The sequence below is a fragment of the Stigmatopora argus genome, chromosome 14 (genome assembly GCF_051989625.1).
Source record: "Stigmatopora argus isolate UIUO_Sarg chromosome 14, RoL_Sarg_1.0, whole genome shotgun sequence".
NCBI classification, from domain to species: domain Eukaryota; kingdom Metazoa; phylum Chordata; class Actinopteri; order Syngnathiformes; family Syngnathidae; genus Stigmatopora; species Stigmatopora argus.
Window position 1 is genome coordinate 1654728 of NC_135400.1, and position 72089 is coordinate 1726816.

Here is a 72089-nt window from a genome sequence, read left to right on the forward strand (position 1 = left end):
CGTGGTCGGGCGAGAGGCTTGCAGCGGCATGGTCGGGCGAGGAGCTTGGTCAGGGGCTCAAGAGTCCAGGCCCTCCTTCCGCTTCTCCCTGCGGTGCGGCGCTCGCCGCCTCCTCCGGGAGGGCGGCACAGCACACCGGCCGCCACGGGGTGGCCCATCGTAGATGGCCAGCCGACAAGGTGAAAGACCTCGCTGCTGCGCCTCCCCAAAAAAACAAGATGGGCAGTGTTCGAAACTCCTACCTGAGCCTCCCCGCAGGACCGGGCAGGCCGAAACTGGACAGGGTGGGACCGGGCAGGCCAAAACTGGACAAGGTGGGACCGGGCAGGCCAAAACTGGACAGGTTGGGACCGGGCAGGCCGAAACTGGACAGGGTGGGACCGGGCAGGCCAACACTGGACAGGGTGTGACCGGGCAGGCCGAAACTTGGCGGACTGGGCAGGCCGAAACTTGGCGAACTGGAACTTGGCAAACTGGAACTTGGCAAACTGGAAACAGGGTGGGACCGGGCAGGCCTAAACTGGACAGAGTGGGACCGGGCAGGCCGAAACTGGACAGGGTGGGACCGGGCAGGCCGAAACTGGACAGGGTGGGACCGGGCAGGCCGAAACTGGACAGGGTGGGACCGGGCAGGCCGAAACTGGACAGGGTGGGACCGGGCAGGCCGAAACATGGCGGACTGGGCAGGCCGAAACTTGGCAAACTGGAACTTGGCAAACTGGAACTTGGCAAACTGGAACTTGGCAAACTGGAATTTGGCAAACTGGAACTTGGCAAACTGGAACTTGGCAAACTGGAACTTGGCAAACTGGAACTTGGCAAACTGGAACTTGGCAAACTGGAACTTGGCAAACTGGAACTTGGCAAACTGGAACTTGGCAAACTGGAACTTGGCAAACTGGAACTTGGCAAACTGGAACTTGGCAAACTGGAACTTGGCAAACTGGAACTTGGCAAACTGGAACTTGGCAAACTGGAACTTGGCAAACTGGAACTTGGCAAACTGGAACTTGGCAAACTGGAACTTGGCAAACTGGAACTTGGCAAACTGGAACTTGGCAAACTGGAACTTGGCAAACTGGAACTTGGCAAACTGGAATTGGGCAGACTGGAACTAGGTAGACTGGAACTAGGCGGGCCAGCCGGCACCGGAAGCCTGGTTCGTGGCTTCGGCACGGGAATTTGAGAAGCTTGGACCGGCGTGGTCGGGGAGGAGCTTGGAGCGGAGTGGTCGGGCGAGAAGCCTGGAGCGGCGTGGTTGGGCGAGAAGCTTGGAGCGGCGTGGTCGGGCGAGAAGCTTGGAGTGGCGTGGTCGGGCGAGAAGCTTGTAGCGGCGTGGTCGGGCGAGAAGCTTGTAGCGGCGTGGTCGGGTGAGAAGCTTGGAGCTGCGTGGTCGGGCGAGAGGCTTGGAGTGGCATGGTCGGGCGAGAAGCTTGGAGCGGCGTGGTCGGGCGAGAAGCTTGGAGTGGCGTGGTCGGGCGAGAAGCTTGGAGCGGCGTGGTCGGGCGAGAAGCTTGTAGCGGCGTGGTCGGGTGAGAAGCTTGGAGCTGCGTGGTCGGGCGAGAGGCTTGGAGCGGCATGGTCGGGCAAGGAGCTTGGTCAGGGGCTCGAGAGTCCAGGCCCTCCTTCCGCTTCTCCCTGCGGTGCGGCGCTCGCCGCCTCCTCCGGGAGGGCGGCACAGCCCACCGGCCGCCACGTGGTGGCCCATCGTAGATGGCCAGCCGACAGGGTGAAAGACCTCGCTGCTGCGCCTCCCCCCAAAAAAAGATGGGCAGTGTTCGAAACTCCTACCTGAGCCTCCCCGCAGGACCGGGCAGGCCGAAACTGGACAGGGTGGGACCGGGCAGGCCGAAACTGGACAGGTTGGGACCGGGCAGGCCGAAACTGGACATGGTGGGACCGGGCAGGCCTACACTGGACAGGGTGTGACCGGGCAGGCCGAAACTTGGCGGACTGGGCAGGCCGAAACGTGGCGAACTGGAACTTGGCGAACTGGAACTTGGCAAACTGGAACTTGGCAAACTGGAACTTGGCAAACTGGAACTTGGCAAACTGGAACTTGGCAAACTGGAAACAGGGTGGGACCGGGCAAGCCGAAACAGGACAGGGTGGGACCGGGCAGGCCGAAACTGGACAGGGTGGGACCGGGCAGGCCGAAACTGGACAGGGTGGGACCGGGCAGGCCGAAACTGGACAGGGTGGGACCGGGCAGGCCGAAACTGGACAGGGTGGGACCAGGCAGGCCGAAACTGGACAGGGTGGGACCAGGCAGGCCAAAACTGGACAGGATGAGACCGGGCAGGCCAAAACTTGGCGGACTCGGCAGGCCAAAACTTGGCAAACTGGAACTTGGCAAACTGGAACTTGGCAAACTGGAACTTAGCAAACTGGAACTTGGCAAACTGGAACTTGGCAAACTGGAACTTGGCAAACTGGAACTTGGCAAACTGGAACTTGGCAAACTGGAACTTGGCAAACTGGAACTTGGCAAACTGGAACTAGGCAGACTGGAATTGGGCAGACTGGAACTAGGTAGACTGGAACTAGGCGGGCCGGCCGGCACCGGAAGCCTGGTTCGTGGCTTCGGCACGGGAATTTGAGAAGCTTGGACCGGCGTGGTCGGGGAGGAGCTTGGAGCGGCGTGGTCGGGCGAGAAGCCTGGAGCGGCGTGATTGGGCGAGAAGCTTGGAGCGGCGTGGTTGGGCGAGAAGCTTGGAGTGGCGTGGTCGGGCGAGAAGCTTGGAGCGGCGTGGTCGGGCGAGAAGCTTGGAGCGGCGTGGTCGGGTGAGAAGCTTGGAGCGGCGTGGTCGGCGAGAGGCTTGGAGCGGCATGGTCGGACAAGGAGCTTGGTCAGGGGCTCGAGAGTCCAGGCCCTCCTTCCGCTTCTCCCTGCGGTGCGGCGCTCGCCGCCTCCTCCGGGAGGGCGGCACAGCACACCGGCCGCCACGGGGTGGCCCATCGTAGATGGCCAGCCGACAAGGTGAAAGACCTCGCTGCTGCACCTCCCCAAAAAAACAAGATGGGCAGTGTTCGAAACTCCTACCTGAGCCTCCCCGCAGGACCGGGCAGGCCGAAACTGGACAGGGTGGGACCGGGCAGGCCAAAACTGGACAAGGTGGGACCGGGCAGGCCAAAACTGGACAAGGTGGGACCGGGCAGGCCAAAACTGGACAGGTTGGGACCGGGCAGGCCAACACTGGACAGGGTGTGACCGGGCAGGCCGAAACTTGGCGGACTGGGCAGGCCGAAACTTGGCGAACTGGAACTTGGCAAACTGGAACTTGGCAAACTGGAAACAGGGTGGGACCGGGCAGGCCTAAACTGGACAGGGTGGGACCGGGCAGGCCGAAACTGGACAGGGTGGGACCGGGCAGGCCGAAACTGGACAGGGTGGGACCGGGCAGGCCGAAACTGGACAGGGTGGGACCGGGCAGGCCGAAACTGGACAGGGTGGGACCGGGCAGGCCGATACTGGACAGGGTGGGATCGGGCAGGCCGAAACTGGACAGGGTGGGACCGGGCAGGCCGAAACATGGCGGACTGGGCAGGCCGAAACTTGGCAAACTGGAACTTGGCAAACTGGAACTTGGCAAACTGGAACTTGGCAAACTGGAACTTGGCAAACTGGAACTTGGCAAACTGGAACTTGGCAAACTGGAACTTGGCAAACTGGAACTTGGCAAACTGGAACTTGGCAAACTGGAACTTGGCAAACTGGAACTTGGCAAACTGGAACTTGGCAAACTGGAACTTGGCAAACTGGAACTTGGCAAACTGGAACTTGGCAAACTGGAACTTGGCAAACTGGAACTTGGCAAACTGGAACTTGGCAAACTGGAACTTGGCAAACTGGAACTTGGCAAACTGGAACTTGGCAAACTGGAACTAGGCAGACTGGAATTGGGCATACTGGAACTAGGTAGACTGGAACTAGGCGGGCCAGCCGGCACCGGAAGCCTGGTTCGTGGCTTCGGCACGGGAATTTGAGAAGCTTGGACCGGCGTGGTCGGGGAGGAGCTTGGAGAGGAGTGGTCGGGCGAGAAGCCTGGAGCGGCGTGGTTGGGCGAGAAGCTTGGAGCGGCGTGGTCGGGCGAGAAGCTTGGAGTGGCGTGGTCGGGCGAGAAGCTTGGAGCGGCGTGGTCGGGCGAGAAGCTTGTAGCGGCGTGGTCGGGTGAGAAGCTTGGAGCTGCGTGGTCGGGCGAGAGGCTTGGAGCGGCATGGTCGGGCAAGGAGCTTGGTCAGGGGCTCGAGAGTCCAGGCCCTCCTTCCGCTTCTCCCTGCGGTGCGGCGCTCGCCGCCTCCTCCGGGAGGGCGGCACAGCACACCGGCCGCCACGTGGTGGCCCATCGTAGATGGCCAGCCGACAGGGTGAAAGACCTCGCTGCTGCGCCTCCCCCCAAAAAAAGATGGGCAGTGTTCGAAACTCCTACCTGAGCCTCCCCGCAGGACCGGGCAGGCCGAAACTGGACAGGGTGGGACCGGGCAGGCCGAAACTGGACAGGTTGGGACCGGGCAGGCCGAAACTGGACATGGTGGGACCGGGCAGGCCTACACTGGACAGGGTGTGACCGGGCAGGCCGAAACTTGGCGGACTGGGCAGGCCGAAACGTGGCGAACTGGAACTTGGCGAACTGGAACTTGGCAAACTGGAACTTGGCAAACTGGAACTTGGCAAACTGGAACTTGGCAAACTGGAACTTGGCAAACTGGAAACAGGGTGGGACCGGGCAAGCCGAAACAGGACAGGGTGGGACCGGGCAGGCCGAAACTGGACAGGGTGGGACCGGGCAGGCCGAAACTGGACAGGGTGGGACCGGGCAGGCCGAAACTGGACAGGGTGGGACCGGGCAGGCCGAAACTGGACAGGGTGGGACCAGGCAGGCCGAAACTGGACAGGGTGGGACCAGGCAGGCCAAAACTGGACAGGATGAGACCGGGCAGGCCAAAACTTGGCGGACTCGGCAGGCCAAAACTTGGCAAACTGGAACTTGGCAAACTGGAACTTGGCAAACTGGAATTTGGCAAACTGGAACTTGGCAAACTGGAACTTGGCAAACTGGAACTTGGCAAACTGGAACTTGGCAAACTGGAACTTGGCAAACTGGAACTTGGCAAACTGGAACTTGGCAAACTGGAACTTGGCAAACTGGAACTTGGCAAACTGGAACTTGGCAAACTGGAACTTGGCAAACTGGAACTAGGCAGACTGGAATTGGGCAGACTGGAACTAGGTAGACTGGAACTAGGCGGGCCGGCCGGCACCGGAAGCCTGGTTCGTGGCTTCGGCACGGGAATTTGAGAAGCTTGGACCGGCGTGGTCAGGGAGGAGCTTGGAGCGGCGTGGTCGGGCGAGAAGCCTGGAGCGGCGTGATTGGGCGAGAAGCTTGGAGCGGCGTGGTCGGGCGAGAGGCTTGGAGCGGCATGGTCGGACAAGGAGCTTGGTCAGGGGCTCGAGAGTCCAGGCCCTCCTTCCGCTTCTCCCTGCGGTGCGGCGCTCGCCGCCTCCTCCGGGAGGGCGGCACAGCACACCGGCCGCCACGGGGTGGCCCATCGTAGATGGCCAGCCGACAAGGTGAAAGACCTCGCTGCTGCACCTCCCCAAAAAAACAAGATGGGCAGTGTTCGAAACTCCTACCTGAGCCTCCCCGCAGGACCGGGCAGGCCGAAACTGGACAGGGTGGGACCGGGCAGGCCAAAACTGGACAAGGTGGGACCGGGCAGGCCAAAACTGGACAAGGTGGGACCGGGCAGGCCAAAACTGGACAGGTTGGGACCGGGCAGGCCGAAACTGGACAGGGTGGGACCGGGCAGGCCAACACTGGACAGGGTGTGACCGGGCAGGCCGAAACTTGGCGGACTGGGCAGGCCGAAACTTGGCGAACTGGAACTTGGCAAACTGGAACTTGGCAAACTGGAAACAGGGTGGGACCGGGCAGGCCTAAACTGGACAGGGTGGGACCGGGCAGGCCGAAACTGGACAGGGTGGGACCGGGCAGGCCGAAACTGGACAGGGTGGGACCGGGCAGGCCGAAACTGGACAGGGTGGGACCGGGCAGGCCGAAACTGGACAGGGTGGGACCGGGCAGGCCGATACTGGACAGGGTGGGATCGGGCAGGCCGAAACTGGACAGGGTGGGACCGGGCAGGCCGAAACATGGCGGACTGGGCAGGCCGAAACTTGGCAAACTGGAACTTGGCAAACTGGAACTTGGAAAACTGGAACTTGGCAAACTGGAACTTGGCAAACTGGAACTTGGCAAACTGGAACTTGGCAAACTGGAACTTGGCAAACTGGAACTTGGCAAACTGGAACTTGGCAATCTGGAACTTGGCAAACTGGAACTTGGCAAACTGGAACTTGGCAAACTGGAACTTGGCAAACTGGAACTTGGCAAACTGGAACTTGGCAAACTGGAACTTGGCAAACTGGAACTTGGCAAACTGGAACTTGGCAAACTGGAACTTGGCAAACTGGAACTTGGCAAACTGGAACTTGGCAAACTGGAACTTGGCAAACTGGAACTAGGCAGACTGGAATTGGGCATACTGGAACTAGGTAGACTGGACCTAGGCGGGCCAGCCGGCACCGGAAGCCTGGTTCGTGGCTTCGGCACGGGAATTTGAGAAGCTTGGACCGGCGTGGTCGGGGAGGAGCTTGGAGAGGAGTGGTCGGGCAAGAAGCCTGGAGCGGCGTGGTTGGGCGAGAAGCTTGGAGCGGCGTGGTCGGGCGAGAAGCTTGGAGTGGCGTGGTCGGGCGAGAAGCTTGGAGCGGCGTGGTCGGGCGAGAAGCTTGTAGCGGCGTGGTCGGGTGAGAAGCTTGGAGCTGCGTGGTCGGGCGAGAGGCTTGGAGCGGCATGGTCGGGCAAGGAGCTTGGTCAGGGGCTCGAGAGTCCAGGCCCTCCTTCCGCTTCTCCCTGCGGTGCGGCGCTCGCCGCCTCCTCCGGGAGGGCGGCACAGCACACCGGCCGCCACGTGGTGGCCCATCGTAGATGGCCAGCCGACAGGGTGAAAGACCTCGCTGCTGCGCCTCCCCCCAAAAAAAGATGGGCAGTGTTCGAAACTCCTACCTGAGCCTCCCCGCAGGACCGGGCAGGCCGAAACTGGACAGGGTGGGACCGGGCAGGCCGAAACTGGACAGGTTGGGACCGGGCAGGCCGAAACTGGACATGGTGGGACCGGGCAGGCCTACACTGGACAGGGTGTGACCAGGCAGGCCGAAACTTGGCGGACTGGGCAGGCCGAAACTTGGCGAACTGGAACTTGGCAAACTGGAACTTGGCAAACTGGAACTTGGCAAACTGGAACTTGGCAAACTGGAACTTGGCAAACTGGAACTTGGCAAAATGGAACTTGGCAAACTGGAACTTGGCAAACTGGAACTTGGCAAACTGGAACTTGGCAAACTGGAACTTGGCAAACTGGAAACAGGGTGGGACCGGGCAAGCCGAAACAGGACAGGGTGGGACCGGGCAGGCCGAAACTGGACAGGGTGGGACCGGGAGGGCCGAAACTGGACAGGGTGGGACCGGGAGGGCCGAAACTGGACAGGGTGGGACCGGGCAGGCCAAAACTGGACAGGGTGGGACCAGGCAGGCCAAAACTGGACAGGATGAGACCGGGCAGGCCAAAACTTGGCGGACTCGGCAGCCCGAAACTTGGCAAACTGGAACATGGCAAACTGGAACTTGGCAAACTGGAACTTGGCAAACTGGAACTTGGCAAACTGGAACGTGGCAAACTGGAACTTGGCAAACTGGAACTTGGCAAACTGGAACTTGGCAAACTGGAACTTGGCAAACTGGAACTTGGCAAACTGGAACTTGGCAAACTGGAACTTGGCAAACTGGAACTTGGCAAACTGGAACTTGGCAAACTGGAACTTGGCAAACTGGAACTTGGCAAACTGGAACTTGGCAAACTGGAACTTGGCAAACTGGAACTTGGCAAACTGGAACTTGGCAAACTGGAACTTGGCAAACTGGAACTTGGCAAACTGGAACTAGGCAGACTGGAATTGGGCAGACTGGAACTAGGTAGACTGGAACTAGGCGGGCCGGTCGGCACCGGAAGCCTGGTTCGTGGTTTCGGCACGGGAATTTGAGAAGCTTGGACCGGCGTGGTCGGGGAGGAGCTTGGAGCGGCGTGGTCGGGCGAGAAGCCTGGAGCGGCGTGGTTGGGCGAGAAGCTTGGAGTGGCGTGGTCGGGCGAGAAGCTTGGAGCGGCGTGGTCGGGCGAGAAGCTTGGAGCGGCGTGGTCGGGTGAGAAGCTTGGAGCGGCGTGGTCGGGCGAGAGGCTTGGAGCGGCATGGTCGGACAAGGAGCTTGGTCAGGGGCTCGAGAGTCCAGGCCCTCCTTCCGCTTCTCCCTGCGGTGCGACGCTCGCCGCCTCCTCCGGGAGGGCGGCACAGCACACCGGCCGCCACGTGGTGGCCCATCGTAGATGGCCAGCCGACAAGGTGAAAGACCTCGCTGCTGCCCCTCCCCAAAAAAACAAGATGGGCGGTGTTCGAAACTCCTACCTGAGCCTCCCCGCAGGCCACCACGCGGTGGTCCCTTGTAGATGGCCAGCCGACATGGCAGATGCTGGACAGGGTGGGACCGGGCAGGCCAAAACTGGACAGGGTGGGACCAGGCAGGCCAAAACTGGACAGGATGAGACCGGGCAGGCCAAAACTTGGCGGACTCGGCAGCCCGAAACTTGGCAAACTGGAACATGGCAAACTGGAACTTGGCAAACTGGAACTTGGCAAACTGGAACTTGGCAAACTGGAACGTGGCAAACTGGAACTTGGCAAACTGGAACTTGGCAAACTGGAACTTGGCAAACTGGAACTTGGCAAACTGGAACTTGGCAAACTGGAACTTGGCAAACTGGAACTTGGCAAACTGGAACTTGGCAAACTGGAACTTGGCAAACTGGAACTTGGCAAACTGGAACTTGGCAAACTGGAACTTGGCAAACTGGAACTTGGCAAACTGGAACTTGGCAAACTGGAACTTGGCAAACTGGAACTTGGCAAACTGGAACTAGGCAGACTGGAATTGGGCAGACTGGAACTAGGTAGACTGGAACTAGGCGGGCCGGTCGGCACCGGAAGCCTGGTTCGTGGTTTCGGCACGGGAATTTGAGAAGCTTGGACCGGCGTGGTCGGGGAGGAGCTTGGAGCGGCGTGGTCGGGCGAGAAGCCTGGAGCGGCGTGGTTGGGCGAGAAGCTTGGAGTGGCGTGGTCGGGCGAGAAGCTTGGAGCGGCGTGGTCGGGCGAGAAGCTTGGAGCGGCGTGGTCGGGTGAGAAGCTTGGAGCGGCGTGGTCGGGCGAGAGGCTTGGAGCGGCATGGTCGGACAAGGAGCTTGGTCAGGGGCTCGAGAGTCCAGGCCCTCCTTCCGCTTCTCCCTGCGGTGCGACGCTCGCCGCCTCCTCCGGGAGGGCGGCACAGCACACCGGCCGCCACGTGGTGGCCCATCGTAGATGGCCAGCCGACAAGGTGAAAGACCTCGCTGCTGCCCCTCCCCAAAAAAACAAGATGGGCGGTGTTCGAAACTCCTACCTGAGCCTCCCCGCAGGCCACCACGCGGTGGTCCCTTGTAGATGGCCAGCCGACATGGCAGATGCTGGACAGGGTGGGACCGGGCAGGCCAAAACTGGACAGGGTGGGACCAGGCAGGCCAAAACTGGACAGGATGAGACCGGGCAGGCCAAAACTTGGCGGACTCGGCAGCCCGAAACTTGGCAAACTGGAACATGGCAAACTGGAACTTGGCAAACTGGAACTTGGCAAACTGGAACGTGGCAAACTGGAACGTGGCAAACTGGAACGTGGCAAACTGGAACGTGGCAAACTGGAACTTGGCAAACTGGAACTTGGCAAACTGGAACTTGGCAAACTGGAACTTGGCAAACTGGAACTTGGCAAACTGGAACTTGGCAAACTGGAACTTGGCAAACTGGAACTTGGCAAACTGGAACTTGGCAAACTGGAACTTGGCAAACTGGAACTTGGCAAACTGGAACTTGGCAAACTGGAACTTGGCAAACTGGAACTTGGCAAACTGGAACTTGGCAAACTGGAACTATGCAGACTGGAATTGGGCAGACTGGAACTAGGTAGACTGGAACTAGGCGGGCCGGTCGGCACCGGAAGCCTGGTTCGTGGTTTCGGCACGGGAATTTGAGAAGCTTGGACCGGCGTGGTCGGGGAGGAGCTTGGAGCGGCGTGGTCGGGCGAGAAGCCTGGAGCGGCGTGGTTGGGCGCAGAAGCTTGGAGTGGCGTGGTCGGGCGAGAAGCTTGGAGCGGCGTGGTCGGGCGAGAAGCTTGGAGCGGCGTGGTCGGGTGAGAAGCTTGGAGCGGCGTGGTCGGGCGAGAGGCTTGGAGCGGCATGGTCGGACAAGGAGCTTGGTCAGGGGCTCGAGAGTCCAGGCCCTCCTTCCGCTTCTCCCTGCGGTGCGACGCTCGCCGCCTCCTCCGGGAGGGCGGCACAGCACACCGGCCGCCACGTGGTGGCCCATCGTAGATGGCCAGCCGACAAGGTGAAAGACCTCGCTGCTGCCCCTCCCCAAAAAAACAAGATGAGCGGTGTTCGAAACTCCCCGCAGGCCACCACGCGGTGGTCCCTTGTAGATGGCCAGCCGACATGGCAGATGCTGGTCGGGGTAATCCAGGTCGGAGTAATCAGAGAAGTATTGGTCAACGTCCTCCGGTGGAGCGTATCGGAGTCCAAATCGGCTAAGAAAATCACTGTTCGAGTCCGAATCTCCAGCATACAAATCAATTAGCTCCCGGTCGTCCTCACCTTCAGAAAAGTCAGAGTCCCAACCGACAAAGATTTGGCATTACAACGGGGCCGATGGAGGCTGGGAATTCTCCCTCCATTGAGGAAAAAGCTCGCTGCAGTCTGAATTCAAATAACTGGGGCGATAAACTGGGGGTGACGGAACCTTGGTATTATGACTTCGCTGTGCTGGCAGCCCAGTGCGACGCGTTGAGCGGAGGGTGGGTTTAAAGGTGGATGGAGGCTCAGAACTACCTCTTGGTTGGGATTCCAGAACGTCTCTGTGGTGCCCACACCAAGGCGTGTCCATTATAAACTCCCCAAAAGACGTTGGGGGGCTTTTCGCTGAATCCATGTGGTCGCGGGGCTTCGAGAAGGGTGGCTGGCGTCGACGAGAGCGTCGGCGCGAGCGTAGGTGGCCTCCCGCTGGGTCCATTATGGTCGGATCGTTCTGTTATGATCGCGCCGCGTCGTCGTGGCGCGATCGGGAATCTATTAGGACCCAGGCGCGGGAAGCCGGAGGGGAATCGAGGCAGTTAGCTTCAAACAACATCTTTTAATAAATCAACAGGGATCTACAAATCAACAATGGCTTGGAAACAAAACGGTAGCAAGCTGCGCGCATGCATGAACAGAAGTAACGATCCGACAATGATACTATGACTCATTGATCCTTAAATACCAAAACAGGAAGCAATCAGCAGATTGACCGCAGCTGCTCTCTGACGGCACGTCAGGAGGGACAAACAGGCCGCTCCTGACAAAAACAACAAATGTACATCAAACAGTCAAACAGATGACTTCATTACAACAAACATACATTAAACATTCAAACAGTAATTCACTCCCAAACTAACGATGATTTGATTGGGATCTTCTCCTTTGTCTAAATCTGCAAAATATAGTCTAAGTAAAAGATAAATATTGATAATTATTCTAGTTAACCAATACCAATATATCAGATAAATATATATATTTTTATATCCCTATCCCCCTGCGATTGGCTGGCCACCAATTCAGGGTATCCCCCGCCTCTGCCCCGAAGTCAGCTGGAATAGGCTACAGCACCTCCCGCGTCCCCAGTGAGGATAAAGCGGTTCAGAAAATGAGATGAGAGGAGATCAGCCTCACAGCTCTGGGTCCAGGGTTCAAATCCAAGTCACGTCCATCTGTGTGGAGTTTGCACATTCTCCCCGGGCCTGCGTGGGTTTCCTCTGGGTAATCCGGTTTCCTCCCACATTCCAAAAACATGCGTGGTAGGCTGATTGGACACTCTAATTTGCCACTGGGTATGGGTGTGTGTGTATGGTTGTCCGTCTCCTTGTGCCCTGCAATCGGCTGGCCACTGATTTGGGGTGTCCCCGGCCTCAGGCTCGGAATCAGCTGGGATAGGCTCCAGCACCCCCGTGACCCTAATGAGGATAAAGTGGTACAGAAAATGAGATGAGACTGCAGCATCAGGAGATCATGGGCAGAGTTCAAGCAGGAAGAGCAGGGCTAGGATGGGGAGAAGCACCGCAATTCTGGTCCAGAGCTAACCGTAAGGAGAGGAAGGAGATGGTGGTGGCGGAGGTGAAAAGGATGGGGGAAGAGCGCTAAAAGATGAAGGCCGTGTCGCAGGACCGACAAGGAAGCTGGACAACCTGGGAGGGAGTTGTCAACCGAAACATCAGTTGGTCCGACCTGTGGAAGATCCCGCAGGCAAGGATCAGCTTCTTCATTCACGCAACCTACGACGCGATTCCCTGTCCTCGTAACCTCCAACAATGGTTCGGTGAATGAGGTATGCTGCGCACTTTGCAACCCTCCCAATGCTAGCCTCCAACAGCTTGTCAGGCTGCAAGACTGCACTTTCTCAGGAGTGCTAGAGATGGCCCCATGACTAAGTCCTGAGGAAACTAGCTGAAGTTCTGGAGAGACGCCGACAGAGCAGTAAAAATTCACCTCCAGCAGAGATCCACGCCAACATTGTCATGGAAGGGGGGGAAAGAGATACACCAGGCCAAAAGAGACACTAAAACCCTTTTCTCATGGTCAGGAGTGGGACATGAGGGTTGACTTCAACAGGCGGCTCCAATTCCCCACGGAGATCATCACCACATATCTCCGCCCAGACATTGTGGTATGGTCCTCCAAGGCAAGAGCAGTGCACCTCATAATAATAACAGTACCATCAGAGGATGGCATTGAGGCCGCCTTCGAGCGCAAGAAGCCCAAATACTTAGAGCTGGCAGCTGAGTGCCAGGAAATTGGCTGGAAGTGCACCATCTACCCAGTCGAGGTTGGCTGCCGAGGCTACGTCGGACTGTCAACAACACGCCTCCTGAGAGACACAGGGGTGACTGAAGGCAACCTGAGGAATGCCATAAAAGAGAAGGCAGAGGAGTAAGAGAAAGGCAACTTTTGGCTCTGGCTTAGGAGGAAGGACAGGAGCTGGGGAAACAACAGCTAACCCCAACAACGGTTGCAGGAGACAACAGCTATCAGCTGCAGGGGGTGACAGGGAGACGTCTCTGTCACTGCTCCGCCACCAGGAGATGTTGCAGGATTAAAGGGGCGAAACATCAATGACCCGTGGTTCCTGGCTGATGACTCTGCAGCTGACCCGTGGGCACTGGAGGAGGTGCGACAGGCAGCAATGCCAAGCAGGAAAAATCACCTACCTGTACATCAACTGAATTATACTGGCGTGGTTTAAATGCTTAGCATTTCAGATATTATATAGTATCTTAAATTTGTAAAAAATATATATATATCTATATATATATATATTGGCTCGGACATGAGTGCATGATTTAAAGCAATGATGTTGTATATCAAAATAATTGTTATTTTATAGAACATTTGTTTTTTTCACATTTTTAAGTAAAAAATGCTGAAACAAATTTGGCATATGATCTATACTTGTCTCGTATTGTAGTTTAAAGTTAGAATGGTCTTTTCAAGTGAGAATGTGGGAGCTTTTACCAAAAATAGTTTGTATTGTAAGAGGATGATTAGACGGGGGGAAATGGTTTGATTTGGCCACTATTTTAAGAAAGAATTTTATTGGATCAAGCTACATATCACAAAGTAAAGGCTCTGTACTGTATTTTAACACTGAACAGCTTTTATATATTTTAGAATAATAGACGTAATAATCTAGTAAAACTATAAAACATCTCAAAAACTGCATCGAAGGAATTTGTTTTAAAGATTTTTTTTACAGATGCACACCATGCATTCAATACAATTTTAATAAAATAACAATAAATGTAACTCATATTTCTTAAAATTCCTTTATTCCTCATTCATTCATCTTCCATACCGCCCATCCTCGAAAGGGTTGAAGGGTTTGCTGGAGCCTAACGCAGCTGTTTTCGGGCGAAATGCAGACCACACCCTAGACTGGTCGCCAGTCAGCCGTAGGGCACACAGAGAGACAAATTACCATCGGCACCCCCAATCATTCCGCCACCAGCGGGAATTGAGCCTGCGCCTGCCCGCACTGAAGTCAGGCAAGTGAACCTTTACACCACGAGGTGGCTATATTTTTTAATAGTTGAAAAAAAAAAGTTACCCATTTTAAATGTTAAAATTATGCATCACAGCATCAACAGTAATACAACAGTGTTATTGGGGAAAATGGAGTTAAAGAATGTGCTTATAGTTCCACCAATTCATTTCATTCAACAATTTATTCAAGGGTCTGCTCGGTTGCGTAGAGGTTACTGTGAGTAGCTCAAATATGTCTTTTTTCTTTTTTATACAACCCCTCCTCTATTGTTCACTCTCTCGGAGATCTTTTATAGCTCTGTCACATCCATAAAACAACAATTTAGGACTTAGTGAATATTCATTAGTTTGGATTGTGTTTAAGATCCAGGCTGGGAACAACTCAGGTGGTTGCAACCTGACCAACCAGTCTGAAATTGAATAAGGTGAGTGATATTTGCAATTCCATAGTTATTACTCATTAATGTTATGTTCAACCCTACACAAACAGCACATGTCTAAACTATAGTGTGTATGAACTCCCAAGACCTACTATGTTTATAAAAATTGCTTTGTGCAAATTCTTGCTGAAATTGGAGGCATTTTAACAGAAAATTAATCATATTCTTTTGGGGTTTGGTGGTTGGGTGTGTTTTTCCTTGTCTGTCCTGTCCAAGTGATTGATTGTACATGAGTTTGACCTCCTGTGTCCTTACTGGCTCTCCTTCCCTTGTGTGACCCAAGTGTTTGTTATTGTCATCAACCCTTGTCTGTGTATTAAAACCCTAAAATTCTGTTATGAGTGCCACGGCTGCGGAGGGGAGTGGGACCCAAAAGCAGGAAGCAAAAGCAGCCAAGGGAAATTACTGTTGCCTAAACGTAAGGTTTAATGTGGAAACAACTACAGAGTCACTGGGGGTGAGGGAGACGCACACTGACGAAAGGCAACATAACCACAGAAAGAAAATAATCGCACACCGTCGAACAAAAACATGGGGTTGATGACAATAACAAACACCTGGGTCACACAAGGGAAGGAGAGACAGAAAGGACAAAGCAGGTGAAACTCATGTACAATCACATAGACAGGACACAAGGAAAAACACACCCAATCACCAAACTCCCCAAAAATATGACTAAAATTGAGTGGCAATAATCTATAGTCATCCCAAAAGTATAATAATTAATCAACAACAATTAAACTATCAATGACGCACACACGCCCAATTTACACCCAGTGCAACGTTTTTTTTTTTGCATTTTTTTTTTTTACAATCAACAACAACAGCTAAATCTACTGTTTGGTTAAGTAATTGCCCCCTAAACCTAACAACTGGTTGGTCACTCTCAACAGTAACTGAAATCTAGCATTTTCTAAAATGTCAAGTAAATTTTCACATTGCTGTGTGATACTTTGCCTACTTTTCTTTGTAAAGTGAGAAACATAGTTTATGGATGCCAGGCGGGCGAGTGGTTAGCGCATCGCCCTCAGAGTTCAGGGGTCGAGGGTTCAATCCCAGGTTGATCCTCACTGTGTGGAGTTTGCATGTTCTGTGGGTTTGGGTGGGTTTTCTCCGGGTACTCCAGTTTCATGCCATATTCCAAAAACATGCAGGGTAGGCTGGTTGAACACTCTAAAATGCCACACGTATGGGTGTTCGTTCATTCATTCATTCATTCATTTCTTCATCCTCATTAGTACGAGGGGGATTCTGGAGTCTATCCCAGCTGATTTCGGGCCGGAGCGGGGGACACCCTGAATCGGTACCCAGCCAATCGCACGGCACAAGGAAACAAAGGGCAACCATTCACACTCACACTCAGACCTAGGGGCAATATATATTCTTTGAGTGCATGTTGGGAGCGTCCATGTGTGAATGAAACTGGATAAAAAAAATTACTAAAGAGGGTATTCTGTTTCCATTTGAATTTACTACATGACATTATGAGAAAGAAAACAAAATGACGCTAAACCATGCTGTTTAATATTTGGTAGATTGCAAGAAGTAAAATAATGGCCAGGCCGATGACCAGACTGGTGACGGGTTGTGCCTGCCATTCAATCACAAGCCCAGCCCCTAATGACTCAAGCGTTACCAGGTGTGATTCATCAGCCAGTGAGGAGTATTTAAAGCCAACGAGAGCATGATCACGTCGCTGGATCGTCTTTATCAGTTTACTGTTAAGTACTCTCGCCTTACCTCCTTGTTTGCCTTTTCTGATCTCCGACCTCTTGCTTTGTTTCCAGCATCCTGACCACGCTCTGTCCCACGACCACGGACCATGGACCACGACCAAGATCTCGACAGCATGGATCGTACCTTCGCCGTGGACACCACTTCGCAACCCTCTGCCACCAACCTCCTCACTATGACAAACGACTCGCCTACTCTGCTCCTCGCGCACCTTCGCCCGTCTCTGGCACGCTCTCAATAAACAAACAGTCTCACACCCAGAGTGTGCATTTGCCTGCTTTGGGGTCCTCCGCCCTCGATTGTAACAATAATTTATCTCGTTTGCGTGCTACAATTTATTTAATGCAATGTGAGTCACCAAACGGGTTTTATTTTTGTGCTATAATACATCAAAAGTTTATATATATATATAGATATATAACGAATTTCATTGAAAATATGAAACCTTTCTTCACTACAATATCTGAAGTGTATTGATTATCAGTCAAAGACAATAATTAAATAATAACTGGGTGACTCAAATTCAAATTGCCGTCTTAAATATAAAAATTTTGAATAAACATTGGGCTTTTTCTAATGAAATCCAACATTTAATATATATATATATATATATATATATATATATATATATATATATATATATATATATATATATATATATATATATATACCAAAAAAACATGCTCATCAGGTTCGTGATTTTCATTACAACTGAATTTGACACAAAAACAAACCATACCAAGGAGCAGAAACTATGACACAAGTAGGTCCCGCTGTTAAACACATGCATATCTTATTTGTGCATACAGCTAGAAGGATGATTGGATGTGGTATGTAAATGACCTTGCTGCCACACCTTTGAAAGACTTCATGTAAGAGTCTTTGCTGAGGGCCGCTACGCGCGGAGCTGACCGTGGTAAGAACTGCAGTTACAAGCTGTTATTTCCTGGATATTAACTACTGGAGTAAATTTTATACTACCAATTTAGAATTTAGGTCCACATTTCCACGTTCCTCTTGCATTAATAAGTATTTAATAATTATTCTCTATTGACCAAGATTGTATTTTTAATAGAGTTGACCACATCGGCTGCAAATTCAGAATGTGCATAAAAAAGTCAAGACATGGTTAGAATTTGTTTTATGTTCTATTTTATTTACATATAGCACTTAAAGTTTATTCTATAGTTGTTTTAGGTGCTTTATGTATTAACTTAGAATAGGTGAAAAACAATAGCTGTCGTATTTTCAATACAAGCCTGTTAAAAGCTGTGTACTTGTCAGAAAATGTTAGCTTGGCTTAGCCGTTCTCCTAGAAAAATAATAATAAATAAATAAAATAATAGGCAATGTTCCTTCTTGTTCAATAACATTCTTAGCAAACTCGTTTTGTGTGGCGTTCCAGGTTAGCCCACAAGGAGATGTGGGGGTTTACAGCAAGTCTTTGTTGCACACACCAAAGGGCCGGAAAGCCAAATAAAATTCGAACTCGCACAAAGAAACCAAGGAACATGGTATCAAATGGCCTGTTTATGCATTCTGTGTTGTGGCGCCACCGGTTTAATTTTTAACCCGAGACCTTTACAAAGAAGTGTGTTTGTTGCAATATATGAAAGGTCAGTCATGCATGTTCCTTTGAAGAGTCACGTCGCATAAATCCATTAAAATTAATGTATTCAAAACTCTAGAATACGTATGTATTTTTGTAATTTGTATAATTCATTAATTAACTGGGCAAATTAACACGGAATTAAGTAGATTAAGAGAGTAGAGTTATAAAGGGGCATTCAGTTGTACTGTTTGATTGTTGTGGTGCAGACATGTTTGTTTTTCTACGTTCTCACTTATTATTGTATTGTTAATTATTCAGCTGGTTTACTTCCGTTTGAGCTTTTGTGTTTCTTAAAAGAAATAAAACATGAAAGATATCATTTTGAGTGGGAGCTCTGCATTTGAATAACAACAATATCTAAAACTATATGATAAGGCGTCGAACCATCATGCATGAGACTGTGGGTTGTGGGTCGTTAAAATGGTGACGTAATACGGCAATGCGAAACTACTACTACGTGTTGGCTATATCGGCCTCTTTTTTAAGCCTAGAAATTCAAACGGGAACATGAACCGATATTGAAACAGAAATTATTTCTTCGGAATGACTATGGCACACTTACCGTTTGAATTTTTACAACAAGAGATTGAAATAATAGGTCAGATTTTTTCTAAAGTCATGTCTGAAACAAATGAAATTAGTTCATAAAAATACGACATTTCTTATATTTGTGGCATGTTCAGCATTTTTTTAATGAGGAAAAGTCAACATTTACCCCGAGAACAATGCAACGTGTCTTTCAAGAAGAAGAAAAATGTCAAAGAAGAGAGTGGACTAGGGGTTGCGAGCAAAATCTCCCCTCTCAACATCCACGCATAATTGTATTAATTCTTTGTTGTTTTATGAAAATTTACTACTTTGTGATACAGGTTTATGACTGTCCGCGCACAGGGATTGGCCAGTTGAGTGGTCATGTGGACGCCCGTAGCGTGAACATGAACTTTTTATGATTTCCCAAGTGGCTATATTGCTGCAGCACTGCTCTACGGCCTGAAACAGCCATCTCTGCTGATCCTGCCTCCGCAAGCCTGGGGTACCGAACCTCGAACCTATAACTTTCTTTGATGACATGATGAGATTAAGAATGATCGCCGTGGCTGTGCTTGAGAGCCGTGAAGAGATGTTCACACCAACCCGTGCTAACCCACACCACCCCTCCTTCTTATCATCTTGCTCTTCCGGATCTTTCTCCTGTGTGCTATGGTTTTGTTTTGCGTGTATGTGATCCCGTGCTGCTGCCTGCCCTGAAACGGCGTACCGACTTTAGCTCACTTCAGGTGTAATGGCAGCGGAGAGACGTGAAAAGCGACGATCACCTTGTTCGATTGTTGTCGTTTTTGTGAGTTAATGCGCTGCAGATGCGTTGAGGTATTGAGCTAACTGCATTTTTGACAATGTATTTCAACTAGTTCCTCATCTCCGGTTATTATGCATCCGATGCGCGTGCAATACGAATGTCTGGTTCCCCGCAGCACAGGGCTAACTTGCTTGCCCAAGTCAGATGTAAGTGTTTAGGAATGGTGACGGAATAGATGGCGCCAAAGGTAAGAGCACTTGGTGTGACCCACAGCCGTGGGTGCTGCATGCACGCTGCTGATTTCAGCAATATTAAATTGGCAAAACAGCCGCATAGCTTGGCCCGATTTTGATAGTTCTTCAATTACTTTCCTCGGTTTACTCTATGCAGCCTTGTGATACATTTTCTCTCGATTAATTGTGACTGCTAGTATTATTTACAGGAGAAAAAGTGCACTGTTGGGTGGTTTGTAGAACCAAATTGACCTCGTCTTGTGCGCCTTGTGTTGAATGACCGGTAGCTTAAAAAGATCGGGGTCATATTAACGGAGATTGGTTTCTTCAATAACATTGTTAATTAAAATTTGTCATTTTCGTTTTGGCTCCTTTCCTTCCATGTTGGGTCACGTTCGAGCTGCAGCCATCGCTTTGTCTTTCCATCGGGCTCGCGTGTGCATGAGGGCGCCGAGCTTTTATGAGTTTCTTCCCTTCCCATTTCCTCCCAGCAGGTAGCTGGTATTTTTCCCCTTATCTCCCATCCTCCCAACCCATAGACCCCCTCTAAACACACACACACACACACACACACACACACACACACACACACACACACACACACACACACGCACACACGCGCACGCACGCACACACACACGCACGCACGCACACACACACACACACATATATATATATATATATATATATATATATATATATATATATATATATATATATATATGTGTTCACAAATGAAATTTGTATATATATATATGTGTGTGTGTGTGTAAACTTGTGCACACATAATTTCAGGTTCCGCTGGATGTCTTTGTATGTCATATATGCGTCTCTATTTTGAAACAACAATAATAGTATTACCAACAGCATTTATACCCTTAAATAATCTGTCTATATATGAAATTTGAATTATTAACTCTATAATTATTATTAATTTATTTACATTATTATTACACATGTTGATGTTTACATGCGTACAAGAGAGTAGAGTGCTGAGTTGTTTTTGTAAATAAAATACAACTAACTCGAATCCAACATTTTAAAAAAACAGTCTTCCTGAAAATTGTGGAATTTTTCAAAAAAGTTGATTTGGCTTAAAATGTAAGATAAGTGAGGATAGATTTCTCGGCAGTAATGACTTTACCCCAGAATTGTTTTTATTAGACAATCTGAGTTTTCTATCATAATCCTTTTTGATTCCTGATCGCAATGTACCGAATCTGCAACACACGCTTTTAAACAGATTCATTTTGGGCCAAGTTGCAAAAATGAATACAGCCCAGTGAAAGGAGTCAATATTAAATCTAAGACTATAAATTAATTCTGAGGATTTAATTTGTTCTGTCATATACGCTGAACATTGCACTTTTAAATAAAATGGTTGCACATTTATAATGAGCACTACATGGCTGGGAATTAATAAATTGATAGAATTGATATCCCGTTTTCTTATGTTAACAGACGTCAACAATTTCATAAACCCATTAGTGATTGTTTCACCGGGAGCCATTTACGAGAAAGATTTTCATTTTGGTGGGTGGTTTATGATTATTCTATATAATACTTTAGTGCCATCTAGTGTCTCTACAGGGCGAATGTCTAAGCCTTATTGCCGCCTTATACAGGAGGAACAGTCGCTATACAGTGGTGCCTTTGTGATAAGTTAGTACATGTTTGTTTATGGTTTGTGTGTCCGTGTGTTTGGGGAGGGGAGAGGGGTTCAGTCCTTTGTGTTGAATGAGGCGTACACGCAACTATTGGATTGCGAAGCCTGAAAAAATATGGTGAAAAAGTTTCATCTTGTTTGTCAGGGGCCCTGTTTTGATGAAGAGAACCAACCAAAGCTCCCGCGTGCGTGGAGCTTCGCGCACGTGATTATCTGAAGGGTAGCAAGGGAGCGACAATGGATTTGCTTGGTAATTTTTACAATAGACCAGGCGTCACTTTTAATAGTGAAATTCAAAAGTTATCAATCATCAGAGAGAAATTAATACCTGGCAGAGAAGATGATTCGTACACCAGAGATTTAGTCAGTACGTTTCTTTGAGTTTGATATGACGTAATTACTGCTGCAGGCGTCAGTCAGAAGATACAAAAACTCGTGCGAGAGCGGAAACACGGAGGCAACTCAGGGGATCGTGGCTATGTTAATATTAAAGTACAAAAAAACACAATTCACATCGATCTTAATTCAATATTGTTGCCCATTGGAGAATTGTGGCGCAAGAGAATCACGCTCGATTGCCATAGATAATCCACATAGGAAATATCCAATCTGTTGCATTAGATTAACTAAAATTGAACAAATAAATTATATTAGATTCTTTGTATCTGTAGGGTGATGGTCAATTATTATTGCACATATGAATTCATTTTTGTTAAGAAAATAAAAGCCACAATATAAATGCATTACGGCTAAATTATTTGACAATAATCGTTATTGTAAAGAGCCTGTCGAAATGGTGTTAAGAATGCTCAGTGCCACTACATACGCAGCAAAAACACAGTGTGCGTGGTTGTGTACGTGTGCTCGCGGGTGTTGCTATTTTATTGCTTTATGACTGTTATCGGTGCCTTGTAAAATCCAAGCAATGGGGGTAAGTTGAAAAACAGGCCTGCAGCAAAGAGAAGATGAACAAATGCTTTGCTCCACAAAGGCAATGAATCGCATGTAAACACACACACACACACACACACACACACACACACACACACACACACACACACACACACACACGCGCGCACGCGCGCGCGCGCGCGCGTATAGCAACCTGGTGAAAAGAGCAATTAAGCCATAAAGAAGACTCAGAAGACTCAAAAGTTTGACCCCTTTGGAATTCAGTTGTCTATAAATTCTTCAACTTGTATCTTCTGATTTACGAAGTGTCTTTTTAAGTCGGCTTTCAACACTTTCTTCCCATCATTTTTTGTTTGTTTGCTTGTTATGTCTAAAATTATTTATATTATGGATCATGTTGCTTTAATACCAAACAATTTTCTGAATGATCTTTTCGGCAATTTTCTGGTTATTCTTGTATTTCCTAAAGAAATTATACTTCCAGTTGTCATCTTGAGGCTATCAAAGAATTTGTACACGGCCCGCTGCCATTTTGTTGACCTGTTTTCATTGCCAGTTTGGGTTGTCAGCAAGGTCAAGACCAACTTTTAACCATTTGATCATATTTAACGAAAAATAATGCTAATAATTGTACTTCAGTGTACTATATGCTAATTTAGATTAGAATACATGGAATACTTTTTGTTGTTCACATTTTTACATGTAGATTGAAAACAATTCCCAACCTTACTAAATTACTGTCAAATTGACCATTTGCTAAAAAAAACTGTGATGTCACTTCCATTAAGTCTTTTTTTTCTTTCAGTCAACCACTGACATTAATATCTCTGAAGTTTCCAGCCAAATTTGACCCTTTATCAAGATCCCTTTTTTTCTTCCAAATTCAGGTAAAATAAGCAAAAGCAGATTTATTGATTTGTTCCAATGTGTACATTGTGAACCAATTTTTGCGTGATTCTATAAGCATCTTATTTCCCCGTGTTGAACTCAATTGTTATTGAATATAGTCTCTTTGAATCAAGTATTGTTCATATTAATATTATTACATCATGCAATGCATTATTATTATTACCATTATTATTATTATTATTATTATTAGTAGTAGTAGTAGTAGTAGTAGTAATAGTAGTAGTAGTAGTAGTAGTAGTAGTAGTAATAGTAGTAGTAGTAGTAGTAGTAGTAGTAGTAGTAGTAATAGTAGTAGTAGTAGTAGTAGTAGTAGTAATAGTAGTAGTAGTAGTAGTAGTACGATCATCATCATTATTATCATTATTATTATCATCACTACATCAAATAAAGCATTTTGTCCTAGAAATGAAAATTAAATTTATATTAGGATTAACCCCAATGATGAGGTCTGCTCATGAAATAAAATGAGATTATAAAAATATTTTTTTAGGCACCTAAACTTAAATTAATATCATTCAATATTAGTATACCACACATATTTTCAGGCCCAATCACGTTGATCATGAGAATTGACAAACTATATATCAAATAAAAAGTAAACGTTTGGAATTTAAAAGTATATATATATATATATATATATATATATATATATATATATATATATATATATATATATACTTTAACATACAAATATGTAAAATGACAAATTCTTCATCAAAACATTTCTAAATTGCTGTCGTTGTGTGAGACAAGGTTTTACGAAGATGACATATGTCTTTAATTACATGTCCGAGAAACATGAAATATTTGCATTTTCCTTAGACCCGACACAACTGGTTTTGGTTTAAGATAGCTTGGAGGTTTTTGTGCAAATAGTTCATCAGGCGAGCCAAAAATGTATTAGCAAAAAAACACATGCACACTCAACACATAATGGTCTTTATGTACAATGTTCTCATAATTATTCATCACAATACAATCCCGTCCCCTGTTTAGTTCTAGGAGGTTGTTGTTTTAAAAAAAGTTAAAAATATTACCAGCATATGATGGTTTCTCTTTTAAGAGTTATTTGCTGTTACACATAGCTGCAAATGTCTCTCAGCAATGTGACCAAACATATTTCTGAGAAGTTACCCTTAACGCTACACTGTCAAAGCCAAAATTACATTATGAATTCACAGTATTGTAAAACATTACAGTTGCGTGTTCCAAGGCCTATAGTGCACATAAGCTGTCTCCATGCAGTGGTGGTCATTAATGATTAAACCACAGTTACACAATACTGCTGATTCCCGTTCTCACAAAGCAGAGAGGAAGCAAAGCGCCCTGCCATTGTAAGGATAAAAGAGAGAGAAAGCTCACCAGAGGGGCAAGAATCGTAGGGGACAGGAAATGAAATTTTAAAGAAAGTTTCTACATCTGTCTGCATGTAAGCTTGCACAGAAAGCAAATATTAAATGTACTATCTGACACTCCCCTCTGTCTCGTGTTACTTCGCAGAGCTGCAGGAAATGAAGTAAAAGTAAAAAAAGAGTCTTTGTCTCCATTTGTCATTCATACTGTCTGAGGTATGCCCATTTTGTGAAAAACGGAAGCCTTTGGGGAGCAAAGGGAACGAAACAGATCAAAGCTGCTTTGCTTTGCATTTATTTCAGAATATATAATACAAACATTCACTTTGTACATGTCAATGAAATAGTAGATAGACAATAGTTGCAAGGCAAAATAATCTCTTCCTGAAGTATGCGTACATTTTTAAAACAAATATTACTTGATGTTCACAACACAGTTGCATTCGCTTATACTGTTGTCTGCGGTGTTCTTTGCATCCATTCGGTTCTGTAAATTGAGACAATGTGTCAAAATGGACATAAATAAAATTGAGCTTGCTTATGGCAGCTGCATTTTTGCCTCTGTTCCAAATGAGAGGTGCTCGTGACAAAGTTGCTTTTTGTGACATTAACGAAAACTAAAAGAGGAATCACTTTTTTTTTGTTCGCTACAAGGTGCTAATACTTTAATATTCATGCTGCATTTTGCATTCCTATACTACCAAAATGCCCACAGAGTTAAACACAAACGCTTGCGTGATATATTTTCATTGAAATGATTTTAATATGTCATATTATTTGCAAAGGGAAAGGAATGTTTTATTATTCTCATTTAGAATTCACACACGCACGTACACTAACACACCCCTCGGGGCAGCAGTTTTCCTTCGCTGTGCATAACTGTGTTTGTGAACCGCAGGTTGATATGGGGCCCACAACAGACGGTCCTACGGAGAGAAAGAGAATCAATTTAACGGGTGAAAGACTCTAAACTGATTGCGCAATGTCACTGGGAACCAGATGACAATTGTAAAAGTTGATTGGAGGAGAATTAGCATGAGATGGAAAGAGAGATTGGAAAATTGGAATAAGGAAAGATTCAAAGACACACGTGCATATGGGAGCACACACACAGCACTGTTCTTTCCTTGTGGCTATTGGGAAAACGGATAAAGGACTGCAGGCACATACTCATCTCATTGGTCAGGGTGTGGTCAGATGGTGCTTCTTGACTCCAACTTCCATACAGCCGTTTCCTCACCCAATATCGCTTTACATGCACGCACACGCCTTGCCGATGCCTACTCTCCGTTTCACAGCACCCAGACTCCCCGTGTTCCCTCTAACCCTCATCAAACTAATCTCCTCCTCCCAATCTGCGATAAACGAATGATAGCAGCATCCCGTCGAAATGTCGGCTATAAAACAAAACAAATCATAAAGTGCAGGCTGGGGAAGCAGATGAAGGAGTGCTGCAGGGAGAAGTGTTAGCAGTTTGCCAATAGTCCATGCTTCTCCTCCTTTTTTTCCAGCCGCGTGCATATTGTTGTTGTTTTGCGCCCTCTGTTCCTTTCCTCTATTATCCACTTTCTTACTATACCGTCCTCATGAGTTCCTATTTTGTCAACTCCTCTTTCTCCGTTGCGCTATCAGGAACGGGTGGAGGGGGACAGACAACTGAATCATTTTTAGGTCAAATCCCTCTCTATTCCTCAGGATACGGCACTGATCACCCCCTCAGACATTACCCGGGAGCTGCAGCCGTCACTGCTGCAGCCGCGGTGGCGTACACCCCGAATGGAGGTGATGTGGAGGAGAAGACCTATCCTGCGTCTTCCTATTACCAACACACTACAAACAGAGCTTACAGGGGGAATCAGGCGGCAGTGGTTGGTGTTGGCACCACAGCCGCATCAAGTGCTTGCGATTACACGAAAGCCGCGGCAGCGGCCACAGGCTTCTATCTGGATAAGGACTACGCTGGCAACCTGGAAGAATATCCGCTGGCCCTGCACCACAAGACGGACTGCGCAAGTGGCAAGATGTTCTTTGGTGCCCCCTTGGATGACAAGCAAACGGCGTCTAACCACATTTATCCATGGATGCAGCGAATGAACACATGCAGCGGTAAGATACTCATTTTATCCAAGGCATCTTCCTTGCATATTTTATGATCCCTATTATAAAACTGACGTTTGTTTCCTCTTTAAATTTCTCTTTCCACTTCCTCCTCCTCCTCCTCCTCCTCCTCCTCCTCCTCCTCCTCCTCCTCCTCCTCCTCCTCCTCCTCCTCCTCCTCCTCCTCCTCCTCCTCCTCCTCCTCCTCCTCCTCCTCCTCCTCCTCCTCCTCCTCTCCCACGACTTGTTTTATGATCCCTGTTTGTTACCCCGTCAGTCACTGTTCACTATTTTACTGTCCATCGTAAAACTGGTATGTTGGGGCTGAATCTTTTAGCGCAGGCTGAAGCTGCTACTGAGAAGACAAAAATATATACACATATTTAATCATCGATTAATCATTTTGTTTTTCTTCTACAATAATCATAATATGATCTTGTAAAAACAATTAAATTTAAAGCGTTTTGGACTCAATCATAATCACCCTCAAAATTAAACACATTATGGCATGTGACATTATGCTATAATTCTGAGCTTCTTATGTTGTGAAAATCACTCACCCCTTCTCCTTGAGTCTTAAGAACAGTCTGTAGCATGGCCCTAAAATAATTTGGGAAAAAGAATGAATAAATAAATAATAATGATCAATAAAGAGAATTAAAGATGAATCAGAAAGTTTTTTAAGTACTCGCCACCTCGGCTCATCACATAGCATTAAAAAATGCTATCTGATGAAAAAAAATTCTGCCCAGTAAATACAGTATGTAAATAGTTTCAAACTTGTTTATTGCACATATGTAAAATTGAAATCCAAATATGCAAAACACCAAATGCACCTTATATCTGTTTGACCAGTAGACTTGTCCATACGTTTCAATAACTATTTCATCAATTCTCCTTCTCTCTCAGGCACATTTGGCAATCCCAGTAGACGTGGGCGACAAACCTACACCCGCTACCAAACACTCGAACTGGAGAAGGAGTTCCACTTCAACCGATACCTCACACGTAGGCGGCGGATCGAGATCGCACACACACTTTGTCTCACAGAGCGCCAGATTAAAATCTGGTTTCAGAATCGGAGAATGAAGTGGAAGAAGGAGAACAAACTGATGAACCTATCTCCTAGCTCGTCTCCGTTCACAGTGAACAGCATCAATGACGAGGACAAACAGACAAAGTTGACACAGTAAAGAACAAAGACGTTAATCAACGAGAATGATGATAGAAAAGGCATACTGAAGAATACACATATCTTCTTTTTCTAAACATAGTCATTCTTCCAACACCCTTTTACTGAACCTTAAACTCAGTTAATGTAATTGTTAAATAGCAAAGTAAAGTGGAGCCCTCATCTGCCTTATCATCTAATTAAAGTTTAATATGAATAAATGTGATTCTAAAAACAAATTTAAAACAATTTGCTGTGTGACACTCCTATGGTATATATAAGAAAAAGCTGGATCACAATTCTAAAACATAATTAGCATAAGCCTCCTTTTGTCTTGGGCAGAATAGAATTATGGCAACACAGTTTTTCTGCTGACATCTAAAATATTTGGGAACATGTACATTTTAGAATTTGTACTTTTTATGGTCAGCTATTATGTTTATTATGAATCCATGTTTGTTAAGTATTTACTAATACACCAATAAATTGTATGTTTGTAAATCAAGAGTGCAGTGAGGTTGCTTTTGATTGAATACAACAGTACTTATGTTAAAATGATAACGCAAGTTAATCATATTACATACACACATACATACATAATTATACATATTTACTACTTTACTTATTCATGAGCCTATGGGCAGATGACACATGGGGCGCTATTTTGCTATTGCTGGTGGTCTGAGTTAATTGATGAGCTAGCCGATTGGGGGAAAGTTGACCTGCCCTCGAGCCGAACAGGCAGACACGCCACCCATAAAACGTACACTTCACCCAGACAAAGTGGACAATGTCCTTTTCAACCTTTGAACCATACTTGTCCTCTGCTTGACCGGCATACTTTACATCCCAAATGAGAGCGAAGTTGAGTCTAATGAATGCCGTGTGATCCCCGCTTTTTTTGTTTCATGTCATTGTTGATGTCCCACATGATATGATGAATAAAAAACGAACAAATGAAGATTTAAATCTACAGAAATCAAAGAAAAAATATTGATAAGCGCTTTGCTTTTGAATTACATGATATGTTTGTTAAATTTAAGGATTATCAGCAGTGTGCAAGATTAAATATTTTCCACAAAACAACGGGGGTGCAATGTGTGGTGTAATTTAGCCATTATGATAATTTTAGACCTCTACCTATATAATAATGCATGTATAATACTCATTCATTTTAGGGATATTTTGCATACATGCTATGAATTACAAATTTCTTGGGAAAACAATATATCTAAATCTGACCAACATTAGTTGTAAGCACGGGGAAAAAATTCCCAAAGTAATATGTATTTAATCAGTGATTGTTGATGTTTTGATGTAGATTGTTCGGGAATGATCAATTCATTGAGTCCCAGAATGGATAAGATTTGTCTGATCAAGTCTTGTAATACCCTCTAAAATACCAATTATTGCTTTCATTTTTCCGCTGTTATGAAGACATATTTTCATCAAACTCAGTGCATGGAGTTTGGGTCCACGGATAATAAACTAAACAGCACATATGTTTACGAGCCATAAAATTAAAAGTTACATTTTCTGGGTACCTGAAATTTTTTTAGAACCTTAAATTTAAATTGCATTGTCATTACAAGTTGATAAAATTTCATTTTCATTGGTTTAGGACTGTTGCAATATAAAATTATACTGCCAAAAGAAAGAAAACATTTACTATGTCTTTTATTTTTTTCGCACTATTTTATTCAGGTAAGCCTGCAACTTGGCCTTATAATTGAAATTATTAATATTGATGAATTATATTAATTGAAATTATTATTATTAATCATTATGATATAGCATATGAAATTCTAGCACTCAATCTTTTCCATATATACGTTATTTGTATTCTCATTAAAAATATATAGCATATAATTATTGTATAATATTTGTGTGATGGATTTAAATAGCTGTGAAACCTAGTTATGTGTTCAAATAGAGATTTGGTTAAGATATACCTTGAAAGACTTGAACGCCCTTTGTTACACTTCAAATGTAATCAATTATGAAAAAAACATTGCTTCCAATGTTGGTGTCTCAGATCAAGTTGAAAATCATGTTCTATCTTCTGAGTCAAGGGAGGCTAGCTAAATTGACTGTTATGTCAAATATAAATCAAAAATTGCTTTAATGCTTTCCATAAAAAAAAACAGCAGAGCATTACGTATTCTGTTAACAGTGTGTTATAATTGTGTGTGTGCGTGTGTGTAAAGTAGTCATAGTAAAAATTAAATCCTTTCATTTAATCTCTAATATATTCTAATGGTGGTAGGTGGTGCTCTGAGTTCACCAGCAGTAGCCGAGATATGTGTGCATGTGTGTTAATAACTACTGTCATGCTTCACAAATTTGCGGCTTCAACATTCGCAGCCTCAGTAACATCACTTTTTTAAATTAAGTATCCAAATCAAAATTGTTAAAAAAAAAGAAATTAAAAGGCACTTTGCAGTAGACTCGCTCATCGAGCACTGCCGGATTTTCAGCTCCCTGAACAGTGAGGGGGTTTCAGGCAGGCGTCCAGTTTTACTGTCGTCAGTGTGAGATCCTCCCTCTTGCCAACTAACTGTAGGGACACTAAGCACAGGAGCCAGACCTCCTCTCCCCGCTTGGAACAACCAGGAAGTATTGAAGCATTCTCCTTAGGTCCTTTTACCCATCCTCATACACGCCAAGAGGTGGCGGCGGAAAGCGATTTCCGTAGATGAACAAAAACTCAGGAGTGAATGAAGAACAACACACCAGCCGGATCAGGGGCATTCACGTCCCATGCCCATCCACGAGAAACAAGTGGGTGGACAGTCGGGCAACTCAAACCTGCGCAGTGAGGCCCCACAGTTATTATTATTATTATTATTATTATTATTATTATTAACATTATTATTATTATCATTATTATTATTATTATTATTATTATTATTATTATTATTATCATCATCATTATTATTATCATCATCATCATTATTATTAGCATCATCATTATTATTATTATTTTTAGCATTTATTATTATTATTATTGTTGTTGTTATTGTTCTTCTTCTTCTTCTTCTTCTTCTTCTTCTTCTTCTTCTTCTTATTATTATTATTATCATCATTATTATTATCATTATTATTATCATCATCATTATCATTATTATCATCATTATTATTATCATTCTCATTATTATTATTATTATTATTATCATCATTATTATTATCATTATTATCATCATCATTATCATTATTATCATCATTATTATTATCATTCTCATTATTATTATTAATAATAATAATAATAATAATAATGATAATAATAATAATAACAACAATAGCAATAATGATAATAATAATAATGATTATAATAATAATAACAACAATAGCAATAATGATAATAATAATAATGATAATAATAATAACAATAATGATAATAATAATAATATTATTATTATTATTATTAGATTTTTTTCTGGCGTGGATAAAAATCTAACATGAAGTTTAGCCATTTTTTCATGACTGTAGTTGGCAGCGTAGTGTAAAATTGGACTTCATACTCAGCGGTTATTATAATTATTTACAATAATAACAATTTCATTACATTGCATTTGATTTTACATGTAGGACTAAAGAGTTGATGCTTCGTGGGGGTCAACTAATACAGGATCAAACATGAACTTGAATAAAAAAGGGCATCAGAAAAATTGCGGCTTGTGCATCGTGCATTTATTTTCTTTGTATCAAAAAAAAACTGGCATCACACTTTCCTTCACCTCTAAAGTCAGGTCATGTCACGCAGAGTTCTATATAGTTACATTGACTTTCACTTTTTTAAAATTAGAAGTTAATTTTGAATTGCTCGATTGCAGTATCAAAGCACATAACACGCCGATCAGCAAACAAATCTTATAAGTCCGAACAATTAGATCACTTCCATGCTGCTAAATTCACTTTAGCTTATTTGGTAGCAAAGAGCAAAACTTTTAAACTCACCAACTGATACAATTCCTTTCCTGTGCTGTATATATGCTCACAAATGGAAATAGTACCAAAATAACTATCTTCTTTAAGTCGCCACAGAAATGAATGCAGCTGTGATATTTAGATGTCAAATAGATGAGTGCTGTTTTTTGCCGAGCTGCATCGTAAAGTTCAGGTCCGCACGGCCTCAGACTGATACCGCTCACTGGCTGTACTCTGGTCACGTGGGATCCATAAAGCTAGTTTTATGGATTTGGGGAGTTGACATTGTACTATATATTTCACAATCTAGAAAACAAGTGACGGTTAAACTGCTTCTGCGCGATCCTAAAGGGGTCAGTAAAGTAGAGACTAAACAAAAGAGGGAGGGACAACAGAAAACGAGCACAGCGCAGGACGGCCACTGCGCTTGGTCGCGTTTAGTGTTCAGCAGTTTGATCAAGGTTGCTGTGTGTGCTGGTAAAAATGCGAAGATACGACAGAGGGCACAAAGTACCAACTGACAATAATTTATCTAAATTCACACTTAGCAAATAAATTGTTGAGACTAACACAAGTAGGCGCAATTTTGCATGGATTTAATTGACCTTTTGATGCATCACCTATGTGCATGGATGATAAATTTCACTGCCACAAAACTGAGTAACAAAACATACAGGGCCTCCAGTGTGTGTGTGCGTGTGTTATTGGAACTGGTACGTACATATACTAGGCTACAGTTGACCAAAATTCTTCAACACCAGGGTTTGCACTGGGCTTTTGAGTAAATATAAAATCCATGTAACATTAAAATGAATTGAACTTGGGAGATCTTTGAATCTTAGAACTTTATCATATATAGGTGTTTGCACGAAAAAACCTATATTTATTAATTCATCCATTCAGTTTATATTTACGCATGGACTAAATGCCAATAATATTGTCCCTGAAAGAGGAAAAAGGAAATAAATAGACGAGTCTAGTGTTTCATTCGACAGACTTCGTTGCGGCCAAGGGTGGGATCGATTCCCGCTCGGTGGGGCTATAATTGTGAGTGTGGATGGTTGTACCATCGACTGGCGAACAGTCTAGGGAAGGGGTGGGCAAACCAGTCATCGAGGGCCACTATGGGTGCTGGTTTTTGTTCCAACCAATCCAGCACAGACAGTTTAACCAATGAGATTTCTGCAAAAAACAAGAAGTACCTGACTGCAATACACTGATTGCACTTGTAGAACACCAGATTGGTGAAAAGGTGGGCAGTTCTGGAACAGTTTTCCCACCCCTGGTCTAGGGTGTAGTCTTTTTTTGCCCAAAGTGAGCTGGGATAGGCTCTAGCAACCCCTGCAGCCCTTGCAGGATGCACGGTACAGATGACTAATGAATTTTTATTAATTATTTTGTACTGGTGGTTTTACTCAATCATTATTATGTGAATGAAAGTGCATCATTTAACTGTAACTCCTACGATGTCGCGTTGCACTGCCAAACAGTGTGTGCCCATAGGAAGCACATAAAAGAGAGCAAGTGGTTTTGTCAAAAATTGTAGTCTCAGTCTGATCTTGTTTTTAGAAACGGAGACACCAGCTCTCGACAGCAGCTCTCGACACAACACACATTTTCACTTCTGTGTGTCAGCCTCACAGCTCTGGTGTCCTGGGTCCAAATCCAGGTCGGTCCACCTGTGTGGAGTTTGTATGTTCTCCCCTGGCCTGCGTGGGTTTCCTCCGGGTACTCCGGTTTCCTCCCACATTCAAAAAACATGCATGGCAGGCTGATTGGACACTCTAAATTGTCCTTAGGTATGGGTGTGAGTGTGCATGGTTGTCTGTCTCCTTGTGCTCTGCGATCGGCTGGCTACCGATTCAGGGTGTCCCCCGCCTCTGGTCTGGAGTCAGTTAGGATAGGCTCCAGCACACCCCGCGACCCAAATGAGAATAACGTGGTTCAGAAAATGAATGAATGAATGAATAATTTAGTTCTCTCGTGTTTAGGTCCTACACACACAATTCAGCCCCCCCTGCCACCACCAGAGATCACTTGAGACCGGGAAGACAAAAAATTTCATCCCAAAACTCTACCAGAACCTTTAATTTTCATTTCCCGTCAAAATGCACACACATCGGAATTACATGTCCCACGAGTTTGTAAATGACCCACAATATCGTAAAGAAAGATGCTGTCACGTTTTGGAATGTGAGGTACAAGGAGGAAACTGCTTGTTTTTTAGAGTCTTGTTTATATCCAATTCAGTCTGAATGTGTCGTGATTGTATTTTAATATAAAACCTTGTCCAAATAATAATTTCACTCTGTCTGCCATCCTGCCCGAGGAAGAGAACTATATTAGAGGAGCCTTCTTGTGTGTCAGGATCAAACCACAGCAGAAGGTTTACGGAGTTGAAGGGTCAAAAGTTTAGTGGGTTGCGCCCTAGATTCGCATCACACTCTCATCCAAGCCAATGGCTATGTCAAACACAAAAGTGTGAAGGCGGCAGAGAGCCATGCAGGAGGAGTTACTGATTAGAGAAGTTATGACGGGAAGAAAAGGAGGGGTGAACACATGATGTTCCTTCACTGAAAAAAATGGAAGGAGGGTTGTTCAATTTAAAAAGATCCAGTTTGTATGTGGGATATACAAAATGACATGATTTACTCTTAAAACATTTCAATTCAGAGGGGATTTAAAAACTGGATGTTGGGGGCTGGCTCAAGAAGAAGAGGATACAGTTGCTTGCTGGCTGCACCATTTTCTCCTTCTTTAAAAGTATTCTCAGGGGATTTGGGGCTGTTGTTGGATACCTTAAAAGGTGATAAAAACGCCAGGGAAGGATGATTCATTGGGGTTTATCAACACCACAAAATAGAACAACCCACGCACATGTCGGCACGCCGAACTCCCGGGGCCAACAACAAAAACATAGAATTATATAAAACATGTTTTTTGGCTTGCCTTTTTTTTTACTTACCATGACGATTAATTTCAAAACCTACCGTCATGTTCCAAACAGTGATGTGTGTTAGCTGTGTCCACGAAACAAAAACGTGAGTAATGGTTGATTTGTCATTTGTGTGTGCGTGTGTGTTGTAAAGAATTAACTAATTGAAAAAAGGAAACTATTTGATAAGCATTAGAACTTTTTATAACATTGAGCTTTCTTTTTCTAGGCATCACTGGCAAATTCCACTACGAAAAAGGGTCACAAAATCTGAAAATTCTCTTTACCCACAACGAAATAATATTTTTGAAGTTTGGCAGGAAAGTCTAAAATTTTCCACAAAGTGGACCAATCAGTCGGTGCACCTTTTGTATGCACTGAATTCAAGATTCTGTAGATATAGCTTGACAGCTTGACTCTCTGGGTACAGTGCTTGCTGACGCGCCGTGACCGGATGATTCGCCTAAAGACGTTTCGCCGACGGACGTTTGACAGACGGACAGGTCGCCGAATGGACGTTCCGCCGAACGTTCATTCGGCCGAACGGCCGTTCGGCCGAATGAACATTCGGCAGAATGGAGGTTTCGCCGAAACGGGATTCGCACGCTTGCCCCGCCCCCGGATCGTGTGTGTACAAGTTTTTCAACCTCGGCCCGCGGGCCATATACGGCCCGTTAGGATTTTTAATCCGGCCCGCCGAGTAGGTAAATCATATCCCTACGGTCATCGGAGGGGTTTCTACCCGGGAACAGTGCTTTGTGGGCGGATTTTAATGACATATGCTGAGTTTCATTATCGAGCTCCATATTTTTCCAGAGTTTGAGCACTTTAAAAATCGGCGGGGGTTCCGCCCGAGCCTATCCGAGAATAGTGCACCGTGAGTGGACTGGGTTGGACGATGCCCCGCTGAATTTCTGCAGCTCCAGAAATTTTTCAAATTTGAGCCCCCACACACATTGGACCACAGTGCTCTGTGGGCGGACAGGGGTGACACATGCCCCGCTGGAATCCTGAGCACCATACATTTTTTCTAAGTGTGAGCACCACACACATCGGCTGTTTTTTTCCCGTGAGGATGCTTTTCATTGACTATAGCTCAGCCTTCAACACTACAATACCGGACATTCTGGCTGACAAACTCTCCCACCTTGGACTATCCTCTTCCATCTGCTGCTGGATAAAGAACTTCCTAACCAACCGACCACAAACTTTTAGACTTGGTCCCCACCTCTCTTCCTCCATTACACTGAGCACTGGCTACCCTCAAGGCTGTGTACTGAGTCCTCTTCTGTACTCCCTGTACACATACAACTGTACACTGACCCACCAGGCTAACTCCATCATCAAATTTGCCGATGACACCACTGTGGTCGGACTCATCTCAGGAGGGGATGAGTCGGCCTACGGAGATGAGGTCAACAAACTGTCTTCGTGGTGCTTGGTGAACAATCTCACACTGAACACCACGAAAACTAAAGAAATAATCCTGGACTTTCGCAAACGCAGCACAGATCTGGCCCCACTCCTCATAAATGGAGTATGCGTAGACAGGGCCCAGTCCTTCAAATTCCTGGGGGTCCACGTCACGGATAAGCTCTCCTGGTCTACCAACACCATGGCAGTGGTGAAGAAGGCCCAGAAATGACTCCATTTCCTGAGGGTACTCAGGAGGAACAACTTGGACACTGAGCTTCTGGTAACCTTCTATAGAGCCACTGTGGAGAGCATCCTGGCATACTGCATTACAGTGTGGTATGCTGGAAGCAGGCAGCAGACAAAAAGGCCATGCAGAGAGTGATCAACACTGCCCAGAAGATCGTCGGCTGCTCTCTGCCCTCACTGGAAGACATTGCCAGCCCTCGATACCTCAGCATACCACCCTAGTCACAACCTGTTCCAGCTGCTGCCCTGTGGCAGACGCTACAGGTCTCACAAAGCACGGACAAATAGGCTTAAGGACAGTTTTTTTTTCCCACAGCCATCAGGACTCTGAACTTGCGGTAGCACGACACACAATCCCTTCTGTGTAATAACTTTGGGGTCAGGTAACATGAAGGACGTTGGGCGGTGATCTGCCTCCTGCTGGCTGACTGAAGGTAAGTGAGGAGACAGCCAGGAGGTAAGTGATCCGTTGTTTGCTGGCATCTGCGAGGCAAACTTTTTTTCTGCAGTCGCCGGGATTTGGTTGCGCTCGGGGGGAGATGCGATGTATCCATCACGGCATATTGCCAACAAGTCTGAAATTAACCACCGGGATCTCCGTGGATAGTAATAATATCTTAGATTAGGCAATTTAGGCCTTTTTTAGTAGTTACTTTAACAGATTGTGATTCATATACTTTTATATTACTTATTTTGGCCTTTTGCCGGGAAAGCGCACTTAGTGGAGTAGCGCCACCAATTTCGTCATACGCAGCTGGGTATGATGACAATTAGGCTTTTGACGAGTCAATGATGATGACAAAGCCTATGTCTGATTGGATTAGATTAGATTAGATAGGAGTCAGCCCACACTTTGCCACAAAGGCCGGGCGACACTCAATTGCTCAGAGTGCCACAGAATGTATAATAGGCAAAACGAGAGCACATGCAACTTGCCGACATGGTATGTGGGGGTTATGACAAGCAGGAGCACATCCTAGCAGACCATCCAGTTAAGTAACCCAGGACTCGAAGGGTGCCAGCACAGGCTTCAAGCACAAACTGTAATCCCTACTGCAGAGTATGCAGACACTCGCTGGGGCTGATCGCCCTTGAACTTGGCGGTCCACCAGCTCCGTTCTGTATTTTTATGGGATTTTTCACTGTTTGTGGGGCTGCTCTACCTTGCTCCTATTATTGTGCTGGCAAGAGGGTTATGACCATCCTCGTCGTATAACCGCTCCACACAGTATCATGTGCTTGGAATGTTGTGAGTGAGGTTGCCTTTTTTGTCCCCTGTGCTTACATGGGTACTCGGACGTTTGGTCAAAGGACTTTTGGTCGCCGAACTTTTGGTCGCCGGACGTTTGGTCGCCCGGAAGGTTATTGATAATTACCATTTAAAATTGTTGCTCAAATTCCCTAAATACAAACTGCGAATTATTATTTTGTCATACTTAATGCCCTATTAATTATTAGGCTAAAGAAAAGCTCCAAATTTCCCCTACTTTTATTGTGTTTTGTTGGAGAACTTGTTAAGACCCTGACTGACGTCCCTTCCCAAGGGGACCACCCATGTACATACACACTCATACACTCACACGTTCGCTCAGTGAAACTGCTCAGGGCCATTTTTGGTTTTGATTGATGCGTAGACCGTGTCGTTTTACCTTGTTTGTTCGCCGGACGTTTGGTCGCGGACGTTTGGTCGCCGGACTTTTGGTCGCCGGACGTTTGGTCACGGACGTTTGGTCACGGACGTTTGGTCACGGACGTTTGGTCACGGACGTTTGGTCGCCGGACGTTTGAGACTTCAGATGCAACCTAGATGTTTGCTTTTGTATTCCCTTCAAAATATTCCCAAATTGATGCACACAAATGTTCTCACAATAGGATAACGCACGACCACTTGCCAACGAGTATTAGTATATACGCCATTCGCACTGACTAACGCGAAAGAAAAAACACTGAAAAAATGAAACGCTCCGCCCAATGTTCGCAGAGACATTGCACGAGGGAGTTGCGACCACAGAGACATTACAGGAGGGAATTGCGGGGAGAGAGACAGTGCCCATGATGTTCTTATGAGCAGCCTCTCGCGTCCGCTGTCTGCTCGTATATCAAAATTTGTCTCATATCTCAAGATAAATATTTGCTCAAAATTTTACTCGTATCTCAAATTGCTCGTATGTCGTGGAAGTCGTATGTCGAGGTACCACTGTACGTGAATACAAATTTGTATTAATTTCACATTCGGGGAGGGTGGGGTTGGCTGTCACAAGGTCTTACTTGCTATGATCAGCTAAAGTGCTATTAAGCTGTTTTATCTGTAATTTGAGAATGACCCTGCAGTTTCAATAATTTTGTCACAACATTCATTGTCTTGAAACAATTAGTTGTCTAACTGTTCTTATTTATTGCTGTTTTTGTGTGTGCCCTAGGATATCCAAGGAATTGAGGGTGATTTGAAGCAGAGTCATGGTAATCGACAGAGGAAATGATGATATTAAAATAATTATTGATTCAATCTGGGTGGCGGCCTGGCGGCCTCACAGTTCTGGGCTTGAGGGTTCGATTCCCAGTTTGGTCCTCACTATGGAGTTTGCATGTTCTCCCCGGGCTTACGTGGTTTTCTCTGGTTACTCTGGTTTCCTCCCAAATCACAAAAACATGCAAGGTGTCACGTTCTGTTGTCCATAATGTCTGTCTTTTCAGCAGCTGATGAGCCGAAGGGGCGGGGGTGTGGAACACACCTGGAACGCATTTGTGGACCCAGTATATAATAAGGACAACGGCCAAAATCAGCTGATTGTTGGAATATTGCTCTTGCTTACCGGTGTGTGTACCCGACATCCATTCCGAGCCCTCCTGACTTCACTTTTTATTTTGCAAGATGGCTGCGTAAATGCAGCGGCTAAAAGCTCGCCCTACTTGTGCACTCTTTTCATATGTTTTGTATGTCTTTTCGTAAGCTGTTCGTCAAAACCAGATTTTAATGTCAACTATAACAGATTAGACTTATTAAACATTACGGTTTCTAGCAACTTCCATCCCGCGCACAGCATTTCGGAAGAGATTGCAAAATTCTAGGGCCCTCATAGTTTATTATCGGGTCTGGTCAGCGAAGGAGACGGCGTAAGAAGAGAAAACAGAAGTAAAGCTGTAGAGCGAGCCTGTTGGATAAGCTCAAGAAACACCAACTAATAACATCACTGTCAAGCAGCTAGCCCTCTAACGTTAGATACATTGTAAACAAGACGGACGATTTGGAATTACAGCTCGTCGCTAATTGCTATGTTTGAAAATGTGCCATGCTAATCGTCTCAGAGACGTGGCTATGTCCACAAATACCCAAGCTATGGTGCAGCTAGCAGGGTGCACACTTTAGATCAGACCGGATGTGCGACTCAGAGAATGTTGTGTTTGGCTTTGCATCTATGTGAATGAGTGATGGTGTAACAATAGCACTGTTCTGGATAGACACTTCTCCGCACATTGAATTCATGTTGGTGAGATGTAGACCCTTCTTTCTGCCCAGAGAGATTATCACTGCTGTCTACATCCCACTGGATGCTACGGTAAGTACCACTCTCCCTACTAATGGACACAATAAACAATCACAAAAACGCCTACACAAGTGCCATGCACATAATTTCAGGAGATTTTAATCAGACAAATCTAAAAAAAAATTACCAGCACATGAAATGTCCAACGAGAGGATAAAACTCTGGATTACATTTCCTCTAACATCAAAGCAGCATACAGAGCGATACCATTCATATTTTGGACAGTCAGACTACATCGCTTTGTTCTTGGCCCCAGCATACAATCCCCTCAGCCGACAAAATAAGCCCCAAAGGCGAACCATTATCAACCATTAACCTGACGACGCCCTCCGCCGACTCCAAGGCTGCTTTGAACAGACACCATGGGAAACTTTCCACCATGGACGTGAGACATGTGCTCCATGCAGTCAACCACAGGAAGGCCACAGGACAAGATGGAATACCGAGGACTTAAGGCAGGGGTCCCCAAACTTTTTCTTGTGAGGGCCACATAACTTTTCCCTTCTCTGATGGGGGGCCGGTGTCAGTTTGTAACAGAAAAAGTGTGACGATCGTAGGGGAGCTTAATTTTTTTTTATTGTTTTCCAGAAAGCCACACATAACCAAATAACCCTTTCCAGGTTCTTTACAGAAAAAAAGTCAGGAAACATATAATAACACTATTAATGAAATAAATAATAACTGAATAACTCTCTCTGGGTTCTTCATAGAAAAAAAAGCCATGGAACATTAACTTTCTGTTGTGCCATGCACAATCTTCTCCCTTTGCTCTGAAGTTTATGCACGACACCACTACCGTCATTACAGAATCCCACGTCAACATTTTGCAGCACAGTGCTTGGTGGTGAATTTGGCAGTGGACTCGTAGCGGGGTGGTGAGACCCCTTTTTTCCAACTCCCGGTTCATGCGTCCCATTATTAGACCGCGAGTTTCGGCCACCATGCTAGGAGCCCCGTCAGTCGTGATGCTAGCTAGCTTTGACCAGTCCAGGTCCAACTTCTCCATGGTTTGGCACACTTTGTCAAAAATATCCTCTCCTGTTGTAGTCCCTTTGAGACTTTGGAGGGCTGCCAGATCCTCGCAAATCTCAAAGTTTGCGCTAACTCCACGAATAAAAATGAGCAGTTGCGCTGTGTCTTGCACGTCCGTGCTTTCATCCAGTGCTAATGAAAAAAAGTCAAATTATTTCGTCTTCTGCTGCAGCTGGGCATATACATTACTCCCGATTTCTTCAACGCGTCTGGTCATTGTACTCACCGACAGACTTACGGCATTAAATGCATCTTTCTTCTCGGGACACACCTCCTCCGCGACAGTATCCATACATTTCTTAACAAACTCTCCGTCAGTGAAAGGCTTACCGCTGCTTGCTGTCAATTTACCAACCCAAAAGCTGGCCCGAACGGATGCCTGGTTCTGCTGAGATAGTAGTCCACTTTTTCGCTTTGAGAGTTTGTCTGCTCGTATTTGGCCTTGCAATCTATCGTACTTGTCTTTGTGACGGGATTCATAGTGTTGGCAAAGATTGTATTCTTTGAATACCGCCACCGTCTCTTGACAAATGAGACAAACAGCGTTTTCTTTGCATTGAACAAAAAAATAATCGTTTGTCCACTCCAGGTTAAATACCCTGCATTCTGAATCAATTTTTCTCTCACCTAACTTTTTCGCCATTATTCCGTTCTCAAACAGGTTGCAGTTTTAATATGCTTGAATAGTCCGCGATGGTCCCAGGGCTCCGCCCTCACCTGCGATCGTCCAGATGTCTCGGTAACACTGCTCGTGCAAGCAACGGTGGACGTGCCCACATGCATCAAAGGGAAACACTCTCCCCGCGCGTGTCACCAAAGAAGCAATGCGAAGCCCCGCTTCACTGGGATGATTTGTGGGCTCAGCAGGGGTGCAATGAACCAAACACAAGATTAAAACGTCCCAGTCTTCAAGGCCAAATAGGAAAAAAATCCGATAGTGTCTCTGGTATTGTTCAGAGGGCCGGTCCAAATGTGCCGGCGGGCCGCATCCCAAAAAAAAAAAAAAAAAAAAATCCGATAGCGTCTCTGGTATTGTTCAGAGGGCCGGTCCAAATGTGCCGGCGGGCCGTATCCGGCCCGCGGGCCGTAGTTTGGTGACCCCTGACTTAAGGCATGTGCTGACCAACTATCACCAGTCTTCAGACATTTTAGACCTGTCACTAGAACAAGCCACTGTTTGTCACCCACAAACAATCTGGGCGACTACCGCCCAGTAGCTCTCACATCAATCATCTCAAAGTGCTTTGAAAAACTGGTACTAAAACATAAAATTCTGTCTTCCCTTCATCCTCAACCCGCATCAGTTTGCATATCGGCCAAATAGATCCACCAAGATGCAATAACCACCGCCCTCTACGCTGCACCGAGCGACCTTGAGAAAAGAGGGAGCCTTTTCAGAATTCTCTTTATCAACTACAGCTCAGCCTTTACCATAAAAGTGGACATTTTTATCCCCAAGTTGGCCAACCTGTGGCTCCCACCTTCCCATGCAACTCGGCGGGGGACGTCTCCTGTTGGCAGAGCAGCGGAGGAGGAAACAAGGTGGGGTGTGTCTATATTGCAGCTTTCTGGGCCACCTAGTGGCCACTTTTGACGCGCTGTCCTCGCGCCGCCGTGCTGCTACTCCCCATAAGGCTTCTCACGACGGAGAAAAAGGACAAAGACCCCCGAGGACTTCATGTGAGTCCCCACGTGGCATGTTAAAGAAATTAGGACGGCAGGAGACTACTAGGGTGCAAGTACCTGGGGTAGTATTGTTTGGGGAGAATAATTTCAGAATATCTGCTCTGATTGACTCGGGGGCAGATGACTGTTTTATGGACCCATGGGTAGTTGCCGTGATTAAATGTGCACTGACCACGCTTTCCGCCCCTAAAAGGGTTTGTGACCTCGATAGGTGACTCCTGGCGGCTGTTAGGTCAGTAACTGCACCACTATGTCTGAAACTATCCGGAAACCATTGTGAGGTCTGCGCTTTTCCCGTCATGCCATCCAAATCAGCTCCAATTGTTCTGGGCCTCCCTTGGCTGAAGGTACATAATCCTTATATAGATTGGGCTAGGGCACGGGTAGAGACCTGAAGCTCTTTTTGCTACGATCACTGTCTAAAGTCTGCTTCGTTACTTCTCAATAAACTCCTAATCTGGTCAGTTTGGCAAATGTACCACCTGAATATCTCGATCTCCATCAGGTGTTTAGTGTGGAGCAGTCCAAGACATTTCCTCCGCACCGACCATACGATTGGGCTGTAGAGCTACCTGGCTCAAGGCTGTACCAGGTTTTTCAAGCCTGAGAAGGAAGCATTAAGGGAATATATCTCATCTTTGTTAGCCGCTGGCCTGATTCGCCCGTCATCATCACCGCTAGGGGTGGGATTCTTCTTTGTTGATAAGAAAGACAATTCCCTCAGGCCCTGTATTGATTTCCGTGGTCTCAATGACATATCTGTTAAGAACAAATACCCTCTCCCTTTTTTTAGACTCTGCATTTGCACCACTTTCATTTGTCACTATTTCCACCAAACTAGATTTGCGCAATGCCTACCACAGATTTCGGGAGGGGGGTGAGTGGAAAACGACGTTCAAGACTCCACTTGGGCATTTTTAATACTTAGTAATGCCTTTTGGCCTCACCAATGCACCGCACCGTCTGTGTTTCAAAATCTTATCACTGATATTGTACATGACATGTTGAACGTTTTTTGCTTTGTTTACTTGGATGACATCAATATTTTTCCCCCTGGAATTTATGTGAACACCGTCAACATGTCCGCATGATCTCCTCCTTTATCTCGTCTGGGCGATGGCGGCCCTCTGTACACTGCGCGGACTATTCTCGACTCCCATAGGTGGGGGAGGGGGGTGCAGTATCTGGTCGACTGGGAGGTTTGTGACCATGAGGGTACTGTCATATTCTGTTGCCTACAGTGACGTGTCGTTTCAGCAGCTGATTAAGCCAATGAGGTGGGGTGGGATCAGCACACTTGCAGCTGATTGACACTTCTGGTATTTAAGGACTCCTACCACATCCGGCGGAATGTTGGAATATTGCGTGCCCTGCCCTTGCTTACCGCGCTGCTGGTCCAACTGCTCGCTGTGACTTTGGAAGTTTGTGTTTTGTGTTCTTTTGTACTTTGAAAACCTGAGTTTATTCGCCGACTCTGTCTCTGTTTTTGTTCAATAAATTTGAGATTTTTGTGCATTGAATAGTAGTTGTAGTTGTTGTGGATAATTATTTCGCTTTCTGATTCATATTATATCACCATAACACACTACAACTATTTTCCTATGCATTTAAATACCTTAATAATGGTACTGTTGTAGGGATATAAACTAAAGGGGACATAAAATAAAGAACAAAGTTGCTTTAAAAATAATATACATAAATAAAAATAAACATGGAGACTAGTTATTGTGAGCCAGCCAATAGCAAGCTGTGTGCAGGACGCAACTCTATCGCGACCATTTAGATATACAGTGGTACCTCGTCATACGACCGCTCGCCATACAATATTCTCGTCCTACGACGGAAATTTCGATCGAATAAATCGCCCGTGATGCTGTCAAAATTTCGTGATGCGACCAAGCCAGGTGGCCATGGCACTGTCTTCTTTGCATCTCTTTCGTGTATAAAATATGTCTACGAGCACTGGGCGGACTTTGCATTTCCACAACCGTCCCCCCCCCCCCCCCCCCCACTTTGGTCTACATTTACATACCAGGTAAACAACAATGGATCGGCAGAGTTTTGCAAAGAAAATATCTGGAATATACAATCAGACGCAGGGAAGCGGCAAGTTCCAAACAACTCTTGATGCGTTCGTTTTGAAGGCTCCGGCGGAATGTCGGGGTGGGGTCAACCCATTACAAAGGTAAAAAAGATTAAAACAAAATTAGAATTCAGTTTTGTGTGAAATTACATTAAACGTTGAGTGTCTGTATATATTAATCCAAGTTAATTTAAATTTGTTTGTTCGTTTACGAGTGCCGTGGATAAAGTCCCCCCAACACCCCCCCCCCCCCCCGCCTCCGTGTGTGTCGTTGCCTTCCCCTCCGCGAGATGCATCTAATTTTACTTCTATTAAACAGATTTTATTACTATTAAACCACTCGTTATTTATTACTTTGTCAATACATGGCGAATTAGAAGAAATAAAACATGTTTTACACGAGTGCGTCGTTGCCGTGGATAAAGTTTTTTCAGAGGGTTGGAACGAATTAATTTGTTTTCCATTCATTTCAATGGGAAACGTCCGCTCGAGTTACGAGAATCTCGTCATACGATCTCAGTCTCGGAACGGATTACGATCGTATGTCGAGGTTCCACTGTACTATAATGTATACAGGAAATGTATTTATAGTTTGGGGGTTTTCATAACTTGCATCTTATTTTCGTATGTTGGAACAGTAATTGAGGCTTAAACTCTCCTCTTGTTCTTAGTGGACAATTCCCCGAGTTGTAGCTGAGATACTTTTCTTTGCAGTTCTTTGTCTTGTTCCTTCAGCCGTTGTTCATCCCATCTGTAATTTTCGATGGCGTGCACCACGCATTCACAGAACTCTCGATGTGACTTTGACGCTGTGTAGTTGGCATGGCTTCAATAACCGCTTTTCTGAATAGCGTCATCATCAGAGGACTGTTGTCAACTTCCTTTTTTGTTTCTTGTTTCCACCTTTTAAGATCCCGGCTGATGTATTCGGCAGGGTTTTCCGTATTAGTGATCAGCTATCCTTTCTGGGCCTTGGGATCAATCTTGATCGGATATTCCCTCCGCAATGTTGCCCACTAGTCTCTACGTAATTGATTGAACTCAAATCCATCCGCTTTTGGTTTACGCATCCAATGATGTTCGCTCAGGTACAAGACATTTTCCATTGTTGGTACTCTTGCCCACACTGCTTTTGAGCAGTGCCAGGATCTTGCCCACTGTCTCTTCTTCAGATGCACTTATCCACTTGCTGGCCCCCTCATGAATTGCAGGGAACAGCGCCACAAATCCCTCAAGTTCCCAGGTTGTCCATGCAATGTACTGTCCCTGGGCTCCTTTTATTAAAATTGGAAATTGATTAGCAGGATCAGTATACCTATCTGGAGGGTGAATGCCAGGTCTGAATCTGAGATCATATTGTTTACCTTCCGTATGTGTTGCCGCAAATGTAAGACAACCTCCCAATACTTCTTTCTTTTCTGTCACTGCTACCTTATTTAGCCTGTCTGTCCCTTCTCTCACTTTGACTGGCAGATATTTCTGCAGTATTGTGGCAGACTTGGCAACCTTTCCGCCGGTGACAAAGGAGAATGACTTCCTTCACCTAGGACCACATCCTCTGCAATATTTACACTACCGGTGATGAAAGGATATAGACCTGATGGCACCACATCTGACCACTGATCATTGAGATGCCCATGTTTGATGGTGCTGTGCTAAAGGGCATGTCAACAAAACAGTCAGATAGGACAGCCAAACTTTATTAATACCTAGATTACAAATCAGCTTTCTGACAACTCCATTCACTCCCAACATGAATGAACAACAGTTTTTTTTTCTCCGAGGTTGAAGTATTAGTATTTTTGTGACACAGCAATAGCATAATAACTCATGTTGAACAGGTGGGCAAATGCAGCATCCAACACGCACGTCTCCGTCTCACCAAAGTCGTCATTAATCGAGTCAGTAATTTCTGCCTTCCTGAAAACTCGGACCACAGTTGAGACTTCCACTGGGAATGACGGCGAACATAGAATTAATGTGCTAGATCGAGCTCAACCGAAATGAAACACCGTTTTATATATCTCAGCATTCACCGCGCACCGGAAATAGAGTCGGGGGCTGCTTGCCGTAGTTGCGAGAGCTGTTGCGGCTCAATATTGATCATATATAATATATTTATATATATAGTTCGCTGGATTAAAATCAGACTATGATGCAGACAGTCTGTTTATATCAAGCTGGTTAGTAGACTGTTAACACAAAATGCACTCAATTCAAACGCTTTGGTCAATACAATTGTGTACTGACAGAGTTAATTCAGCTTTCCCTCAAGCTGGCCATGCAAAAAATAAAAACGCACTCTCTTCTGTTTCTAACACTTCCGCAAAAGGAGAGGCGCGTTGCCACGCGGGTGGTCTTCGCGGGTCCCCTTGGCATTCCGTTTATGCTCGGAATGGAGACAGCTCATACCGCCTGCAGAGATTTCAACACTGCTCCACGTGATTTACAGCACGCACACAGAAAACACCACAGCACTTCCCACCAGAATATCGACCACAACCGCTTTAGTTCAAATTCGACTATTTCTTGGTACAAAGTAACTCAACTTCGTGTTTACGTTCCAGAAGTGACCTCTCAAACGTTTTTCCCACAAAAAAATTATAGCATTACGTTTTTTCACACTTTTGTGTTTGATCACACATACACACACACACACAGACTCACTCACACACAATTCTGAATACTCGGTAGCCTATATTATAAAATATAAAAAATAATAATCCATCATTAATTGGTCCGTACTCATAGAGACTGTTTTTACTGTTTTCTCAAACACAGACTGGGTCCAATGGAATATTAAATATAAATATTCCCTCGAAACCATGGATTATTTTAGGCGCAACGGGGATTGACCATGTGTTTCCTCCTAATGCGTATTTGGAGGGTGTGACCCTCAATTCTACCGACGGGCTAAACCTGAAATAACGTTCAAACAGACGTTACAATTAATCAACAGTCTATGACTTCATCTAACCATTTCACACTTTTCCACTAACCCCCGGACAAGGGCACTAGAGTTCCCCTTGAGGCAAGCAGCTTGGGGTCACAGCCGCAAGGTTCAAACTGCCCTCTTAACTCTTTTTCTTTTTTCCCAATGAAATTCAAATCAGCTGTTCAACCGCATGCTCAAGTCTTTCTTTTAATAAAACACCCGGAGACCGTTTTTCAGCCTCCGAGCGAGTGAGGTTCTTTCTCCTATTCTTTCAACACAAGTCCTTTCAGCCTGGGAAATTACAACTACAGTAATACATTGACATACGAGAGCCCCGACATATGAGGAATTTGAGATACGAGTAAAATTCTGTGCAAATATTTACCTTGAGATACGAGACAAATTTTGAGATACAAGCATTTGAGACATCCAGGTGGCCAAACTGCGAGAGGCTGCTTATTATTTCAGCGCACTGTCATTCTCGCCGCACATCCCTCGTGCAAAGATCGGAGCGGAGAGGCGGAGCGTTGCATTTTTTTTGTGTTTTTTCGCCTCAGTCAGTGCAGAATTAAGGGAAACAATCGATCCAAAGCAAGCCAGTGCAATGGAGGGTAGTGCGAAGAAAAGGTGCATGATGACAATCGTTATTAAGCACGAAATCATCGAAATACATGCGTAGTGTACGTGTGACTGAGCTGACTCGCAAATACGTATGGAGAAGCAGGAAGTTTGCCTCAAAAGCCGTGGTGGAATACATTAATCTCTTTGCCTTGGTTATTGTACAAGAAGGTTTAAGTTTAGTGTAACATAAGATTAAAACTTTGTTAAAGTGTGTGTATACAAATCTAAGTTCATTTAAGATAAATTTAAAGTTTATGTTATGTTACGAGCACATCCGACAAGTCTCTCTCACTCTCGCTTCCGCGAACTTCCCGTTGTATTGAATAATGCCTCATTTTATCATTAAACATCCTAACCACTAGTTATGTGTTACTCTGTTAGTAGATGGTGAATTACAACTAATAAAAAAATGTGTTTTTCCATTGTAATATCCTGTTTTTTTGGTGTTTTCTTTTCTAGGGTGGGAACAAATTAATTAGTATTTAGTTATTTTTTTATGGGAAACGTTGATTTGAGATACGAGTACATCGACATACGAGCTCAGTCCCGGAACACATTAAGCTCATATCTCAAGGTATGACTATAGTTTTTATAATTTAGCTACAGCGTTGACTCCAGCCTCTCACACACCGTATGGCCAATCAAGTGGTAAGAAATCTTACCTTTTATCACGGCCGTTTTGAGATTTACGATACGGGGCCCGCTGAGCAGACAGCATTTACCAGCTTTCCCATCGGCTCCCAGTGCCGACAACGCCAATTATGGTAGTAAGAATCAGCACACTCTTACTGCTTAGGAGCAAGAAACCCGTTCTTTTGTCTTTTGAATTTGAAGGGGAGGCTCATAAGTGCATATCGGAGACAATGAAAGTTGTGACCAGATTTGGAATCTACTTTTTTGCACCATGCAGAATTAACATAGTTCGTGGATGGATCCTGTTATAAAGATTATCTTGGCAATCATGCTGGATTTGCAGTTATCACGCAGAAAGGAAGCAATTTCAGGACAGTTAAGGTGATCAGCCATGCTCTGCGCAGCTAGATGAATTGAAGGTGTTGACCGAAGCGTGTCTGTAATCGGCTGGCCACCAATTCAGGGTGTGCCCCGCCTCTGGCCTGAAGTCAGCTGGAACAGGCTCCAGCACCCCCCGTGACTCTAGTGAGGATTGTGCCGATATATCAGCACAAGCAGATAGTCGATTTAATCTCAGCCATGATGCATCCAAACAGACTTGCCATTATTAAGTGTCATGCACATAAGAAAGGTAACAATGACATTGTGTGAGGAAATAATGCAGCTGATGAAGCAGCGAAACTGGCAGCAAAAAGCCAGGTCACTGTTTGGCTTCCATTGGTATCGATATAACCAGTTGCGACGGCTGATGATACAATAGCCAGGTATGGTAGAAAGAGTTAATGGGACACTCAAAGAAAAACTCAGTAAAATGTGTCCTAGCACAAGGCTGAACTTGGTGGATGCGCTACCACTCGCACTAATGAGCTATTGCATGCAAACTAACAGGATTACCCATCTAACACTGAAATGCTTACGGGTCGACCGGCACCGCAGTTGAGAGGACCCTATAAGGAGCCCCCTCTGGAGCAGCTGCAAAATGAACTAAAATACTATTTAACATAGCTAACTGCTAAACATAGAGCTATCTATGAGCAGAAGAAAAGCTGGGTTCCTGAATCTAGGGAACTGACTGGCGGCTCGGTGGTGCCAGGCGATCAAGTGTACATCAAGGTATACAGGTGAAAGGGGCACGAGCTAAGATGACAAAGTCCTTACAAGGTGGTCCGAGCAACACATACAGCTGTCCAGGTGGAAGGGAGCACGACGTGGTACCACCTCAACCATTGTACTAAGGTGCGTGCATCGGGATCGAAAATCAAGGAGCAGAGCAGCGCGGACAGCCCCAAAGAGGAGCCAGATGTCAAGGATTCACCTCCTGGTGATGGTGATCTGCGTGCTGCGGGTGCTGGTGATTTCGACACCAGTGACCCAGCCCATGGGGACAGTAAAGAGACTGTCCAATAAGGTTGGATATGAGGTAAAAGCATAGTCTACAACCACAACACGAGCACCAAGACTGACATTTATAGGTGTGGCAAAGGGTGTGGAACTGCGGACTGTTAAATTTAAGGCAAGTTAAGTGGAGGTTGGGTAGACATTCATTCGATTGCAGTATTAATAGAGACCCGGCGTTTATGTGGAAGAGACCCAGCGTTTATGTGGAAGAGACTTTACACCATACCAAAAACCCTCGGACTTGGGATCAGACCAGTGTAGTATACTTATACTGGAGAAACCCGGCCAGTGGTAAGTGGGTGTAAAAGTAAAGCCACATTGGAGGTTAATGAATTATGATTTCCGCCTAATATGGACAGGTCAACTGGGAATCGAACGGAAGGAAAAATATCTCTTTTAAGAGATCTTGATGATGAAACAGGGCCACGTTTATCAACGTGGCCAATGAGGGGTGTACTTAAGATACTTCCGGCAGATAATACTATGCAATTCACAGCTAATGCCACTCAGCAACCTCAAGCAGGCGCAAATAATATGGCTACGACTGTAAGGGCAAACGACGTGCCTACCAAAATATATTCGTCTAATGTGACAATGATTTCGGTAGTGACTTCAGCGATGGTAACAGTATAAACGACTGACCGAGTGTATGATGACTATAGCAGTATATGATGACTATAGCTTAGACGACACCAGAAATGACTCAGACAATGTTGACATTCCTATGTTCCTGACTCTCATGTTTATTTAGATTCAGGACATAGGATTGCAATGGCGCCCTGCTTGTATCTGGCTATATAAGACAAGCGCATTCAATAAAGATCTGGTTCTTCCTTTGCAATAAAGAAATGGTTTCTTGCTCCTAAAAAGTAAGAGTGAACTGATTCTTACTACCATATATGCACTTAATCTCTTTCATGGTGACAGACGATTAGCTCGCTTTAGACACGTGGCCACAGAATGATCTTCAATTGCCAGAAAAGTAGGAGGGCTCGGCTGGATGGGAATGATCGACGAGTGAAGGGATGAGATATAAATTATAGTTATATATTTGTTGTAATTGGAGATGAAGGGCGATATTAAAGGTCATGTCCTCTCATTTGATCAACTCCAACTTTGTGAACCCCAAATTCCCACTTTTCAAGGACTGCTCACAGAGCACCCTACCCAAAAACTCGAATAGAAATATTGCCACTCCCAAAGGCATGAGTCTTCCACATTGCAACCAGACTCTACTATCTACCACCAACTTCCTTCTTGAAAAGTCTGTGCCGTAGTCTTGATGTCCACGGGCACAATATACTGCTTCCTCTCGATTATAATTCAACCATTAGTCCTCCGAGATTTACGATCCTCTGTTTGCATGGCCAACATAATTACACTCTTCATAAATTTTTATTACACTTCTACGCCAAGGTGCCTTGTCGATGTCCGATCACAGACTTGAGTCTTTGCCTTATGACAATCCAGACTGAACTCATAAATTAAGTTTTACGCGGTGGTAATTTGATTTTAAGTAGCAGTTTTGTACAAACTGTGCACTCCACATTGTTGAATCTTCCCTGCCCACTTCATGTTGTAGGAGAATGGATGTTTTACAGCAGCTGAAATATTCTTGTTTATGGAGCCCCTCGTAAAACACAATAAATCATTTTAATAGTATCTATCCTGGCCAACCCGACGGCTGAGTAGTTAGCGTGTCGGCCTCACAATGTCAGTCCACCTGTGTGGAGTTTGCATGTTCTCCTCTGTGTGGGTTTTCTCCCACATTCCAAAGACTTGCATGGTAGGCTGATTGGACACTCTAAATTTCCCCTAGGTATGAGTGTGAGCCTGAATGGTTGTTTGTCCTTGTGCCCTGCGATTGGCTGGCAAACAATTCAGGGTGTCCCCCTGCCTCTGGCCAGAAGTCAGCTGGGATAGGCTCCAGCACCCCCCACGATCCTAGCGAGGATAAAGCTGTTTAGAAAATGAGATAAGATTAGATGAATATCTATCCTTTAGTTTTACCATTGCCTGGCTGCCTCTTCAAGATGTATCATTCGACGACCAACGTAAAGACCATTTTATAACGTTGCCATGCACAAGATGTTTCCAGGGCAGTATTGGTTTATTGGTTATTATTGAAGTTTTGAATTTTACATGTGTGGTTTTAGGTTTTGGGGTTTTAAATGCATGTTAAATGCACCCACCCCTTTCTTTTAGTTGTTTAGTCAATCATGATCGTGCCCTTCTTATTTATTTATTTGTTTGTTCATTTGTTTGTTTGTTTATTTATTTATTTTTTAGAAAAGGCTGAAAATCACCTAATTGTTACCATAAATACACTAGTCAATTATCACTTCTTTTGTTTGCCTTAACACAATATCAATCATTATAATAATGGTCAACCGCAACATTTTGGCCTTTGTTTTGATACTCAATCGCAAAAAGAGCAACCTGACCACATGTATGTAATTAAAAAAAAATACCATGCTAATTATTATGTGTATTATTGTTGCCCTAAATGTCTTAAATACCTTTTTGCATGCTTACCTATGTTATATTTACCAATTTAAAATGTGATTGATTTAACAATAGTAACATCTTACTTTGTACTTTACATTGTACAAACTATCCAGGCAGAGAGCCAAAGGACTGTCAGATGGCATACATCCGCCAGCAGGTTCTGGAGCTTAAAAAGGAGTTCCACAACAACGGACACCCACCTGAAAGGCTACCAGAGGGAGGATATAACATAGCCATTGTGTCTGTCAGAGCGCTAGATCAAATTCTGTTTCCAGAACAGACGAATGAAATGGGAGGAAGACAGTGGCGGTCCGTGCATTTTCTCGTAGCGCCCTCAATGAATCAATCCAACCCTCCAAAACTATTTCATGGCTATAAAACCTCGACTGCAGCTACAGCTGCGACACATAAAAAATAATCAATTAATCAATGCACAAAAATGGGGTAAAATCCACTTCCTAGCAGCATTTAATTATTAAATACAAATACTGGAGCTTTTCAGACATTACAACCGGGCCAGGGGGGTGATTTTCCTGGGAAAAGACAGCAATGAACGTCAATGGCGTACCGGCAAACATTGCCCAAAAATGGGGTAAAATCCAGCCGAAAAAAGCATTTATTGATTAAATACAAACACTGGAGCTTTTTAGACATCAGAACCAGGCCCGGAGTATCATTTCCCCGGGAAAATGACAGCGATGAAGGTCGATACGTCCATATACGTCCATATGCGAAACTGCAAAAATTGCACTAAAATGGGGTGAAATCCACTTCCTAGCAGCATTTATTGATTAAATAGAAATACTGGAGCTTTTCAGACATTACAGCCGGGCCAGGGAGATGATTTCCCTGGGAAAAGACAGTGATGGACGTCAATGGCGAAACGGCAAAAAATGCACTATAATGGGGTAAAATCCACTTCCTAGCAGCATTTAGTGATTCATTACAAATACTGGAGCTTTTCAGACATTACAACTAAATTAAAATTTTGGATTTTTAATTAATTATTTGGATTTTGAAAATATTGTCAAGGATGCATTGATTCTCACTTTAGAACCTCGCTACACTCTACTAGGCTCTCATTGGTTGTCTCAAAACAACCACGATTCAACGTTCTCTCTTATTATTTATCTCATATTTACTCAAAGACACATAGGGCACACATTAATTCATTCATTCATTCATTTTCTGAACCACTTTAACCTCACTATAAAAGTCTAAAATGTACTATAAAGTGGACGACTGTCTGACGCAGAGGCGTCAAACAGGAATGTGCGTGCGCATATCATGTCCTGTCCACCTCGGCTAAATGCACCCCTTTGTTAGGGTTTTTAGGTTTATCATTATTATAAATGTGCATCAATATTATTATATTATATGTGCTTGCAACGAAGAGTGATTGACATTAATACAAAGGGCATTTTAATACATCTCTTGCAAAAGTAATGACCTTTGGTTTGCATCAAGAGGACTGTGAAAGGCCTTGGGCATGAAGAGGGTTCACAACAAGCGCTCTTGGGAACTGTGGACTGTTTCTGCTTCGGAAGACGGTTTCACAACAAGCGCTTTTGGGAACGGTGGATTGCTTTGGGAAGCATCGGCTTGTCAGGATGGCTCACAACAAGAACTGTGGATTATTTTGGGAACCATCATCTTCTCAGGATGGTTCACATCAGAACTCTCTTGAGAAGATTCGACAGACCTACAATTGTTTTGAGAACTGTGATAAATTGTTATGAGACTCTAAAAAATTTTAGACTTCTTTGGGGCATGGCGTTAAAATCTTATGAATAAATTAGCGAGAGAGACCTCGAGTTGTGAGAATGATCCTGACCGGAGATGCGGATGGATGTATTCTCTTCTTGCAAGAATTAAACAAAGATGTGACTTCAAATGCCTCTTTTATTGTGAATTTGGAAATACCTAAGGATAAACCTATCATATTTGGTCCCTCAAGCCTGTGGTCAAGATACCAAAGCAGAATCCAGGACGCTTACGTTCGATATCTGGGAAGACCATGCGCACTGCGTCTAAATACCCTTTCTGGGCTGCATTACTCGAAGGAGTGCCCTGGATTCTCGACGGTTCACGACTAATCCTACTGAAAGAGGCATCTGAGGGCATCTCTGGTAAATCCACATGAATGTCTGCATTTGTTGACGGTTGCCAAATGTGCGAAGGGGCATTGCATGTGTAGGTCCATTTTGAGAAATGAGACAATAAAACCCTGGGCATACTAGTCTCTACCAGGCCTGTACTGTGGTCCGGAAAAGTACAAATATAACTCCAACGGTATATCAGGCTGGGTATACATTTGTGTTACGTGTGTAGTTCCAATAATAAAAGGTGGAAAAGAAATTTGCTAACTGATAACTGAGTGCACGCGAACTCCCTTCAAAATGGGCAGCTCGAATAACAAAGCGGCTAGGGATGACGATTCAAAACAGCGTCTGCCGTGTAAAGATTGGAAGTTTGTTGAAAACCAAAGCGCTACAAGGGTTAAACACCTAAACGTATGGATAAACGAGTATGGGTTTGCTGGCCAGCTTAATATGTAAATAATAAACCTGCAGGATAAAATACGCACTAAGCATAGAGGTTGTGGAGTATGGAATATATTCTTATGCTTTTTGTTAGTCAATTGGTTTATTTAGTGTAGTCACTAGGATAGAATTTTGTATGGGCTAGCGGAAATTTCCGTCCGTGACACCTATGAGTTAGGGGCGCGTCATCTACCATGACACATCCATTTCTTTGTTCACAGTTTCCCGCCTAAAGTTTGTACCTATGTCACATGACCTTTGTCAATAAAACTGGTCGACCTGTTGGGGGGATTCAGGGAGTTCAAACTAGTCAGGCTGGAGGATAGATGCGCTCCTGGCGCTGGCTGCTCTGACTCCCTCCTTCAGCTGAAGCTAGATAAAACTCATCATGGCCGACTCTGTGTGCTTCCTCTAATTCGAAGTTATTGAATGTTTATCGATTAGATCCAACATTTTCTGGTGACTTAGAAACCCGGGAGATTCATTTCTGAATTTTCGGACCGCGGTGGACTGAAGGCCGAGAATTACTGACGTCAGCTACTCTTACTTTGAAAGAGAGGGCATTTCGGTCGATCGCGGCCCGTTTGAAGAACGAACCCCCCATCGAAAAGGAGGAGGCACAAGAGACGGTAAGGGGCTGTTTAAAATTAATATTTAGGACAAGGCTGGTGGGAATCCCGTTTTTCATTCGTGGAATAGTCGAGAAAAACACTCCAAAAGTGGGAGATAAATTGTGCATACTGTTGAGAAGTACGTATGTCGGGAAAAAGGAAAATAGATACGTAAGGTATGCAACGGACGTACATTTAGTCAGTCTGGCCAACTAAATGTCGATCCAAGAGGTGGGCTGGTGACGCGGCTTAACCTAGGGTGGGGGTTAAAGTCCCCCTAAGGTAGGGGTTAGAGTCCCCTTTGTTAAAAGGCTTTTCGGAGATTGTTAAAAATAAAGCTTCAAAAAATACTGCACCCGATGAGTAAGAAAGCGCTAGATTAAAAAGTATAGTACTACTATTATATAAACCAGAAGCGTTTGTTAAGAACCGGAAGTAGGCCGTGACGCGCTTTATGACGCGCTCGGTACGCGCTTGGTATGCGCTCATGAATCGAGAGGATTGAAGAGAATAACGGTTAAAAAGACGGCGTAGACGGATAAATAGGATAATAAAAGATAAGTATTAAAGAGATAATAAATTAGATGGGACGTCCCTAGAGAATCGCCGTAAAATATCGCCTTAAATGTATTAATAGCGTAACATGTGACCGTTGTTTAAAAAAAAACGTTCAAACAAAGCGACGTGAAGTAAGAAGATGTGAAATTCATGCTGAGAGATTTTCCTGATCATTGAAGAATGAAACAAAAACATGGTTAACATGCTTGTGAAGATTCTGGACAGAAAGGATGAGGAGCTGCTTTAGCTGGTGTTTTTCCTCAAGAAACTTTCTATCTTCATGGAGAACAAGAATGATATGTTTTTCACAAGTTCATGTACTAGTCACACATTTCAAAATTGGGGCCCTCCCTATGAACATCATTGAACATGAGCTCAAGAGGTACGACCTTTGGCAAGATGAGCTAAGAGGAAGGCCTATGAGAAATTCTCAGAGAACCAAAATCTGAAGAAGGAACATGAGAATTCCCTTAAGAACAAAGGAAGAAAATGGCCGAAAAATGTGGGGCCAGGCAAGAAGCCCACTTTACGGCCAGCCCCCTTCACAGATGCGAACACCCCTCACCCGCCAAGCCACGCACACCCGGTGCAAACAAAAAGAGGGGGGTCGTTCACACCTAACAAAGGAGCACAAGCTGAACAAAGTCGCTGGCAAGGAGGACTACCACAAGATGGAGTCAGAAGAGAGGAACCAGAGCACGCAAATGCCACTGCAGGTATGAACCTAAATCACTTGAGTCCGATTGTCTCCCCACAGAGGGGGAGATAGAGAGAGAGAGAGAGAGCCCAGCCCAAGGCCCCCTCCCCCTGCACAAACAGGGAGGGGGAGGGAAAGAGAGAGAGAGACAGAGAGATGACAGTGTTGTAATATATTAGTGACAAATTATGGGTCCTTTATTAAACACTGAAATTTATATTAGGAAATGCCTAGTGAAAGGTTATTTTCCCTAAATTTTAATTCTGGTAACAATGAGCTACAGAAAATGGTTCTTATTTTAAACAAAAACCACCTTCTTGGAGCGGATAGGAATTCAATAGGAATTCATAGCGCAATTTAGCTATCCTCATAGCTATTTTAGCAATATGAGAGTGATTTGCGATTTAGACTTAAGTATTAAGAATCATCCAAATTATTAATGATATCAAACATGAAGACAATGCAGTAATGGCATTGATCCAAATTATTAGGTAAATTGTACCTGGCAAGTTTAGATAAAATAATTAATTTAGGATAGGCATGATTTACCTGAGATGGATTAAAGTATCATACATATTCAGTGCACGGGATATGTATCTTGTTTTGCCCATCAGCAGATGAAATATGCTTTGGCATGGGTCATATTAATGACTATTAGAATATTAATAATATACGGATTGCATAAGCATTGAACAATTGATGTCAACCAAATGACGTTAACCTATTTCTTTTGAGAATGATTAGGCTGATAGGACAGCAAAATGGAGGTAAGCTGCCAAAAAGCCCAGACGTGGGATGGCAGTCTCCACTAGTGATGAGAAAAAAAATTGCAGACCACTGATGTCTGAGTGAGCGTAAACGGTTGTTTGTCTTTTTGTGTTTTTGATTGGCCGACCACCGAGATATGATCAATCGGTTAGGTATGAAGGTGGAAAATGATTTAGCAAATTGGAATCGATTTCGGAATTCGCCAATAAGCCCTGTCCAGGGATGGCAGCGACAAATTATGGGAAAAAAATATTTCGTCAAATGACATTTTAATGAAAAAAGCAGCAGTACTCCAAATGTGAAAATTGAAGTGGAGAAACAAATCTGCTATGCGAAATTTGGGAGCACTGGGAAAAACAAAAAACAAAGACAGTGCATGATATGAAATTCCAAAGTATTATAGTGATAATGGCATCCAAATTGTGTTAACAGAATAATTGACTGAATTGACAAAAGGTTCCATATTTCATTATGAAATCATTGCGCCTACATAACGATGTCAACCGGACAACAAAATATAGACATCCTATTTAGTAGACCATACCAAACGCCATTATTCACTATACGATTGGAACTAGAGGATGAGACTAATCTGGCTATCTGCATAAAAGAAAAAACTTTAAAGGAACACATTGAATTTGGGTTAGCAGAAGGAGACGGTGCTTCTCAACAGGAAACAAACTGGACCAACGGTGGTCCCGTGAGCCTCGGTGCTCAACACAAGTGTTCCTGACCAACCAGCAGACATGAAAATAGCGGATCCATCTTGTGCACTGTAAGAGGGTTCTCTCAGTTGAAACGTATGAGGAAACAGGTAAGATAAACTTTTGACGTAATCAGACGTAATGGAAAGCACTCCAATATTGATTGGAAAGATTATTGCTCGAGGAGCAATGCGATAAACCATAAGGAACTTTTTATATTGGTTTTATTGTCTCCATAAAAAAAGATGAAAGCGTTTCAATTGAGACCAAACCTTCTTACAGATTTTTGAAGTAAACAATTAGAGAGAAAAGAGAAACTACAATGGATAGAAATGTAACTAGATTTTAATTTTATGCCTGATTATTGAAAAATATTGATTAAGAAAGTTTTATAGGAGATGATTGGCAAACTCCAAAGACAATGGAATGTTACATTTGATAAAAAGACTACTAGTTTGGGATATTTTGAATTTCAAACAACTGAGGTTAATATGCAACGCGATACACATTTTTAATTGAATTGGGACTTGATTAGTATGCATTTTAAAAGTAATGGGCTTTAATTGCTCTAAAAGACACAGTTATGCTAAAAATGTTGACCCTGACAAACAAGGGGTGGTTACATTTTAGTGGGTTCAATTCTTTTCAGAATTATAAATGTGTGCATTTTGTTTCTGGATATTAATTGATGTGAATGTAACTGTTGCAGAGAACTGGAAAGCTGTTTTCCTGAGGAGAAAGCAGCCTGGTTTGATTTTTTTATTTTTCCTATTTTTAGTTTGATTAGTTAATTTGTGTAATTGTAGGAAAGGAAAAAAACAAATATGGGTTTTGATCTTAACAAGGAAGCAGTGTTCAAAATAGAATATCAGCTAGCATGTTTAATTTTGACTGATAAGGTATTTAAATTTTCACAAACTATAGTGATGGAATAAGAAAGAATGTTGCGATTTTTGTTCATTGGGGTATTAAGCCCAACCAAATAGCTGTAAGCAAATGTTAAGCACGTGTTGAAGACAACAACAAAACTGAGCCGATCTCAAGAACAGTCTGCAGACGACCTGTACACAGCTAAAGGCCTACAGTGCCTACCAAAAAATGTACTCCAAAATTGAGCCATGGACAATGTCTCAACAGGGGGGAGATATGACGAACAGGTCTAAATACCTACTTTAATTTTTTTGTAGGAACTGTTTAATTTGTTACAGATATAATGTGCAAGATGACCTCAGGCCCAAACGAGGCCAATGTCCAAAAGAGTGTGGGACTGGTAGAGCAAACAAATGGTACGATAAAACCAAGGCTTAAGAAAACCATGGAAGAGATAAAGAAGCCATGGCCAGAATGCCTAACACTGGTCAGAACGTATATGAAGATAGTGCAAACTAGCTCGAGATTAACACCTTTTGAGATAGTTCTTGGAAGACCATTCCAACTTCCTCTATGGAAAGGTGAACCATGACAAGAGACTAAGGGAGGTGGTGAAGCCAGGTGACTGGATCCTGATCCGAGTCATAAAAAGGAAGTCCTGGTTCTCTCCACGATGGGAAGACCCATTCGTGGCCCAACTCACCAACCTCCACAGCAGCAAAGATCGCTGAAAAGTCAGTCGATTCACCAACCTCAGGTCAAGGTAGTTCGAGACACAGGTGACTCTGAGTAGACTGTAAGTCGGACGGTGTCAAAACCCTTGTCCGTGAAAAACTCATCTGACGTCTACTCACCTGCCACGAGCACCCCTCACTTAACCTTGAGCTCCCATAGACTTTGCACCTCTACACAGAAGCCGCAGTGAAAGCTGTTGCCACCCACATCACAGTGACTGGACTGACAGTGACTGGACTGTCAGTGACTGGACTGTCAGTGACAGCCTGGGCGTGTCTGAACGCCCCGCCCACAGAGACTTGAGTTTGAAAACAAGATGGTGACATACTCATATCACAGAGGAGAGTGAAGTGGTATGGAAAGAACAATCTGGAGAAATACTATGGAGAAGATGTGTGGTATATTTTCATGGTGTTCCAGAAGAAACTGATTGTTGCGAAGGAAAGTTGTGTGTAGCCGTATACCCATTTCCACAGGTATCCTGACATCCTGAATTCACTGGGTCTAGACGCCACACTTAAATCTGCAGTGGTGCAGATGAGATGCATTCCTTTTAAGGGGAGTGAACATAACAGTAAGAGATTAAAATCAGTGCAAAATCAGTGCAATTCAAACCATGTGATGCAATCTGGGGTAGTAATGTTCCTGGTGACCATAAGTTGTGGTCCGCCCCCCAGAAAATCATACAGTTGCTACTTTCCCAACTTGGGGTGGATAAAGTTATGCTTCGTGTAAAGACATTGAACTGTTACATGAGTGTTCATGAACCAAACTGTCAAAGCCCTTAGGGATGTTGCGGGATGGAGGATGGAGGTGTGTGTGCCATGATGGGAGAACACTGCTGCACCTTCATCCCAGATGAAACCAGTCAATTCTGTTTAAATTTGCAAATCCCTCACTTGCGATTTTGTTACTGTTCTGTATTTTTTCTGTGTGTAATCCCCTGTGTGAAAGTTATGATTTGAAACACTATCCAGCACACGCTGGTAGCTTACAGTGACATACAGTATCACCGCATGGCAAACCATACTGGAGATTCTCGCGCTCTGAGTGTGACGAGTGTCAGTTTGTCGAGCCGTCCGGGTAATTGTACTTGTCTTGACTTAAAAAATTGTGTTCGCTCATTAAGAGGGACGCAGAGGAATTTTTCTCGAATGACGCTAAATACCTCGAGTTTTTCGCCTCTGCCTTGACAAGTGATTTTATTATTTTCCATACCCTGTTGAAAGTAACTGTTGATGATATTTGTATTCTAGAACCTGGATAGGAGGGATATAAATTGATGTCTAATGAAAATTCTTTCAAAGTAACTACAGGGGGGAAATGTGGAGTATGGAATGTATTCTTATGCTTTTTGTTAGTCAATTGGTTTATTTAGTGTAGTCACTAGGATAGAATTTTGCATGGGCTAGCGGAAATTTCCGTCCGTGACACCTATGAGTTAGGGGCGCGTCATCTACCATGACAAACCCATTTCTTTGTTCACAGTTTCCCGCCTAAAGTTTGTACCTATGTCACATGACCTTTGTCAATAAAACCTGGTTGACCTGTTGGGGGGATTCAGGGAGTTCAAACTAGTCAGGCTGGAGGATAGATGCGCTCCTGGCGCTGGCTGCTCTGACTCCCTCCTTCAGCTGAAGCTAGATAAAACTCATCATGGCCGACTCTGTGTGCTTCCTCTAATTCGAAGTTATTGAATGTTTATCGATTAGATGCAACAGAGGTAATCTATATATGATATGTGAATGAAGATACAAGCGAGACGGCTTGTTCCACAGAAAGAAGAGTGATAAATCGGGTCCGTTGTGTAAAAAAATAAATAAAAAGAATAGCGGGGTCTCCTCGGCTGACGGGGAAAATATTTACCGAGATAGGTGGCGAGAGAATAGGAATGTTAGCCAAGAGATTGGGAGAAAACAAATGACCAGGTTAAACAGAAATTGGGTTTTCAAAAATGCTATGTGCTGGGTTTGTGGAAAATTGGGGCATATATCGCGTGATTGCCCGGACAAAAGGGTCTCTAAAAACAAGGCATGCCTGCTCAAAATGATTTGAATGAGGATTTTGAATATGAGGATGTTGAGATAAATTTAATGGAAACACTGGCATTTGAAATGGTTAAACCAGGGATCACATTTTTTGTGAATGGAATTCAATTGGAATTTTTGTGTGATACTGGAGCTTGTAAAATAGCAATTAAAATGGATATTCCAGGTGCTAGACGTACAAGGCGGAGGAAAGTCTTTGTGACAACGGCAGGTGGTCAAGATACCGCCGTTTCGGAAACAATTCCAGTTTGGATAAGAAGATCCAAATGGAGAGACGTGTAAAATATCTGTGTTAATCGTACCTAAATGTCCTGTCAATTTACTGGAGTGAAATGGCCTATTGCCGTTTAGCCTGGCTTTGATCCCGTCCGCTAGCGGGAATATTTTGGACGAAAAGAAATACAAAACGGCCAATTAAGTGTTTTTTATCATACTCTCAACTTGCCAAATAATGCGTCGACTGCGGCTGCTGATTTGAACGCAGAGAAACATGTGGGCCGCAGGGCGGCCGATTTGACGGTGTTAGGCATTCAACATGCGCGCGGACCGCACAAGTGACTAAGAATTTTTGGGGACTCTTCCGTGAAGACATTACAATAATTGGCCTTGGGGTTGCTGAAGCAAACTTGAGGACAAAAATTGTGTTTGCTAGGAGATAGTTGTGCTTGCAGCATATTTTGAAAATGGGGTCTAGGCAAAATATTGTGATATAGTTGGATATCGGAAGAGGAATTAATTTAGCTTATTAATGGCAGTCTTCTCTAAAATGTGTTATGCACAGAAAAAAAGAGGCGACATTTCAAGTGGTACCTCGGTGGTTTCAAAACAAAGATAAGAATGCTGCTTTCGCAGCAAGTGTGAAGGTCAGAGTTAGCGGCTAAGGGCGCGCTTCCGTTTGAACATTTCATAAGAGCAAAACATGGTCTGCAAGGAATGCAGTGTTCCGCAATTGCCTCCGCATTTATTTTTCGGATTTAAACAGAAATATATTTTAAGGTGATAGAAAATCTTTTTTGGTAAAGATTGATTTGGTAAAAGCTTTGGATTTGGGAATAGAGCAAAATAGCCATTTTTGACCAATTTGTGGATTTCAAAGGGCTCTTAATTAAAGAAAATTAGCTTTTAAAGGATAAAAGAATATTAATACTGTTTTGAATAATAATAATAATAATAATAATAATCGGACATAGGCCATGTCGTCATTATCACAACACAAAAGCCTACTTGTCATCACAAGCAGAAACTGCGTGTGACGAAATTGATGGTGCTTCTCCATAAGCTACGTTTAATCGGCAAAAGACCTAAATAAGTGTAAGTTACGGACTTGTAATTTGTCATTCCGCTGTTGTGGATACAGGTCGCTTACCTCTCGCTTATCACTCACTGTCTTCCACTTACCTTACTTCAGTCAGCTAGTAGGAGGCAGATCACCAACCAAACATCTGTTCATATACCGCAGAAGTGAGTGTGTGTTATGTTAGCGCGAGTTTAGATTTCTGATGGATGTGGGGAAAAAACTGTCCTTAAGCCTATCTCTCCGTGCTTTGTGGGACCTATAGCGTCTGCCAGAGGGCAGCAGCTGGAACAGATTGTGACCAGGGTGGTACGGGTCCCCTATGATGTTCTTGGCTCTGCTGAGGTAACGAGGGCTGGCAATGTCTTCAAGTGAGGGCAGAGAGCAGCCGACAATCCTCTGGGCAGTGTTAATCACTTTCTGCATGGCCTTTTTGTCTGCCGCCGTGCTTCCAGCGTACCACACTGTGATGCCGTACGCCAGTATGCTCTCTACAGTGGTTCTATAGAAGGTTATCAGAAGATTGGTGCCCAAGTTGTTCTTCCTAAGTACCCTGAGGAAATGGAGTCGTGTCTGAGCCTTCTTCACCACTGCCGTGATGTTTGTAGACCATGAGAGCTTGTCCGTGACGTGGACCCCCAGGAATTTAAAGGACTGGACCCTTTCTACACATACTCCATTTATGAGGAGTGGGGCCAGATCTGTGCCGTGTTTGCGAAAGTCCAGGATTATTTCTTTAGTTTTCGTGGTGTTCAGTGTGAGATTGTTCACCGAGCACCACGAAGACAAATTGTTGACCTCGTCTCTGTAAGCTGACTCATCCCCTCCTGAGATGAGTCCGACCACAGTGATGTCGTCAGCGAATTTGATGATGGCGTTAGACTGGTGGGTGGGTGTACAGTCGTAGGTGTACAGGGAGTACAGAAGAGGACTCAGTACACAGCCTTGAGGGGAGCCAGTGCTTAGTGTAATGGAGGAAGAGAGGTGGGGACCAAGTCTAACAGTCTGTGGTCGGTTGGTCAAGAAGTCCTTTATCCAGCAGCAGATTGAAGAGGATAGTCCAAGGTGGGAGAGTTTGTCAGTCAGAATGTCCGGTTTTATGGTATTGAAGGCTGAGCTATAGTCAATGAAGAGCATCCTCACGTAGTTCCCAGGGTGTTCCAGGTGGCTCAGTGCTGTATGAAGAGCAATGGCAATAGCATCATCAGTGGACCTGTTTGCTCTATAAGCAAACTGGTGAGGGTCAATTGAGGGAGAGATTGTATTCCTGATATGGCGGGCTACCAACTTTTCAAAGCACTTCATGATCACAGGCGTGAGGGCAACAGGCCTATAATCATTCATGCTGCCAATGGTTGCCTTTTTGGGGACAGGGATGATGGTGGCAGATTTCAGACAAGATGGAATGATGGATAGTTGCAGGGAACAATTGAAAATATTTGTGAAGACACCAGCCAGCTGGTCAGCACAGGCTTTGAGCACCTTCCCAGGTACTCCGTCTGGGCCAGCAGCCTTCCTGGTGTTCACAGACCGCATTACCAGTCTCACTTCCTGTTCCCGGAACGTCAGTGTATTGCTGCAGGGTGGTGGTGGGGGTGTTGAGACTCGGTCTGATTTGTCAGTCTCAAAGTGGGCAAAGAAACGGGATGCCCAAAATCTGGTGGGGCCTTTCATGGTATGAAACAAGTGATGAAATTATGTTTATGTTCAAAACTAGCACCTCCAAATTATAAAATATCAACCTTTGAGTAATGCGTTAAGTAGATGGTAGTCTAGGAATAAAATGGAATGGGCAAAATTCAAACGAAATGCGACATACATTGACGGCTACTAAAACAAACTTTAGAGGTGAAACTATTGCCGCCTCAATTCTGCGTACAAACAGCTAAACTGATAGCATTAACGGAGGGTATAATTTAATGCGAAATATGGACGTATTTTTTTGCAAACGGTTAATATACTTGAGTGGGGGTGTGTGTTTCAATGTGTCACAACTTTTCCGTGATTGCATTATTGCAAACAAAGAGTTAATCACAGCCACTTGCATGGCAGTCGCTCATCCTGGCTGACTAGGGTGACGAACGGCGGCAATTGAACTTCCAAAACATATTTCTATTTGTAGATGTGTGGCACGCAAATATAATACATTAATTGCCTAGTTCCTTCTGGAATGATTATTGCTGATAGGGCAGCGAAAAGGGGTGAACTACCAAGAAGCCCCACTGGGGATGGTGGTTTACACCTGTGATGAAAATTTACGGGCCACTGATGTATGGGTAAACGACCCAAATTGAAAGACTAGTAATTAACGCATCAACCTTGCGGTTTGAGGATCTACTAATGGAAGAGGGTGGATCCAGACCTTCCAGCATGTGGAGTATTCCTGGTGTCCTCGAGAATTAGTGGGTTTTCTCCGGGTACTCTAGTTTACTCCAACAAACCAAAATTATGTATGCTAGACTGGTTGAACACTAAATTCCCCTGATTATGAGTGTGAGTGTGGATGATGGTCTGTCTTTTTGTGTTTTTGATTGGCTAGCCACCAAGATATAATCCATCAAGATATAATCCATCAATCAAATATCGAGGTGGAAGAGGATTTGGAAATTTGATATTGATTTCTGAAATCGCCAATAAGCCTTTCGTGGATGGCGGTGGCAGGTTAGTACAAAAACAAAAACAAAAAGAAAGAAAAATAATTCACCAAATGAAATGTTTGACAGGAATGCAACAGCAATACTCAACATTTGAAACTTAACGTGGAGAAACAAATAATCTGCTCTGCGAAATGTGAAATTTGGGATCACTGAGGTAAAAACAAAAACAAAACAAATTGGTACCTTAGCTTACTTGGGTGAGCTGCTTTTAACAAAGCTAGCTTGAGTCGTGATAACGGCACCCAAATTGTGTTAACAAAATTGTTGGCTGGATGGACAGAAGGTTCCATATCTTGTTATGAAATCACTGCCAACATAACGAGTTCAACAGGACAACAACATAGGGAAATCCTATTTAGTAGACCATACAAATCGCCATTATTCACTGCACGATTGGAACTGGAAAAATCTTTAAGGAAACACATTCAAATTGGGTTAGCAGAAGGAGACTGTGCTTCTCAACAGGAAACGGACTGGACCAACGGTAGTGCTCAACCTGCAGTATAAAGAAGAAGCACCAGCACGCCGAGAAGGGGATGTGGAGCCACCTTTTGCATTGTAAGAACGTACCCTCAGTTGAAACGTTTGAGGAGACAGGTAAAATAAACTTTCTGACCCAATAAAATGCAACCACTCCAATATTAGTAGTTGGAAATAACTTTGTATATTGGTTTTATTTCTCCATATGGTTTCAATGGTTCAAACATTTCAATTGAGACTAAACTTTCTTACAAAGGGTTAAAACAAACGACCAGACGAGGGAAAAGTGATCAAAAATAATATCTCCCTCAATCACCATTCTTTGGGGAAAGTGTTTTTACAAAAGAAAAAAGTGTCCTGCTTGTAAAGAAAAGAAAAAATATTGAAACGGTGTCTATCCTGTTACAGAAGCAGTGAATGAAAAGTCATTTTTTCTACTGTGCTAACTTTACCTGTTTGAACCTTACAGGTATGGTCTGAATCTGGGTGCAGTAGATGAGACATGGTGTGCCCATTGTCCAAGACAAATGGTCTCACTGATTCCACGTTTTGGCTTATGGTGGTGAAGTGGGGCAAATAAATTATATAACTCCTGTAAAAAAGAAAAATGACTATGTGCTTTGGTTTCACTGTTTTTACCAGTATCTGTTTTAGAGTGGAGGAGATACAATTGGAGGCTCGGAATTTCGGTGCGGCGACTGGCCTCTCTCGACGACCTTGAGCCTCATCGAGGGATGGCGATCCGACTTATGGGTTGGTTTGCCAAATTGCAGCAGGAGTCTATTTTTCTTTGGGTTACGACAAATATAAATATGAATAAGATGAACAACATCCGTTAAAATGTCCAAAAAAATGTTGATTTGCAATGAAGGAACAGCTGGCAGCCACCAGTCTCATGACTTTCCAGGACCGCAAAGCGGTTAATATGCTTCTGATGGTTGATGTGCTCTTGAGGGAGCAGGGGGCGTATGCAATGTTTGAAAATGTTGCACTCAACAACACGTCCCACAATGGGTCCCTAACCTGGGCCGTTGAAGGCCTGCGGACCCTGAACTGGAAACGAAGAGGCACTCTGGAGTGGAACGGTCCACCTTCTAGCAGACTGGTGGGATAAGGCCTTTGGCAAATGTAAAAAATTGGCCTTCACCAAGGTGATATCAATAGCTGTTTTGGCTAATACTTTGACAATGTGTCGGTATTGTCTTATCCCCTGCTTATGCTTTTTGCTAGACCGACTTAGGGTTGATACAGTAGCTCTAACAAGTTCCGAATTACAAGGATTGTATCTGCTTATTAGACAGCCTACTGGTGATAACATTGATGTCCAGGATTATGCAAATTATGAAAATGAGTTGAACGAGAATGATTTTGTTCTTCCTTTTTCAGGCCAGATATGCAATTAAGGTGAATTCTGGTAAAGATCGAGACAACGGATTTCCCCCAAGTGTATTTGTATTTGTCATAAGTAAAAAATGATTATGGATTGCGTACACATATAATAACAGGGGGGAATGTTAGGTTTATCATTATTATAAATGTGTATCAATATTATTATATGTGCTTACAACAAAGAGTGATTGACATTAATACAAAGGGCATTTTAATACATCTCTTGCAAAAGTAATGACTGTGGTTTGCATCAAGAGGACTGTGAATTGCCTCGGGCATGAAGAGGGTTCACAACAAGCGCTCTTGGGAACTGTGGACTGTTTCGGCTTCGGGAGATGGTTTCACAACAAGCGCTCTTGGGAACGGTGGATTGCTTTGGGAAGCATCGGCTTCTCAGAATGGCTCACAACAAGAACTGTGGATTATTTTGGGAACCATCATCTTCTCAGGATGGTTCACATCAGAACTCTCTTGGGAAGATTTGACAGACCTACAATTGTTTTGAGAACTGTTATTAATTTGATATGAGACTCTAAAAATGTTTAGACTTCTGTGGGGCATGGTGTTAAAATCTTATGAATAAGTTAGCGAGAGAAACATCGAGTTGTGAGAATGTTCTTGACCAGACCTTAACCCTAACCCCTAACCTTCTCCTCCTTCAGCCATTGCGGGTTGACAAAACCGCTATTAAATCAACACAACAATATATTTGCTTGTGCAGCTCGCTCCAGATACAGTTTAGTAGCTCTGGCTAGTCCACTCTATCACTAGCCAATGATAGTTAGTGAAAGCGATGACGTATCCCTACGCCCGTGACAAAGCCTTAGTCTTGCCAACTCAAAATCTGATTGGTTAAAGCAACAGTTTTATCGATGCTTGTTTTATGCAGCAGAGCCTGCAGAACTTATTGTGAAGGCCTCAAAGCAGATTTCTGACCCTGGCAACAAATAATGGCTGAAATGTGATTGGTTAGATGCTTAAATATGAAAACACACATCTGGAAGCAGTACAACCAGGGGAAAAGCAATGAAAGGAAGCTGACAGACAATTTGGAATTATTTAATAAGTATTCATGGACAAAACGTAATTAACATCAGTCTGTGATTCAGATATATTTTTTAGGCCAGCAGAGAAGGCCTTACAGGCCCTGACTGTCCACCACTGGTTGGAACAAAACCCCAGACCCACTGCCCTTTCTAGAATAGTTTGTCCACTCCTGCTTTAGACAAATGCAGATCACAGATTCAAAATGAGATGATCAAATAAAAGTATTACAAAAAAAATATCTTGTTACCCCACCCAGACCGTTTTGTACAATGAAGGAATGCTGTTTCCATGTTTTTTGTCAAATCATGGGTCGCTTGCAAAAATTGCTATGAGAAAAGCAACTGCACCAAAAATGTCCGGACTAATGCATTATGGTCCAAACAAAATAAAGCAAACTAAGGCGTGGTGTGAATGCACTTTTACTGTAGGTGAAGTCTCCCCGCTTGACTGATTCGGAGAATTCCTGTTGACACGCTGACACTGCCACTATGTAGGGGACAAGGCAAACCTAACTGACGACAGCACGCGGGCGTGAAAGAGTGAAGGGTAGCCAATCATTTAGGCCTATTATGAATCGGCAAGCCGATTAAAGATGGATCCACAACACAAGAAACGAAGGAGTCGATAACAGGCCGGAAACGGAGTCGAGGGGTTCTACTCTGTGCGGATACGCTTGGAAGAGTGACTCTGCATATTCTCTAACTCGGACACAGTCTGCAGAAATTCCCCATCATGTGGAAGACTTCCTGTGTGTGGTTCCAGTTTTATCTCTGTATCCGTTTTTGCTACCGCAACCAAGATGGCGCCGCTCAAGTGGCAGCCGGTGGCGGTAGCTCCGTCCGCTCTTGCTCGTTTTGTGTTTTTGCTGCTTTTCTATATAAATGATTTGATTTGGTGATTCTTAATGATCCCATATACTCTGCTTTGTACTTTGTGCTTTTGCTTTGTTGTTCTGCGGCCTTTGTGACTGTATTATCTAACTTGTAACTATGTGTAACTATTCATTTCCTGTATCTGCATTCTTACCCTCTTGCTACTGTCACAATGAAATTTCCCGAATACGGGATGAATAAAGTTATCCAATCCAATCCAATATTAACAAAAACTAGAATTCATTAAACAAAAAAGGCGAGTATCAAAGGGAGTTAACAAAACAGCATGACCAAATCGGCGAATAAACTAAGGATCAAAAAGTACAACAAAAAGAGCACAACCAAGTCGGCGAATAAACTAAGGTTTTCAAAGTACAAAACATAAAATGGAAACGTCAAAATCTCGGGAGAGTCACAACGACGTGTTTGGCTAGCAGGACGGTAAGCAAAAGCAAGGCACGCAATACTCCGACAATCCGCCGGCTGTGGCAGGTGTTCTTAAATGCCAGATGTGTCAATCAGCTGCTGGTGTGCTGGTCCTGTCCCACCTCGTGGGCTTTATCAGCTGCTGAAAAGACACGTCACTGTAGGCAACAGAATATGACAAACGCCAATCAAAAGGGGTGTATAAAAAAGTGAAAATGAGAGTGGATGTGCAAAGTGTCCTTTACGTTTTTTTATTTTATTTTTTTAAATTTTTACTTACTAAATGTCTTTAGCACTCTTGTTTAAGCTTTTGCAACATTTTTGAGGAGCCTGAGGGTGACGAGTTAATGGCATGTTGAATGGCAAACTAGCCCATTTGACTGAACTATTCATTTTGGACACAGATGATGAGAACTTTGACGGGTTTGTGATTGTCGTGTGATTGATCAAACTTAATGTGAATACATTGTTAAGTGCTTCAATACAACCTGACTCAGTTTTGCTCCCGCTGCTATATTGAAAATTAAATGCTCACATGCATCCTAGCGTGTTTGCATGTTGCACAGCACCGTATCCTGTTTTAGCGTGCATGCATTCTATCATAAACAGTAATCCCTCGAATATCGCGGCTTCAACTATCGAGGTTTCACTACATCGCATTATTTTTTTTGTTAATTGTTTGAACTAATTTGTAAGTTCACAAAAATGTGAAAATCCACGCTGAAAGTAACAAGCGGAAGCAACTCCCCTGCCCTCTGCTTGCTACTAGAACTGCGCACTGAAGTAAAAAAATAAAAATAAATGATACGTATTTTTTTTTGTAAGTTCATAAAAATCAAAATCCATGCTTAAAGTCACAAGCGGAAGCAACTCCCCTGTCCTCCGCTTGCTACTAGGACTCAGCACTGAAGTAAAAAAAACATTTTTATTTTTTTTAATAGGGGTTACCCTACTTCGCATTTTTTCGTTTATCACGGCCATGTCTGGTCCACATTAACCCAATAATCGAGGGATTACTGTATTGTACTGTATTAGGCCGGGCCGCACAAACCGCTGCTTCTTCATGGGCCGGACCAGCTGACCGGCCAGCCCGCCGTTTCCTCATGGGCCGTACCGGATGAAGCCAGGGTAAATTAGATCATATTTTGTCATCTTTGTAAATGTAATGACTTGTGCTTTACAGTTAGTCTTTTTAATATATTTTATTTTATTTATTTTCAAGGTTTGAGGGACTTGTGTTGTCTGGCTCTCCCGAATGACAGTCCGCTGCATATGAATGAAAATGTTACTCGGTGTTTTGATGCATGTCTTGGTGCATTAATGCATGTTTGATTGTTTACAAATGTATTTTTGATCAATGAGTTATTACGGTGTTACATCTATTCACAAATCTCCCATATTAAGGTATTAATATCTGTGGGTATTTATGTTTGTTTGTTTGTTAGTTTTTAATATAGGCGCTGCATTTTATTGTCCGGTAGACTTTATATTTTTGGGTAGCTTTCCAAAAAAGAAATACATTGATTATAAAAAATAAAAGATATATATATGTATATATATATATATATATATATATATATATATATATATATATATATATATATATGTATATATATGTATATATGTATATATATATATATATATATATATATATATATATATATATATACACATATATATATATATATATATATATATATATATATATATATTTATATATATATATATGTATACATATAT

At 44.3% G+C, this 72089-nt stretch overlaps 1 protein-coding gene and 1 long non-coding RNA gene across 2 annotated transcripts; one reads left to right on the top strand and one right to left on the bottom strand.

The window, feature by feature from the left end:
• The first annotated feature begins 23851 nt into the window (after positions 1-23851).
• On the top strand, positions 23852-28190 carry LOC144089009 (homeobox protein Hox-B6a-like). Its single transcript, XM_077619812.1, has 2 exons — positions 23852-26523; positions 27424-28190. The coding sequence occupies exons 1-2, from the start codon at positions 25905-25907 to the stop codon at positions 27705-27707; spliced, it is 903 nt and encodes a 300-aa protein (XP_077475938.1). The 5' UTR covers positions 23852-25904; the 3' UTR covers positions 27708-28190.
• On the bottom strand, positions 26766-31816 carry LOC144089010 (uncharacterized). Its single transcript, XR_013304987.1, has 3 exons — positions 31643-31816; positions 27075-27114; positions 26766-26869 (listed from the first exon to the last, which is right to left on the bottom strand). It is a non-coding gene; the product is annotated as an uncharacterized LOC144089010 (long non-coding RNA).
• Positions 31817-72089: the final 40273 nt, after the last annotated feature.

What these genes read in the sequence shown, in the direction of transcription:
- LOC144089009 (XM_077619812.1), top strand. Translation starts at nt 25,905, where the DNA reads ATGCTTCTCCTCCTTTTTTTCCAGCCGCGTGCATATTGTTGTTGTTTT. An exon ending in GCGAATGAACACATGCAGCG is followed by an intron (nt 26,524 to 27,423) that starts GTAAGATACTCA and finishes CTTCTCTCTCAG; the next exon opens with GCACATTTGGCAATCCCAGT.